Genomic DNA, 72,089 nt, shown 5'->3' with positions numbered 1-72,089 from the left:
AGCTGTGCAGGCTTCTCACTGCGGTGGCTTTTCTTGTTGCAGAAGCACGGGGGTATAGGTGCGTGGGCTCAGGAGTTGTGGCGCACGGGCTTAGTTGCTCCGCGGCATGTGGGATCTTCCTGGACCAGGGCTTGAACCCGTGTCCCCTGCGTTGGCAGGGGGATTCTTAACCACTGCACCACCAGGGAAGCCCTGTTTACCTTTCAATTAAACTTTTTTAGTGGAAAAGTTTTATTCATGTAGAAAAGCGCACAAGTAGATTTTTACAAAGGGAACATACCTATGTAATCAGCACCCAGATGAAGAAAAAGAGCATTGCCAGCATCCCAGAAGTCAGTTTTTGTTTTAATTATGCAGAATTTCCCACTAACTGGTTTGAAGGTAACTTAAAAAAAAAAAAAGAAACCTTTCCTCAACCTTTATTAATCATTTTCTTCCATTAAAATTCTAAGGCTTGATAGGAATTCTTAATGATTAGCTGAGTGAGAACAAGCCAAGTTCTAATGACACCTTTTTGATCTAAATGACTTTTTCAAATGCAACTCCACCAAATGCAACAGTGCACTTTATTTTTTGTCCCCTTAGCCACCCTGCTGTCCTTGAGAGTTCTCCCAGAGTTTACGAAGAAAGCTGTATGGACCAGAGCGTATGGTTGGTAAACAGTTTTGCAGTAGCCAGCAGTATTCTCAGCTGGATGAGGAAAACCATACAGACAGAAGGAATTTTTCAGAATTCGTGTCTCGGCTGACTGAGATGATGCAGAGAGCTGAAGGTCATGAAAGGGTGGCCACACAACCGACAGCTTGAACCGTGCACGCCAGGACAGGGGCCACTGCTTCAGTACCCAGGCCATTTGAGACTGAAACCAGAACTTGGATTTTCTTTTATTTGGCTAGAGTTCAATCTAAAGATTTTTTGTGAAAATCTAATTATATCATCTCCCCACTAAATTCTAGTAAAATAATCCTGTGAATTTTGTGCATGTGACTTTTGTTTTAAGGCATGGGGAAGGTTTTGCTAGCAAAACCAAACTATAGCAGTGACAGTGGAATCTGATGTTTCCCATGAAGTCTCCAGAGGATATTCATTGACTCAGTAAGTTAGACATGTTTTCTTACTCTTATTGCTAAAACACTCTCTTGGAACTGCTATACGCATTTAAATAATAAGCATGGTGTTAAACACTGCTAAATCAGACTTGTAAGTGGTGACTATAATTTTTTTATGCTTGAGTCTCTTGAATGCAAGTGAAAGTTACCCAATTCAAAATAAGGAGGGGAAGGTGTCTTTGCTCATAGGTATGGTGGAAGCAACATGGGGTGGACTCTGATTCAACTTGAGTCATGTGAGTCCTTGGGTGGGGTGGGGAGGGTTCTACTTGATCAGGCCGGGGTCACATATCCGTCCACCTGAACTGGGTTCCCCCAGAAGAAGGGTGATTGATAGGATGCTAAGCAAGCAAAAAATGGCAAATATCTCCTCCAAACATCGATCTTTTTTTTTTATAAGTACAAACCTCTGTCTTAATCAGGGTGACTGGTGGCCTAATGCCAAGTAAATGAAGGAAAGTGACAGCATCCTCAAGGGTTGCATTTTACTCAGGGGCTTAGAATCAGCCAGGAATTTAATTTGCTCTGATTGCTAATTATTGTTCCTTCATGCAGCCATTAATCAGGGCTGTCCTTAGCCAATCATACAAACATACTGATGTATACGTATATGGGATTACTGGGGAGAAAAATGTGTGCCACTGGAATAATATACCTTCGTGCTTATCATGTCACAGCAGTGTCATGGAACTTTTAGTATTCCTGTGTGGCATGTACAATACCTTCATGTTGTCACCAAGCATATCTACCACTTAAGTTAAAAATAGCTCTACTAATTTTATTTTCCAAATATATGGATTTATGATTCCAGGTTCCAAATATTTGTGGTTCACTGCATAATTCACACTGTTTCCAGGTCACAGCTCTTTCTTTTGCTGAACTCCATAGGGTGCAGAGATGCTTACAGAAAAGGAGGAAAGGAAGGCGAGCTCTCAGGTAGTACTTAACTACATCATCAAGTATTTCATCTCTATTATTTCTTTAGAGGCTGAGCTGGAGGGAAATGAGTTTGGAGGAAGCAGAAGTGTAGAAAATTTACGTGAGAAGCCAGCTTCTGTCTCCTTCCCACCCACCGTGGCTTTCTCATACTACCTACCAATGAGATGTTGACATTCTTCTAACACTTATTACACTAGTTGTCAGACTAAATAAGTAACTAGAGTTTCACTTGTATTATCTTATTTAACCCTTGCAACAATACTGTGAAGAGGCATTATTTTCTATTTTTAAATGAAGAAAACACATCTAATAAGTGGCAGAGCTACTAGACCTGGAACCAAGGTCCTAGAACCCCAGGTCCAATGCTCTTTCTACTGCATCAGGCTCATCAGCACCCACTTTCAGATGAAAACTCCTACCAAGTATTAAGCCTCATTCATGCTTAATATAGATTGCTGGAATCAGATAAAAGAAACACCCCTGCCTCATATTAATAAGCCTCTGGAATTGGGAAGTTGGGAGTTACAGTGTAAAGGAGCAGGTCTTCATGGGTTGAAGGACATTACATTCCCGGGCCAGCTAGCAGATATGGACGGCAGTAAAGAATAGGGAAGAGGAAATGGGCACTGAAGAACTACTCTCACATTTCCCCCCAAATCAGTGGGCAGACTTGCTGATGCTCAAGGAGAGGGATAAAGAATCAGCCCAGCCTTCCAGACCCAGATTGCCTTTTTCAGTTTGGCCCAGTTTCTTCTCAGTCAGACTTTGTCATTGCTCCTGCCTTGACAAGAAAACAGAATAGTACAAAAGGGAGGAAATAAGATCTACCTGTATCCTCTCTTCCCTAGCTCCCTCTTTTTGTTTTCAGCAGTCTTGCCTTTAAGCGTCAGAGGATTTTCCTATTCATAGGATTTTCCTATTCATTCCTATTCATTTGGACCCCATAAAGAGTCCAAAATGTCAAAATCTAAATTTGAAGCTGTAAAGGTTCTAAACTCTAATTATTCTAAGATGTAGGTAACTGGCATAATAAGACCCTTTCTCCTGGTTACCTGAGCTCCAGTAAGAATTAAGATATTCCCTTGGGATATTTCAGTTTGTTCTCCAGAAACCAGAAGTCTCTGCTTTTTTGAGACCAGACATTCCAAACTATATACAAAAGGAAAAGTTTCCTTATAAGTCATCTTCTGTTAGTTTTTGAAATCACAAGTTGCCAAGACAAATAGCATGCTAGGGTATACTAACAAATCAATGTGTGGGATTAAGGCTATGTTGTGTGTCTCAGATGTGTCCAAACACTGTGACTCTTCACTTGAAGAGTGTACATTTGGAACAGATGTTGAGATCCATGCAAGTGCCTAAAATCTATGTGCTTTATTTGTAATGTAATGGCTCCATGGTAACCAAGAGGCTGTTAATCACTGTTTTTTTTTTGAAGTTAATTTGCCACAAGTTAACTTCTCCAGAATGATTTTAACCAAAGATGATATTATAATAATATAAGGAGTAAAACTTTAAGGACTTAACTACTGTCTTGAAACATCTTAGTCACTTTGAAAGTAAGCAGTAGTTTTAGATTTTTGGTAAACATTTTAGCAAATTGCTGTTTTAGAAGAGAAATCTGACCATGTGGTTAAGAGGATGGGGCCTTCATTAAGGCCAGAGCTGTAAGCTGGGTCTTTAGGTCTCTGACCTCAACCAGCCTATTCATAGCTACAGGCATTTCAAATGGAACCAGAGGACAGAATGTGGCTGGGACAGTTCATATCCTTCACCACTCTTATGGAAAGATACCTCACAGCATCATCTTCAGGTATAAATGTATATCATCACTGCTCTGGTGCTGGATATATGCTTTTATATTTTCTGGAAGGAAACACTTTATTCTAATCCTAGAAACTTTAAAGTCTCATCTTTTTAATGTATGACACACAAAATATTTATGAAGTTGTGAAATAATGTTCCAGCCAAACTACTAGAAATGGAACAGCCAAACTATTAGAAATGGAACTGAATAAAAATGACATTGATGACTCCCTGACTTTGGTTTTATTTTTTGTATGAAAGAAATAACCCACCTAACAAAGTAGTTGTGAGAGTTTAAAGAATAAAGAAATATGCTGTATAAATTCTAAAATGTAAAAGAAATGCTTTCACTTTTGTATGTTTCACTAACAATAAATAGTAGCTATAATGCTTGAAACAGGCCTGACAAACATGTATGTCAGGATTTGGGAAGATAATGGAAATTTCTTAAGTAAAAAAATATTATCTACATCCTAGAAGCAAGTAGCACATTAAGGAAAGATATTTATGTAAGTTTTTTAAAAAAAAACTCTATATGTGTCTTCTGAACATGAAGCACCCTTTGAGATAAATCCAAAATAACTGAAACATCACCTAGTTAATCTGATATATTTCTTATAGTTTTTTTTTTTCTGGATGTAGTAGTAGTAATCCCTAAAGTCAGAGTTGCACAACAACTCTGAGTGTCTACTATGTACCACCATACAAGGTTCTGGGGTACAAAGTAAACAAGACATGACATTCCTGCCCTTGTGGAGCTTACATTCAGAAAATATAAATCAGTAAACCATCATGTAATAAAGAAAAGCATTCCTACTTCTGTATGGCCCTTTATAATTTACAGAGGTTTACTTTACCATATTTCATTTGCTCTTCACAACAGCCTTGGGCAATTAAGTAAACTGGGACTCAGAGTCATTCAGTTAGGAAATACTGGGGCTGGAGTTGAAATCAAAGCCAGCATTCTTGAGGGGACTGCACAGGATGGTGGAGTAGAAAGGCCCTGAGCTCTCCTCCTCTCACAGGCACACCAAAATTACAACTATGTGCAGAACACCCATTGATGAAAAAGACCAGAACATACCAAAAAAGATCTTTTACAACTAAATATATCAAGAAGGAACCACAATGAGATGAGTAGGGGTAGCAGAATTGTGATATAGTCAAATCTCATAACCCCAGGTGGATGATCCACAAACAGGAGAATAATAACAATTGCAGAGTTTCCCCCAAAGGAGTGAGCTCCCTAGCCCGGGAGTCCTGCACCGGGAAGAAAAGCCCCCAGAGCATTTGGCTTTGAAGGTCAGCAGGGCTTACTTTCAGGAGTCCCAGAGGGCTGAGGGAAATAAAGACTTCACCCTTTAGGGGCTTACACAAAATCTGACACCCTCCTCGACCCAGGGTGGAGGCAAGTAATTTGAGAGGAGCCTGGGTCAAACCTACCTACTAATCTTGGAGAGCCTTGCAGAAAGGCAGTAGGCAACTGCAGCTCACCCTGGGGACATAGACACTGTAGGCAGCCATTTGTGGGAACTCCTTCTACCATGTGGACACTGGTGCTGGCAGGCACCACTGTGGAATCCTCCCTCCAGCTTATTAGCTCCAGGACCCACCCCACCCATGTCCAATAGTCTGTACACACCAGTGCTGAGACACCTCAGGCCAAGTAAATAACAAAAACATGGTGGTCCAAAACCTGTTGGATGCATCAAAAGTAGCTCTAACAGGGAAGTCTATAACAATACAATCTTACCTGAGGAAACAAGAAAAATCTCAAACAATCTAACCTTACACCTAAAGCAACTAGAGAAAGAACAAACAAAACCCAAACTTAGTAGAAGGAAAGAAATCATAGAGATCAGAGCAGAAATAAATGAATTACAGATGAAGAAAACAATGGAAAAGATCAATGAAACTAAAAGCTGGTTCTTTGAGACGATAAACAAAATTGAAAAACCTTTAGCTAGACTCATCAAGAAAAAAAGGGAGAGGATACAAATCAATAAAATTAGAAATGAAAAAGAAGTAAAAACTGACACCACAAAAACACAAAGGACCATAAGATACTACTACAAACAACTATATGCCAATAAAATGGACAACCTTGGGCTTCCCTGGTGGCGCATTGGTTGAGACTCCGCCTGCCGATGCAGGGGACACGGGTTCGTGCCCCGGTCCAGGAAGATCGCACATGCCGCGGAGCAGCTAGGCCCGTGAGCCATGGTCACTGAACCTACGCATCCGGAGCCTGTGCTCCACAACGGGAGAGACCACAACAGTGAGAAGCCAGTGTATTGCAAAAAAAAGGACAACCTAGAAGAAATGGACAAATTCTTAGAAAGATACAACTTTCCAAGACTGAACCAGGAAAAATAGAAAATATGAACAGACCAATCACAAGCACTGAAATTGAAACTGTGATTAAAAATCTTCCAACAAACAAAAGCCCAGGACCAGATGGCTTCACAGGTGAATTCTATCAAACATTTAGAGAAGAGCTAACACCTATCCTTCTCAAACACTTCCAAAATATAGCAGAGGGAGGAACACTCCCAAACTCATTCTATGAGGCCACCATCACCCTGATACCAAAACCAGACAAGGATGTCACAAAGAAAACTACAGGCCAATATCACTGATGAACATAGATGCAAAAATCCTCAACAACATACTAGCAAATGGAATCCAACAGCACATTAAAAGGATCATACACCATGATCCAGTGGGGTTTATTCCAGGAATGCAAGGATTCTTCAATATCTGCAAATCAATCACTGTGATACACCACATTAACAAACTGAAGAATAAAAACCATATGGTCATCTCAATAGATGCAGAAAAAGCTTTTGACAAAATTCAACACCCATTTATGATAAAAACTCTGCAGAAAGTAGGTGTAGAGGGAACTTTCCTCAATATAATAAAGGCCGTATATGACAAGCCCACAGCCAACATCATCCTCAATGGCGAAAAACTTTCTCAATGGTGAAAAACTGAAAGCATTTCCTCTAAGATCAGGAACAAGACAAGGATGTCCACTCTTTCCACTATTATTCAACATAGTATTGGACATCCTAACCATGGCAGTCAGAGAAGAAAAAGAAATAAAAGGAATACAAATCGGAAAAGAAGAAGTAAAACTGTCACTGTTTGCAGATGACATAATACTAAACACAGAAAATCCTAAAGATGCCACCAGAAAACTACTAGAGCTAATCAGTGAATTTGGTAAAGTTGCTGGATACAAAATTAATGCACAGAAATCTCTTGCATTCCTATACACTAACAATGAAAGATCAGAAAGAGAAATTAAGGAAACAATCCTATTTCCCATTGCAACAAAAACAATAAAATACCTAGCAATAAACCTACCTAAGAAGGCAAAAGACCTGTATGCAGAAAACTTAAAGATACTGATGAAAGAAATCAAAGACGACACAAACAGATGCAGAGATAAACCATGTTCTTGGATTAAAGAATCAACATTGTGAAAATGACTATACTACCAAAGCAATCTATAGATTCAATGCAATCCCTATCAAATTACCAATGGCAATTTTCAAAGAACTGGAACAAAAAATTTTTTAATTTGTATGGAAACACAAAAGACCCCAAATAGCCAAACAATCTTTTTTTTCTTTTCCCCCGTACGCAGGCCTCTCACCATTGTGGCCTATCCCGTTATGGAACACTGGCTCTTGACGCGCAGGCTCAGCGGCCATGGCTCACGGGCCCAGCCGCTCCGCGGCATGTGGGATCTTCCCGGACCAGGTCACGAACGCGCGTCCCCTGCATTGGCAGGCGGACTCTCAACCACTGCGCCACCAGGGAAGCCCCCAACAATCTTGAGAGCGAAACATGGAGCTGGAGGAATCAGGCTCCCTGACTTCAGACTATACTACAAATCTACAGTAATCAAGAGAGTATGATACTGGCACAAAAATAGAAATATAGATCAATGGAACAAGATAGAAAGCCCAGGAAGATGGCAGAAGAGTAAGACGCGGAGATCACCTTCCTCCTCACAGATACAACAGAAATACATCTACACGTGGAACAACTCCTACGGAACACCTACTGAACGCTGGCAGAAGACCTCAGACCTCCCAAAAGTCAAGAAACTCCCCATGTACCTGGGTAAGGCAAAAGAAAAAAGAATAAACAGACAAAAGAATTGGGACGGGACCTGAACCAGTGGGAGGGAGCTGTGAAGGAGGAAAGGTTTCCACACAGTAGGAGCACCTTCGCGAGCGGAGACCGCGGGTGGCGGAGGGGGGAAGCTTTGGAGCCGCAGAGGAGAGCACAGCAACAGGGGTGCGGAGGGCAAAGTGGAGAGATTCCCGCACAGAGGATCGGAGCCGACCGGCACTCACTAGCCCGAGAGGCTTGTCCGCTCACCCGCCGGGGTGGGCCGGACGGGGAGCTAAGGCTCGGGCTTCGGTCGGAGCGCAGGGAGAGGACTGGTGGCATGAACACAGCCTGAAGGGGTTAGTGTACCATGCCTAGCCAGGAGGGAGTCCGGGGAAAAGTCTCGACCTGCTGAAGAGGCAAGAGACCTTTTCTTCCCTCTTTTGTTTCCTGGTGCGTGAGGAGAGGGGATTAAAAGCGCTGCTTAAAGGAGCTCCAGAGACGGGCACAAGCCGTGGCTGACAGCACGGACCCACTTCAGACCTAGACATACATACAGACTGAAAGTCAGAGGATGGAAAAAGATATTCCATGCAAATGGAAACCAAAAGAAAGCTGGAGTAGCAATTTTCATATCAGACAAAATACATTTTAAAATAAAGACTATTACAAGATACAAAGAAGGACACTACATGATGATCAAGGGATTGATCCAAGAAGAAGATATAACGATTGTAAATATTTATGCACCCAATTAGGAGCACCTCAATACATAAGGCAAATACTAACAGCCATAAAATAGGAAATCGAGAGTAACACATTCATAGTAGGGGACTTTAACACCCCACTTTCACCAATGGACAGATCATCCAAAATGAAAATAAATAAGGAAACACAAGCTTTAAATGATACATTAAACAAGATGGACTTAATTGATATATAATTATAGGACATTCCATCCAAAAACAACAGAATACACATTTTTCTCAAGTGCTCATGGAACATTCTCCAGGATAGATCATATCTTGGGTCACAAATCAAGGCTTCGTAAATTTAAGAAAACTGTAATTGTATCAAGTATCTTTTCCGACCACAACGCTAGGAGACTAGATATCAATTACAGGAAAAGAGCTGTAAAAAACACAAACACATGGAGGCTAAACAATACACTACTTAATAACGAAGTGATCACTGAAGAAATCAAAGAGTAAATAAAAAAATACCTAGAAACAAATGACAATGGAGAAACGATGACCCAAAAGCTATGGGATGCAGCAACAGCAGTTCTAAGAGGGAAGTTTATAGCAATACAATCCCACCTTAAGAAACAGGAAACATCTCGAATAAACAACCTAACCTTGCACCTCAAGCAATTAGAGAAAGAAGAACAAAAAAAACCCAGAGTTAGCAGAAGGAAAGAAATCATAAAGATCAGATCAGAAATAAATGAAAAAGAAATGAAGGAAATGATAGCAATGATCAATAAGACTAAAAGCTGGTTCTTTGAGAAGATAAACAAAATTGATAAACCATTAGCCAGACTCATCAAGAAAAAAAGGGAGAAGACTCAAATCACCTAAATTAGAAATGAAAAAGGAGAAGTAACAACTGACACTGCAGAAATACAAAAGATCATGAGAGGTTACCACAAGCAACTCTATGCCAATAAAATGGACAACCTGGAAGAAATGGACAAATTCTTAGAAATGCACAACCTGCCAAGACTGAATCAGGAAGAAATAGAAAATATGAACAGACCAATCACAAGCACTGAAATTGAAACTGTGATTAAAAATCTTCCAACAGTTTCGGTTTCGGTCAGAGCTCAGGTAGAGGACTGGGGTTGGCGACTTGAACATAGCCCGAAGGGGTCAGTGCGCCACGGCTAGCCGGGAGGGAGTCCGGGGAAAAGTCTGCACCTGCTGAGGAGGCAAGAGACTTTTTCTTCCCTCTTTGTTTCCTGGTGCGCGAGGAGAGGGGTTTTAAGAGCGCTGCCTAAAGGAACTCCAGAAACGGGCGCGAGCCGCGGCTAAAAGCTCGGACCTCAGAGACGGGCACGAGCCGCGGCTAAAAGCGCGGACCCCAGAGACGGGCACGAACCGCGGCTAAAGGCACGAACCTCAGAGACTGGCGCGAGCCGCGGCTAAAAGCACGGACCCCAGAGATGGGCGGGAGACGCTAGAGCTGCTGCTGACGCCACCGCGGGGCCTGTGTGCGAGCACAGGTCACTGTCCACACCCCTCTTCCGGGGAGCCTGTGCGGCCCGCCACTGCCAGGTTCCCGGGATCCAGGGACAATTTCTCAAGGAGAACACACGGCGGGCCTCAGGCTCGTGCAACGTCATGCCGACTTCTGCTCCCGCCGGCCCGCCCCGCCCTCCGGCCCCCTCCCTCCCCCCGGCCTGAGTGCGCCAGAGCCCCCGAGTCAGCGGCTCCTTTAACCCCGTCCTGTCTGAGCAAAAAACAGACGCCCTCCAGCGACCTACACGCAGAGGCAGGGCCAAATCGAAAGCTGAGCCCCTGTGAGCTGTGAGAACAAAGAAGAAAAAGGGAAATCTCTCCCAGCAGCCTCAGAAACAGCGGATTAAAGCTACACAATCAATTTGATGTACCCTGCCTCTGTGGAATACATGAATAGACAGCGAATCATCCCAAATTGAGGAGGCGGACTTCTAGAGCAAGATCTATGATTTTTTCCCCTTTTCCTCTTTTTGTGAATGTGTATGTGTATGCTTCTGTGTGAGATCTTGTCTGTATAGGTTTGCTTCCACCATTTGTCCCAGCGTTCTATCCGATCTTTTTTTTTTTTAAATTTTTTTCTTAATAATTAATTTTAATTTAAAGAACTCTATTATACTTTACCTTCTTTCTATCTTTCCTTCCTTCCTTCCCTTTTTGAGACAACGAATCGTCCCAAATTGAGGAGGTGGACTTGGAGAGCAAGTTTTATGATTTTTTCCACTTTACCTCTTTTTGTGAGGGTATATGTGTATGCTTCTATGTAAGATTTTGTCTCTATAACTTTGCTTCCACCATTTGTCCTAAGGTTCTATCCTTCCCTTTTTTTTTTTCTCTAAATAATTATTTTTTTAATTCAATAACTTTATTATACTTTATTTTATTTTACTGTATCTTCTTTCTTTCTGTATTTTTTCCTTCCTTCCCTCATTCCTTCCTTCCTTCCCTCCTCCCTCCCTCCCTCCTTTCTTTCCTTCTTGCCTTCTTCCTTTCTTTTCTTCTTTCTTTCTTTCTTCCTTCCCTCCTTCCTTCCTTCCCTCCTTTCTTTCTTTCTTTCTTTCTTTCTTTCCTATTTCCTCCTACTTCTACTAATTCTCTCTACTTTCTCTCCCTTTTATTCTGAGCCGAGTGGATGAAAGGCTCTTGCTGCTCCAGCCAGGAGTCAGGACTCTGCCTCTGAGGTGGGAGAGCCAACTTCAGAACACTCGTCAAGAAGAGACCTCCCAGCCCCACATAATATCAAACGGCGAAAATCTCCCAGAGATCTCCATCTCAACACCAGCACCCAGCTTCACTCAACGACCAGCAAGCTACAGTGCTGGACAACCTATGCCAACCATATAGCAAAACAGGAACACAACCCCACCCACTAGCAGAGAGGCTGCCTAAAATCATAATAAGTCCACAGACACCCCAAAACACACCACCAGACGTGGACCTGCCCACTAGAGAGACAAGATCTAGCCTCATACACCACAACACAGCCACTAGTCCCCTCCACCAGGAAGCCTACACAACCCACTGAACCAACCTTAGCCACTGGAGACAGACATCAAAAACAACGGGAGCTACGAACTTGCAGCCTGCAAAAAGGTGAACCCAATCACAGTAAGATAAGCAAAATGAGAAGACAGAAAAACACACAGCAGATGAAGGAGCAGGATAAAAACCCACCAGACCTAACAAATGAAGAGGAAATAGGCAGTCTACCTGAAAAAGAGTTCAGAATAATGATAGTAAAGATGATCCAAAATCTTGGAAATAGAATGGACAAAATGCAAGAAGCAGTTAACAAGGACCTAGAAGAAATAAAGATGAAACAGACAATGATGAACAACACAATAAATGAAATGAAAAATACTCTAGATGGGATCAATAGCAGAATAAATGAGGCAGAAGAACGGATAAGTGACCTGGAAGATAAAATAGTGGAAATAACTACTGCAGAGCAGAATAAAGAAAAAAGAATGAAAAGAACTGAGGACAGTCTCAGAGACCTCTGGGACAACATTAAACGCACCAACATTCGAATTATAGGGGTTCCAGAAGAAGAAGAGAAAAAGAAAGGGACTGAGAAAATATTTGAAGAGATTATAGTTGAAAACTTCCCTAATATGGGAAAGGAAATCGTTAATCAAGTCCAGGAAGCACAGAGAGTCCCATACAGGATAAATTCAAGGAGAAATACGCCAAGACACATATTAATCAAACTGTCAAAAACTAAATACAAAGAAAGCATATTAAAAGCAGCAAGGGAAAAACAACAAATAACACACAAGGGAATCCCCATAAGGTTAACAGCTGATCTCTCAGCAGAAACTCTACAAGCCAGAAGGGAGTGGCAGGACATACTGAAAGTGATGAAGGAGAAAAACCTGCAACCAAGATTACTCTACCCAGCAAGGATCTCATTCAGATTTGATGGAGAAATTAAAACCTTTACAGACAAGCAAAAGCTGAGAGAGTTCAGCACCACCAAACCAGCTTTACAACAAATGCTAAAGGAACTTCTCTAGACAAAAACACAAGAGAAGGAAAAGTCCTATAATAACGAACCCAAAACAATTTAGAAAATGGGAATAGGAACATACATATCGATAATTACCTTAAATGTAAATGGACTAAATGCTCCCACCAAAAGACACAGATTGGCTGAATGGATACAAAAACAAGACCCATATATATGCTGTCTACAAGAGACCCACTTCAGACCTAGAGACACATACAGACTGAAAGTAAGGGGATGGAAAAAGATATTCCATGCAAATGGAAACCAAAAGAAAGCTGGAGTAGCAATTCTCATATCAGACAAAATAGACTTTAAAATAAGGACTATCAGAAGAGACAAAGAAGGACACTACATAATGATTAAGGGATCGATCCAAGAAGAAGATATAACAATTGTAAATATTTATGCACCCAACATAGGAGCACCTCAATACATAAGGCAAAAACTAGCAGCCATAAAAGGGGAAATCGACAGTAACACATTCATAGTAGGGGACTTCAACACCCCACTTTCACCAATGGACAGATCATCCAAAATGAAAATAAATAAGGAAACACAAGCTTTAAATGATACATTAAACAAGATGGACTTAATTGATATTTATAGGACACTCCATCCAAAAACAACAGAATACACATTTTTCTCAAGTGCTCATGGAACATTCTCCAGGATAGATCATATCTTGGGTCACAAATCAAGCCTTGGTAAATTTAAGAAAATTGAAATTGTATCAAGTATCTTTTCCGACCACAACGCCATGAGACTAGATATCAATTATAGGAAAAGATCTGTAAAAAATACAAACACATGGAGGCTAAACAATACACTACTTAATAACGAAGTGATCACTGAAGAAATCAAAGAGGAAATTAAAAAATACCTAGAAACAAATGACAATGGAGATACAACGACCCAAAACCTATGGGATGCAGCAAAAGCAGTTCTAAGAGGGAAGTTTATAGCAATACAAGCCCACCTTAAGAAGCAGGAAACATCTCGAATAAACAACCTAACCTTGCACCTCAAGCAATTAGAGAAAGAAGAACAAAAAAACCCCAGAGTTAGCAGAAGGAAAGAAATCATAAAAATCAGATCAGAAATAAATGAAAAAGAAATGAAGGAAACAATAGCAAAGATCAATAAAACTAAAAGCTGGTTCTTTGAGAAGATAAACAAAATTGATAAACCATTAGCCAGACTCATCAAGAAAAAAAGGGAGAAGACTCAAATCAATAGAATCAGAAATGAAAAAGGAGAAGTAACAACTGACACTGCAGAAATAAAAAAAATCATGAGGGATTACTACAAGCAACTCTATGCCAATAAAATGGACAATCTGGAAGAAATGGACAAATTCTTAGAAATGCACAAACTGCCAAGACTGAATCAGGAAGAAATAGAAAATATGAACAGACCAATCACAAACACTGAAATTGAAACTGTGATTAAAAATCTTCCAACAAACAAAAGCCCAGGACCAGATGGCTTCACAGGCGAATTCTATCAAACATTTAGAGAAGAGCTAACACCTATTCTTCTCAAACTCTTCCAAAATATAGCAGAGGGAGGAACACTCCCAAACTCATTCTACGAGGCCACCATCACCTTGATACCAAAACCAGACAAGGATGTCACAAAGAAAGAAAACTACAGGCCATTATCACTGATGAACATAGATGCAAAAATCCTCAACAACATACTAGCACACAGAATCCAACAGCACATTAAAAGGATCATACACCATGATCCAGTAGGGTTTATTCCAGGAAGGAAAGGATTCTTCAATATATGCAAATCAATTGACATGATACACCATATTAACAAACTGAAGGAGAAAAACCATATGATCATCTCAATAGATGCAGAGAAAGCTTTTGACAAAATTCAACACCCATTTATGATAAAAACCCTGCAGAAAGTAGGCAAAGAGGGAACTTTCATCAACATAAAAAAGGCCATATATGACAAACCCACAGCCAACATCATCCTCAATGGTGAAAAACTGAAAGCATTTCCAGTAAGATCAGGAACAAGACAAGGTTGTCCACTCTCACCACTCTTATTCAACATAGTTTTGGAATTTTTAGCCACAGCAATCAGAGAAGAAAAGGAAATAAAAGGAATCCAAATCAGAAGAGAAGAAGTAAAGCTGTCACTGTTTGCAGATTACATGATCCTCTACATAGAGAATCCAAAAGATGCTACCAGAAAACTACTAGAGCTAATCAATGAATTTGGTAAAGTAGCAGGATACAAAATTAATGCACAGAAATCTCTGGCATTCCTATACACTAATGATGAAAAACCTGAAAGTGAAATCAAGAAAACACTCCCATTTACTGCTTCAACAAAAACAATAAAATACCTAGCAATAAACCTACCTAAGGAGGCAAAAGACCTGTATGCAGAAAACTTTAAGATACTGATGAAAGAAATCAAAGACGACACAAACAGATGCAGAGATATACCATGTTCTTGGATTGGAAGAATCAACATTGTGAAAATGACTATACTACCAAAGCAATCTACAGATTCAATGCAATCCCTATCAAATTACCAATGGTATTTTTCAAAGAACTGGAACAAAAATTTTTTTAATTTGTATGGAAACACAAAAGACCCCAAATAGCCAAACAATCTTTTTTTTTTTTTATTTTGGTGGTACACGGTCCTCTCACTGTTGTGGCCTCTCCCGTTGCGGAGCACAGGATCTGGACGCGCAGGCTCAGCGGCCATGGCTCAAGGGCCCAGCGGCACATGGGACCTTCCCGGACTGGGGCACCATCCCATGTCCCCTGCATCGGCAGGCGGACTCTCAACCACTGCGCCACCAGGGAAGCCCCCAAACAATCTTGAGAACGAAAAACGGAGCTGGAGGAATCAGGCTCCGTGACTTCAGAGTACACTACAAATCTACAGTAATCAAGAGTATGGTACTGGCACAAAAATAGAGATACAGATCAATGGAACAAGATAGAAAGCCCAGGAAGATGGCAGAAGAGTAAGACGTGGAGATCACCTTCCTCCCCACAGATACAACAGAAATACAGCTACATGTGGAACAACTCCTACGGAACACCTACTGAACGCTGGCAGAAGACCTCAGACCTCCCAAAAGTCAAGAAACTCCCCACGTACCTGGGTAGGGCAAAAGAAAAAAGAATAAACAGACAAAAGAATAGGGACAGGACCTGCACCAGTGGGAGGGAGCTGTGAAGGAGGAAAGGTTTCCACACACTAGGAGCCCCTTCACGGGTGGAGACAGCAGGTGGCGGAGGGGGGAAGCTTTGGAGCCGCAGAGGAGAGCACAGCAACAGGGGTGCGGAGGGCAAAGCGGAGAGATTCCCGCACAGAGGCTTGGAGCCGACCAGCACTCACTCGCCCGAAAGGCTTGTCTGCTCACCCGCTGGGGCGTGGCTGGGAGCTGAGGCTCGGGCTTCGGTCGGAGTGCAGGGAGAGGACTGGCGGCATGAACACAGCCTGAAGGGGTTAGTGCACCACCCCTAGCCGGGAGGGAGTCCGGGGAAAAGTCTGGACCTGCCGAAGAGGCAAGAGACGTTTTCTTCCCTCTTTTGGGAAGAAACTACCACTGGCATTTTTCACAGAGAACTACCAGTGACATTTTTCACAGAAGTAGAACAAAAAATTTCACAATTTGTATGGAAACACAAAAGACCCACAATAGCCAAAACAATCTTTAGAATGAAAAACGGAGCTGGAGGAATCAGGCTCCCTGACTTCCAACTATACTACAAAGCTACAGTAATCAAGACAGTATGGTACTGGCACAAAAACAGAAATACAGATCAATGGAACAGGATAGAAAGCCCAGAGATAAACCCACACACATATGGTCACCTTATCTTTAATAAAGGAGGCAGGAATGTACAGTGGAGAAAGGACAGCCTCTTCAATAAGTGGTGCTGGGAAAACTGGACAGGTACATGTAGAAGTATGAGATTAGATCACTCCCTAACACCACACACACAGAAAAGCTCAAAATGGATTAAAGACCTAAATGTAAGGCCAGAAACTATCAAACTCTTAGAGGAAAACACAGCCAGAACACTCTATGACATAAATCACAGCAAGATCCTTTTTGACCCACCTCCTAGAGTAATGGAGATAAAAACAAAAATAAACAAATGGGACCTAATGAAACTTCAAAGCTTTTGCACAGCAAAGGAAACCATAAACAAGACCAAAAGACAACCCTCAGAATGGGAGAAAATATTTGCAAATGAATCAACTGACAAAGGATTAATCTCTAAAATTTACAGGCAGCTCATGCAGCTCAATAACAAAAAAACAAACAACCCAATCCAAAAATGGGCAGAAGACCTAAATAGACATTTCTCCAAAGAAGATATACAGACTGCCAACAAACACATGAAAGAATGCTCAACATCATTAATTATTAGGGAAATGCAAATCAAAACTACAATGAGATATCATCTCACACCAGTCAGTATGGCCATCATCAAAAAATCTAGAAACAATCAATGCTAGAGTGGGTGTGGAGAAAAGGGAACACTCTTGCACTGCTGGTGGGAATGTGAATTGGTACAACCACTATGAAGAACAGTATGGAGGTTACTTAAAAAAACTATAAATAGAACTACCATATGACCCAGCAATCCCACTACTGGGCATATACCCTGAGAAAACCATAATTCAAAAAGAGTCATGTACCAAAATGTTCATTGCAGCTCTACTTGCAAGAGCCAGGAGATGGAAACAACCTAAGTGTCCATCATCGGATGAATGGATAAAGAAGATGTGGCACATATATCCAATGGAATATTACTCAGCCATAAAAAGAAACGAAATTGAGCTACTTGTAATGAGGTGGATAGACCTAGAGTCTGTCATACAGAGTGAAGTAATTCCAAAAAAGAAAGAAAAATACCATATGCTAACACATATATATGGAATTTAAGGGAAAAAAATGTCATGAAGAACCTAGGAGTAAGACAGGAATAAAGACACAGACCTACTAGAGAATGGACTTGAGGATATGGGAAGGGGGAAGTGTAAGCTGTGCCAAAGTGGGAGAAAGGCATGGACATATATACACTACCAAACGTAAGGTAGATAGCTAGTGGGAAGCAGCCGCATAGCACAGGGAGATCAGCTTGGTGCTTTGTGACCACCTGGAGGGGTCGGATAGGGAGGGTGGGAGGGAGGGAGACGCAAGAGGGAAGAGATATGGGAACATACGTATATGTATAGCTGATTCACTTTGTTATAAAGCAGAAACTAACACACCATTGTAAAGCAATTATACTCCAATAAAGATGTAAAAAAAAAAACAGAGAAAGATAAATATATGATATCGTTTATATGTGGAATGTAATTTTTAAAAATGATTCAAATGAACTTATTTATAAAACAGAAACAGACTTTCAGATATAAAAAACAAACTTATGGTTCCCAAAGCAGAAACGTGAAGGAGGAGGGATAAATCAGGAGCTTGGGATTAACGTACACACACTACTGTATATAAGATAGATAACCAACAAGGACCCACTGTCTAGCACAGGAAACTGTACTCAATATTCTGTGATAACCTATATGAGAAAAGAATCTGAAAAGTAATGAATATATGTATACATATAACTTAATCACTCTGCTGTTCACCTGAAACTAACCCAACATTGTAAACAAACTATAATCCAATAAACTTTTTTAAAAAGACACACTGTAAGTAAAATGGCAAAAATTAAAGGTAAAAAGAGAATACTAAAAGAAGCAAGGGAAAAGGAATACATTACATACAAGGGAACCTCCGTAACACTATCAGCTGATTTTTCCACATAAACTCTGTAGGCCACAAGGGATTGGCACAATATATTTTAAAGTGATGAAAGGAAAAACCAAGAATACTCTACCAAGCAAAGCTCTCATTCATATTTGATGGAGAGATCAACAGTTTCACAGACAGGCAAAAGCTAAAAGAGTTCAGCACCACCAAACCACCTTTACAAGAAATGTTAAAGGAACTTCTCTAAGTAAAAAAGAAAAGGACACAACAAGAAACATGAAAACCACGAAAGGAAAAAGCTCACTGGTAAAGGCAAACATATAGTAAAGGTAGGAAATCATCCATGCAAAAAGCTAGTAGGAAAATTAAAAGACAAAAGCAGTAAAATCATCTATATCCACAATAAGCAGTTAAGAGATATACAAAACAATTATATGTAAAATATGATATGAAAAAGAGTAATTTTGAGGGGAGGAGAGTACAAATCCAGGATTGTTAAAATGCATTTAAAATTAAGAGATCAGCAACTTACAACAATCACATGTATATATAGATTGCTATATATAAACCTCATGTTAGCCATAAACCAAAAATTGATGATACACACACAAAAAAGGAATCTATACATAACACTGAAGATAGTCATCCAATTACAAGAGATCAAAAGAAGAAAGGAATAAAAAAAGACCTACAGGGCTTCCCTGGTGGCGCAGTGCTTGAGAGTCCGCCTGCCGATGCAGGAGACGCGGGTTCGTGCCCCGTTTCGGGAAGATCCCACGTGCCGCGGAGCGGCTGGGCCCGTGAGCCATGGCCACTGAGCCTGCGCGTCCGGAGCCTGTGCTCCGCAAATGGGAGAGGCCACAACAGTGAGAGGCCCGCATAACGCAAGGAAAAAAAAAAAAAAAAAAAGACCTACAAAAACAACCCCAAAACAATTAACTAATTGGCAATGAGAACATACATATCAATAATTATTTTAAATGTAAATGGACTAAATGTTCCAATCAAAAGACATGAAGTAGATGAATGAATACAAAAACAAGACCCGTATATATGCTATCTACAAGAGACTCACTTCAGATCTGAAAGTGAGGGGATGGAAAAAAGGCATTCCATGCAAATGGAAATCAAAAGAAAGCTGGGGTAGCAATATTTATATCAGAAAAAAAATAGACTTTAAAATAAGGACTGTTAAAAGAGAGAAAGAAACACATTACACAACGATGAAGGGCTCAATCCAAGAAGAAGATATAACAACTGTAAATACATATGCACCCAACGTAGGAGCACCTAAACATAAAACAAGTATTAACAGATATAATGGGAAAAATCGCCAGTAACACAGTAATAGTTGGGGACTTTAAAACGCTACTTAGGGCTTCCCTGGTGGTGCAGTGGTTGAGAATCTGCCTGCCAATGCAGGAGACACAGGTTTGAGCCCTGGTCTGGGAAGATCCCACGTGCCACGGAGCAACTAGGCCCATGAGCCACAACTACTGAGCCTGTGCGTCTGGAGCCTGTGCTCCGCAACAAGAGAGGCCACAATAGTGAGAGGCCCGCACACCATGATGAAGAGTGGCCCCCGCTTGCCGCAAGTAGAGAAAGCCCTCGCACAGAAACGAAGACCCAACACAGCCAAAAATTAATTAATTAATTAAAAAAAAAACGCTACTTACATCAATGGACAGATTATCCAGCTAGAAAATCAATAAGGAAACACTGTCCTCAAATAACACATTAGATCAGATAGACTTAATCAATATATAGAGAGAGCATTCCATCCAAAAGCAGTAGAATACATATTCTTTTCAAGTGCACATGGAACATTTTCCAGGATAGATCACATGCTAGGCCACAAGTCTCAGTAAACTTAAGAAAACTGAAATCATATCAAGCTTCTTTTCTGACCACAACACCCACACACTATGTGACTAGAAATTGACTACAAGAAAAAAAAACTGCAAAAAACACAAACACGTGGAAGCTAAACAATATGCTACTAAACAACTAATGGATCACAGAAGAAATCAAAGAGGAAATAAAAAAATATCAGGACACACATGAAAACAAAAACACAACAATCCAAAATCTATGGGACACGGCAAAAGCAATTCTAAGAGGGAAGTTTATAGCAATACAAGCTTACCTCAGGAAACAAGAAAAATCTCAAATTAACAACATAACCTTACATCTAAAAGAGCTAGACAAAGAAGGACAAACAAAACTCAAAGGTAGTAGAAGGAAAGAAATCATAAAGATCAGTTCAGAAATAGAGACTAAAAAAACAATTGAAAAGATCAATGAAACTAAGAGCCAGTTCTTTGAAAAGATAAACAAAATTGATAAACCTTTAGGCAGACTCATCAAGAAAAAAAGAGGGTGCAAATCAATAAAATCAGAAATGAAAAAGGAGAAGTTACAACCAACACCACAGAAATAGAAAGAATCATAAAAAAGTACTATGAACAACTACATGCCAGTAAAATGGACAATCTAGAAGAAATGAAAAAAATCCTAGAAACATACAATCTCCTGAACTAAAAAGAAATAGAAAACAGGAACAAACCAATTACCAGTAATGGAACTGAATCAGTAATTTAAAAAGCTCCCAGCAAACGAAATGTCCAGGGCCAGGGAGCTTCACAGGTAAATTCTACCAAACATTTAGAGAAGAGTTAACAACTATCCTCCTCAAACTATTCCAAAATATAGCAGAGGAAGGAATGCTTTTGAACTTATTCTATGAGGCCAGCAACAGCCTGACACCAAAACCAGATAAACACATCATAAAAAAAGGAAATTACAAGGCCAATATCACTGATGAACACAGATGCAAAAATCCTCAACAAAATATTAGCAAACCCAATCCAGCAAAACAGCAAAAGGATCATACACCATGACCAAGTGGGATTTAACCCAGGGATGCAAGGATTTTTCAATATCTGCAAATCAATCAATGTGACACACGACATTAACAAATTGAAGAATAAAAACCACATGATAATCTCAGTAGATGAAGAAAACGCATTTTAAAAATCCAGCATCTATTTATGATAAAAACTCTCCAGAAAGTTGGCACAAGGAGAACATACGTCAACATAATAAAGGCCATATACAACAAACCCACAGCTAACATCATACTCAACAGTGAAAAGCAGAAAGCACTTCCTCTAAGATCAGAAACAAGTCAAGAATGCCCACTCTCACCACTTTTATTCAACGTAGTACTGGCAATCTTAGCCACAGCAATCATACAAGAAAAAGAAATAAAAGGAATCCAAATTGGAAAAGAAGCAAAACTCACTATTTGCAGATGACATGATGCTATACACAGAAAATCCTAAAGACACCATCAAAAAACTACTAGAGCTCATCAATGAATATGGTAAAGTTGCAGGATACAAAATTAATATACAGAAATTGGTTGCTTTTCTATACACTAACAATGAACTATCAGAAAGAGAAATTAAGGAAACAATCCCATTTATAATCATATCAAAAGTAATAATATACCTAGGAATAAATCTCCCTAAGGAAGTATCATCAAAAACCTTGGAAAACTAAGACACCAATGAAGAGATTGACGATGACACAAACAGATGGAAAGATATATTGTGTTCATGTTTTGGAAGAATTAATATTGTTAAAATGACCATACTACCCACCCAAGGAAATCTACAGTTCAGTGCAATCCCTATCAAAATATCCATGACATTTTTCACAGAAATAGAACAAATAATTTTTAAATTTGTACGGAAACACAAAAGGCCCCAAATTGCCAAAACAGTCTCGATAAATAAGAACAGAACTGGAGGAATCTCACACCCTAACTTCAGACTATAGTACAAAGCTACAGAAATCAAAACAGTATGGCACTGGCACAAACACAGACACACAGATCAATGGAACAGAATACAGAGCCCAGAAAAAAATTAACGCACTTACGGTCAATTAATCTATGACAAGGAAGGCAAGCATACACAATGAAGAAAAGACAGTCTGCTCAATAAATGGTGCTGGGAAAACTGGACAGCAACATGTAAAACAATGAGATTAGAGCATTTCCTCACACTATTACAAAAATGAGCTCAAAATTGATTAAAGACCTAAACATAAGATTGGAAACCATAAACTCCTAGAAGAAAACATAGGCAGAACACTCTTTGAGATAAATTGTAGCAATATTTTTTTGGATCTGTCTCCTAAAGCAAAGAAAACAAAAGCAAAGATAAGTAAATGAGACCTAATTAAACTTAAAAGCTTTTTGCACAGCAAAGGAAACCATTGATAAAATGAAAAGACAACTGAAGGAATGGGAGAAAATATTTGAAAATTATATGACCGATAAGGGGTTAATATCCAAAATATATAAACAGCTTATACAACTCAACATCAAAAAAAAAAATCTGATTAAATATGGGCAGAAAACCTAAATAGACATTTTTCCAAAGAAGACATACACATGGGCAACAGGTACATGAAAAGATGCTCGATATCATTAATCATCAGGGAAATGCAAATTAAAACTACAATGAGATATCACTTCACATCTGTCAGAATGGCTATCATCAAAAATAATACAAATAACAAATATTGGCAAGGATGTGGAGAAAAGGGACACCCTCATGCACTCTTTGTGAGAATGTAAATTGGTGCAGTCACTGTAGAAAACAGTATATGTAAAAATAGAACTGTCATATGACCCAGCAATTCCACTCTTGGGTATTTATCCCCCCCCAAAAAAAAACAGTAATTCAAAAAGATTCATGCATCCCAATGTTCAAAGCAGCATTATTTATGATTGCCAAAATATGGAAGCAACCTAAGTATCCAACAACAGATGAATGGATAAAGAAGATGTAGTATATATACATATATATACATCTACACACACACACACACACACACACACACACACACACACACACACACACACACACACAATGGAATTCTATACAGAGATAAGAAACTATGAAGAAACATTGAAAGAAACAATGAAATTTTGCCATTTGCAACAACATGGATGGACTTGGAGGGTTTTAGGCTAAGTGAAATAAGTCAGCGGGACTTCCCTGGTGGTCCAGTGGTAAAGAATCTGCCTTCCAATGCAGGGGACCCAGGTTCAATCCCCGGTTGGGGAACTAAAATCCCACATGCCACGGGGCAACTAAGCCCATGCACCACAACTACTGAGCTTGCATGCTTCAATGAGAGAGCCCATGTGCCACAAAAACTACAGAGCCCACGTGCCCTGGAGCATGTGCACCACAACTAAAGAGAAGCCCACACACCACAATGAAGACCCAACACAGCCAAAATAAATAAAATAAATATTAAAAAAAAAGTCAGAGAAAGAAATACTGTATAATATCACTTATATATATAATCTAAAAAATAAAATAAACTAGTGAATATAACAAAAAAGAAACAGACTCACAGATAAACAAACTAGTGGTTACCAATGGGGACAGGGGAAGGGGGAGGGGCAAGATAGGGGTAGGGAATTAAGAGTATGTATAAAATAAGTAAGCTGTAAGGATATATTGTACAACACAGGCAATACAGTCAGTGTTTTATAACTATAAGTGGCATACAACCTTTAAAAACTGTGAATCACTATATTGTTTACCTGACAGTGTACATTAACTGTACTTCAATAACAATAACAACAACAGTAACAAAAGAGTGCTCCTACCTCCAAAACACATGTATCACAGGACCCCATGGTTCAGCTGAATACCACAAAGTAAGTACACAATGGATGCCTACATTTATCTGATGAATTAAAGCATATTTTTACTAGTTGATTTTCTTATAGAATTGACTGGAACCTTTTTTAAGATGAGATTTAAAATTCCAGCTACACTTAACAAAGATAAACTAATTTGTTAATAATTCCTATTTAGTAGGTTTAAAACTATATAAATATAAGAAAAAATGAATGCCATTATCTCAGTTCTACAGAGGACTATATTGTATGGTGGCTTTTATATCAATAGTTCTTATTAGCAGTTTTCTGTCCAAAGCTGAAATACTTTATACTCAAAAGCAGTGGTGGTCAAACTGTAGTGAATATGAGGCTCATTTGAGGAGCCTGTCAAAATGCAGGCTCCTCAGCTAATTACCAAAGCTTCTGATTCAATAGATCTTTAGTGGAGCCCAGGAATCTGGATTCTAAATAGGCACTCTTGTTAATTCTGTGACTGTTGCTCCCTGAAATTACTTAGAAAAACTGCCCTGGAGAAAAGTGCCATATCAAAATTAGCTTATCACTTAGACCCAGAAGAAGAAAGTAAAAATTATCTGAACAAAGGAACACATGATGTTTTCAAAGCAAAAAACAAACCAACGAGAGGAAGTTGTTAGGGAAAGGGGAGATAGCTTTTAATTTTAAGTCACTTTAATACTTCAGCACAATAAAATAAAATGTGACTGTGTTTTCTCTGTACATAAATTTAAATAAATGTAAGATTCTTTCTCTGGAGAAACAGATATTGATGATATTATCTCCTTCAACTTTTGAAAGAAATGCAGATTCTTGTAAGTGATAATCTGCTCAAGATAGGCAGATGTAGTTGAAAAACAAACGAAAAAAGTTAACTTCTCTTAGGGAGCTCAGTGAGACATAGTACATTTTTTGACAACAAACTTGTATACAAGAAGCCTTGTAAAGGTTCTATAATGTTGCTCTGTGCCTGACATACTGCAGGCACAAAATAAGTTTCTTCAGTAAACATAGGCATATGTATACAGCCGACTAGGAACCAACTCATTCTACTAAGGTTAACCTTTTAATTGAATGAAAATCTAAGACGAAGATAAGAATGTTTCCCGAAAAGCATACTGGAGTAAAATAAAACACATCTATACCGAATGGATGTGTTTTGAAGTGCTAGTTATTGGTTTTCATTCAAATACCTTCTTAAAGGAAAATCTCAATGACTCTGATATTACTTGTGTGTTCTACTTGTATTTTTAGGTAGACTTTTGCTGAGTGATGAAATAAATTCTCCAAAGCAGTTTTGATTCAGTTCAGTTTTACTCTTTTTTTCTTTTTTCTCAGCACCAGAAGCACTGCTGATGTAATCAGTATTCCTTAGCTAGTGTTACTTGGAACTTCAGGCAATGCAACTTGACATTTGAAACTCCAGAGACAGATAATTTAAAAAGTTATGTCTCATGCTTTCCAAATATCTAATGGTTCCTATTTCATCTATATTAATTATATTTCAGAAAGTAAGCCTTTGATGACACTGAACAAAATGAAATGAAGATTTGGTGGACATGGTTAAAACAGATAGCCAAAGACATCAGCTTTGCAATCTGGGTAACACCCGATTAACTAGATGTTTACTGTCTCAGCTTCTTAATCTGGAGAACATGAACTTGAGGGAGAAAAGGAATTGCATTCTTATTTTCACCAATCTCTATCAGAATGTATTTCTTTCAATAATGAATACAGTCAACCAGCCACAGTAATAATAACAACTGGGACTCTGTCACCAAACGAAATCACAGATTTTTTAATGTTACAATTGTTGCACATATCTCAAATTATTGTGAATCATCATCTCTACTCCAAAATTACCATAATTATAAATTTACTGTTTATTTTGGTTTTCTACCTCAAGAAGCAGGAAGGTTCTTAAGGTAACCTGGTTTAAAAAGTAAAGTTATTACTTAGTAATGAAATTTTAATTTCTTATAATGACCCGATAAAGTTTAGTTTTTCTACTTCTTTCTCTTCATTTTAGTGAGATATATTTCATGTATAATCATATATTTCAGCAATGTAGGTAGCCATCTTTATTGGAAGGAAGCTAGACTAAGTCATCTCAAGTTTGCAAAGGAGTCTGTTCTCTTTACCCACTAAAGCTTTCATGTTTTAAAAATTTAGGCATGAAATAAGCAACATTAAAAGCGAAATAGAGAAGGGGGACCAAGATGGTGGAGTAAGAGGATGTGGAGCTCACCTCCCTCCACTAAACACATCAAAAATACCTCTATATGTAGAACAATTCTCATGCAAAACTAACTGGAAACTGGCAGAAGAACTCCTATACAACCAAGGCTGCAAGAAAGATACTTACATAATTGGGTAGAATGGGAAGAAAAACATTGGGCTGAGACCTGTGCCCCTGGGAGGGGACTAAGAGGAAAACGGAGATTACACAGGCAGACACTCACCTTTGGGAGTGAGATGGAAGAGCCACGACTGGGCGTCCCAATCCTGGGACAATAACAAAAGAGTGCTCCTACCTTGGAGGATACAAGCCCACGTGGCTGCTTGGAGAAATGCTAGGACAGATAGAAAAGCTAGAGAAGCCTAGACTCCACTCGTGAGGAGTGCACAGGGGCTGGCTTGCCAACAGACAGAGCTAAGAGAGAGAGGTCTGCCTTAGTAGTTGCTATCTCACCACACACCCCAGTCTAAGCTCAGTGGGGAGTGTGGTGAGGTAGTACCCACTCCATGACACAACTTGGCACTGGATCTGGGGCAGCCAGTTCCTGGGAAAAGACTCAACCTAGGGATGAAGAGGTGAACTGGGGGGCATGGGATGAGGTCCAGGTGGTGCAGCAGCAGCCATTGTTGGTGCTGACTCAAACAGCACCCCAGAAGCCCAGACTTCTGACAGCAGTGCAGCTGCTAGAATTCCTGTGACCAACACACCATGATTCCCAGTCCAGCTGAGCAAATGCTCTGACAAATGCTCTGCCAACAGCATGCCACAACATAGCACTAGATCTGGGACTACCACAAGAGGGGAAAAGATGCAACCTTGGGCTGTGTCTGAGCAGAGCCAGAGACACCTACACAGGTAGTGCACTGTACCTCCGTATGCACACAAGCCCAACTTATTTCAGCACTCCCCTCCTTTGGGGCAAAGGCCCCAGTGGAGGGAGAAGGAAAAACACAACATTTAAAGAGAACAGAACCAGCTCAGGCCCAACCCTTAGGGCTTCTGCTCTAGCAACTTGGGAGCAGACCCTGCCCGTGACAGGCCAATGAGCAGAGAGGAAGTCCTGTCTCACACCCTGCACAGACTCTAGTTCCTTCAACACCAGCCACACGCCCTACCAAGCTGATAGTGACAAGCACACCCTGAGGAAAGATGTGACTGGTGTCCACAACAAAGACACTGGGCACACACAGTCTATTTAGGGACACTCCCACATAGAAACGCCCCTTCAAGACCATAATATATAAATGTTCCACCAAAATTCATAGAGACAGAGATAGCTAAGTGAAATGGAAGAGGAACTACACTCAATTGAAAAAGCCCTAAAAAAATAATGAAAGAGAGATAATCAGTCTACCACAATGAGTTGAAAACAATGGTAATAAAAATGATAACTGAATTAGGAAAGAGAATTGATCTAAGCACAGATCATTTTAACAAGGAACTAGAAACTATACAGAAGACCCAATCAAAAATAAATAATTCAATTAGCTATTTTTGATAAAGCACTCTAGAAGCACTGAATCTCAGACTAAATGACACAAGAACGCATAAGTGACCTGGAAGATAGAGTAATGGAAATCACCCAGTCAGAACAGACAGACAGAAAGACAAATGAAAAAAACCCAAAGCAACACACAAGATCTATGGGATAACATAAAAAGTGCCAACATTCACATTACAGAGGTTCCAGAAAGAGAAAAGAGAGAGAAGGGGATCAAAAACATATTTAAAGAAATTATTGCTGAAAACTTCCCAAACCTAAAGAAGGAAACAGATATTCTTGTACAGGAATCACAAAGGGTCCCAAACAAGAAGAACCCCAACAGACTCACACCAAGACATAATTAAAATGGCAAAAGTTAAAGGGAGAATTCTAAAGGCAGCAAGAGAAAAATAGAGTCATATACAAGGGAACCCTGATAAGGCTATCAGCTGATTTCTCTGCAGAAACTCTGTAGGCCAGAAGGGAGTGGCATGATACATTCAAAGCCCTGAAATGGGAAAAACCTGCAACCTAGGATTCTCTACCCAGCAAGATTATCATTTAGAATAGGAGAGATGAAGAACTTCTCAGACAAGCAGAAATTAAAAGAATTTATCAATACTAAACCCACCTTAAATGAAATGTGAAGGGTCTACTCTAAATGGAAAAGAAGTAAGAATATATAGGAAAAGGAAAATCCCAATAAGAAAGGCAAATATATAATAAGGACTGAAGATCACTTAAATAAGTCAGTATGTAGATTAAAAACTAAAAATCTGTAAAGGCAATTATAACTACACTAAACAGTAAAGGGATAAGCAGGAAGATGTAAAATATGGCTTCAAAAACACAAAATGTGGGAGAGGGGAGTATAATATGTAGATCTTTTAGAATGTGTTTGAACTTGAATGACTATCAGTTTAAAGTAAGTAGATATAATTATGAGTCAACATAAATGAACCCATAGTACCCACAAATCAAAAACCTACCAAAGATACACAAAAACCAAACAGAAAGGAACTTAAGCACACCACAAAAGAAAATTATCAAACCACAATGGGAGAAACAAAAGGAAATGAACAGAGAAGAACTACAAAAACAACTGGAAAAAAGTAATAAAATGTCCATAAGTACATACCTATCAATAATTACTTTAAATGTCAATAGACTAAATGCTCTGATCAAAATACACAGGGTGGCTGAATGAATAAAAAATAAGACCTTTCTATATGCTGCCTATAAGAGACTCACTTCAGGGTGAAAGACACACACAAACTCAAAGTGAGGGAATGAAAAAAGATATTTCATGCAAACAGAAATGACAAGAAAGCAGGGGGAACAATACTCATACCAGACAAAAGAGACTTTAAAACAAAGCTATAACAAAAGATCAAGAAGGGCATTATATAATGATAAAGGGATCAATAGAGAAAGAGGATATTACATTCACTGACATATATGTACCCAATACAAGAGCACCTAAATATATAAAGTAAATACTAACAGACATAAAGGGAGAAATTAACAGTAACACAATAATAGTAGGAGATTTTAATACCTCACTGACATCAATAAACAGATCATCCAGACAGAAAATCAATAAGGCAACAGAGGTCTTAAATGACACAACAGACTGTTGCACTTAACTGATACCTACAGGACATTACATCTGAAGAAAGTAGAACACACACTCTTTTCAAGTGCACATGGAACAGTCCCCAGGATGGATCACATACTACATCACAAAACAAGCTTTAACAAATTTAAGAGGATAAAAATTATATCAAGCATTTTTTCTGACCACAACAGTATGAAACTAAAAATTAACTACAGAAAGAAAAATGAGAAAAGAACAAAGATGTGGAGACTAAACAACATGCTACTAAAAAACCAATGGGTCAACAATGAAATCAGAGGAAATCAGAAAATACTTTGAGACAAACATAAATGAAAACACAACTTTACAAAATCTATGGGATGCAGCAAAAGCAGATCTCAGAGGGAAGTTCATAACAATACAGGCATTCCTCAAGAACTAAGGAAAATCTCAAATAAACAACCTACCTGCCACCTAAAAGAATTAGAAAAAGAAGAACAAAGCCTAAAGTCAACAGAAGGAAGGAAAGAATAAAGATCAGAGAGGAAATAAATGAAATAGAGGTTAAAAAAAACAATAGAATAGATGAATTAAACCAAGAGCTGGTTTTGTGAAAAGATAAAATGAATAAACCTTTAAGCCAGGCTCACCGAGAAGAAAAGACGGAGGACCCAATAAACAAAATAAAAAATGAAAGAGGAGAAATAACAGCCCATATCACAGACATACAAAAAAATTATAAGAGAATACTATGAACAGTTATATGCCAACAAATTGGACAACCTAGGAGAAATGGACAAACTTCTAAAAACATACAGCTTGCCAAGACTGAGGTAAGAATAAACAGACAATTTGACAGACCTATCACTAGAAGTGAAATAGGATCTGTAATAAAAAACCTCCCAGCAAACAAAAGTACAGGACCAGACCGCTTCCCAGGGGAATTTTACCAAACACATAAAGAAGAACTAATACTGCTCTTTCTCAAACTATTCCAAAAATTGAAGAGGAGGGAACACTCTCAAATTCATTCTATGAGTCCATCATTACCTTGATATCAAAACCAAGGACACTACAAAAAGAAAGAGAGAAAATTACCAATATATTGGCCAATATATTTGATGAATATAGATGCAAAAATCCTCAACAAAGCATTAGCAAACCAAACCCAACAATACCTAGAAAGAATCATATACCATGATCAAGGTGGATTATTCCAGGGTCACAAGGATGTTTCAACATACGCAAATCAATCAATGTGACACACCGTATTAAAAAAAAGGAAAGATAAAAATCACATGGTCATCTCAATAGACATAGAAAAAGCATTTGACAAAATTCAACAACCATTCACTCTCACCAAAGCGGGTACAGAGGAAACATATCTCAGCATAGTAAAGGCCATTTACAAGAAACCCACAGCCAGTGTAATACTCAATGGTGAAAAGCTGAAAGTATTCCTTTTAAACTCAGGAACAAGAAAAGGATGCCAACTCTCATTGCTTCTATTTAACATAGTATTGGAATTCCTAGCCACAGCAATCAGACAAGAAAAAGAAATAAAAAGCGTCCAAATTGTAAAGAAAGAAGTAAAACTGTCATTATTTATAGATGACATGATACTATATACATAGAAAACCCTGAAGTCTCCACCAAAAAAACTGTTAGAATAAATGAATTCAGTAAAATTGCAGGATACAAGATTAATATAAAAAAATCTGTTGCTTTTCTATACACCAATAATGAACCATAAAAGAGAGCAAAAAGAATACTCCTGTTTAAAATCACATCAAAAAGAAAAACACCTAGAAATAAATTTAACCAAGGAGGTGAAAGACCTATACTCTGAAAACTATAAAATACTGATGAAGGAAAATGAAGACGATACAAAGAAATACAAAGATATCCTGTACTCTCACATTAGAAGAATTAATAGTTAAAATGGCCACTACCCAAAGCAATCTACAGATTTAATGTAATCCCCAAAATACCCATAACATTTTTCACACAACTAGAAAAAATAATCCTAAAATTAATATGGAACCAAAAAAGACCCCAAATTGCCAAAGCAATATTGAGGAAAAACAACAAAGCTGGAGGTATCACCCCACAGAACTTCAGACTATACTACAAAGCTCCAATAATCAAAACATCATGGGAGATGAGGGGAAGATGGTGGAAGAGTAAGACGCGGAGATCACCTTCCCCCCCACAGATACACTGGAAATACATCTACACTTGGAACAACTCCTACAGAACACCTACTGAACGCTGGCAGAAGACCTCAGACCTCCCAAAAGGCAAGAAAGTCCACACGTACCTGGGTAGGGCAAAAGAAAAAAGAAAAAACAGAGACAAAAGGATAGGGATGGAACCTGCACCAGTGGGAGGGAGCTGTGAAGGAGGAAAGGATTCCAAACACTAGGAAGCCCCTTCGCGGGTGCAGATTGCAAGTGGCGGAGAGGGAAGGCTTCGGAGCCGCGGAGGAGAGCACAGCAACAGGGGTGCGGAGGGCAAAGCGGAGAGATTCCCGCACAGAGGATCGGTGCCGACTGGCACTCACCAGCCCGAGAGGCTTCTCTGCTCACCCTCTGGGGCAGGCGGGTCTGGGAGCTGAGGCTCAGGCTTCAGTCGAAGTGCAGGGAGAGGACTGGGGCTGGCGGCGTGAACACAGCCTGCAGGGGGTTAGTGCACCACAGCTAGCTGGAAGGGAGTCCAGGGAAAAGTCTGGACCTGCCAAAGAGGCAAGAGACATTTTCTTCCCTCTTTGTTTCCTGGTCCATGAGGAGAGGGGATTAAGAGCGCTGCTTAAAGGAGCTCCAGAGCGTGGACCTCAGAGATGGGCATAGGACGCTAAGGCTGCTGCTACCACCACCAAGCAGCCTGTGTGCGAGCACAGGTCACTCTCCACACCTCACTTCTGGGGAGCCTGTGCATCCTGCCACTGCCAGGGTCCCGGGATCCAGGGACAACTTCCCCGGGAGAACGCACGGCACGCCTCAGGCTGCTGCAACGTCATGCCGGCCTCTACCACAGGAGGCTCGCCCCGCACTCCGTACCCCTCCCTCCCCCTGGCCTGAGGGAGCCAGAGTCCACGAAGAAGCTGCTCCTTTAACCCCCTCCTGTCTGAGCGAAGAACAGACACCCTCCAGCGACCTACATACAGAGGCGGGGCCAAATCCAAAGCTGAGCCCCAGGAGCTGTGAAAACAAAGAAGAGAAAGGGAAATCTCTCCCAGCAGCCTCAGAAGCAGTGGATTAAAGCTCCACAATCAACTTGATGTATGCTGCATCTGTGGAATACATGAATAGACAACGAATCATCCCAAATGGAGGAGGTGGACTTTGAGAGCAAGATTTATGATTTTTTCCCCTTTTTCTCTTTTTGTGAGTGTGTATGTGTATGCTTCTGTGTGAGATTTTGTCTGTATAGCTTTGCTTCCACCATTTGTCATAGGGTTCTATCCGTCCGTTTTTTTGTTTTTGTTTTTTGGGTGTTTTTTTTTTTCTATTAAAATTTTTTTTTCTCTTAATTATTTTTTATTTTAATAACTTTATTTTATTTTATCTTAATTTTATCTTCTTACTTTTTCTTTCTTTCATTTTTTCTTTCCTTCCCTCCTTCCTTCCTCCCTCCCTCCCCCCTCCTTTCTCTCTCTCTCTCTCTCTCTTTCTTTCTCTCTTTCTTTCTTTCTACTTTTTCTCCCTTTTATTCTGAGCCATGTGGATGAAAGGCTCTTGGTGCTGCAGCCAGGAGTCAGTGCTGTGCCTCTGAGGTGGGAGAGCCAACTTCAGGACACTGGTCAACAAGACACCTCCCAGCTCCACATAATATCAAATGGCGAAATTCTCCCAGAGATCTCCATCTCAACACCAGTACCCAGCTTCACTCAACGACCAGCAAGCTACAGTGCTGGACACCCTATGCCAAACAACTAGCAAGACAGGAACACAACCCCACCCATTAGCAGAGAGGCTGCCTAAAATCATAATAAGTTCACAGACACCCCAAAACACACCACCAGACGTGGACCTGCCCACCAGAAAGACAAGATCCAGCCTCATCCACCAGAACACAGGCACTAGTCCCCTCCACCAACAAGCCTACACAACCCATTGAACCAACTTTAGCCACTGCGGAGAGACACCAAAAGCAACGGGAACTACGAACCTGCAGCCTGCAAAAAGGAGACCCCAAACACAGTAAGAGAAGCAAAATGAGAAGACAGAAAAACACACAGCAGATGAAGGAGCAAGATAAAAACCCACCAGACCTAACAAATGAAGAGGAAATAGGCAGTCTACCTGAAAAAGAATTCAGAATGATAGTAAAGATGATACAAAATCTTGGAAATAAAGAAAATACAAGAAACATTTAACAAGGACCTAGAAGAAATAAAGATGAAACAGACAATGATGAACAACACAATAAATGAAATGAAAAATACTCTAGATGGGATCAATAGCAGAATAAATGAGGCAGAAGAACGGATAAGTGACCTGGAAGATAAAATAGTGGAAATAACTACTGCAGAGCAGAATAAAGAAAAAAGAATGAAAAGAACTGAGGACAGTCTCAGAGACCTCTGGGACAACATTAAACGCACCAACATTCGAATTATTAGGGGTTCCAGAAGAAGAAGAGAAGAGAAAGGGACTGAGAAAATATTTGAAGAGATTATAGTTGAAAACTTCCCTAATATGGGAAAGGAAATAGTTAATGAAGTCCAGGAAGCACAGAGAGTCCCATACAGGATAAATCTAAGGAGAAATACACCAAGACACATACTAATCAAACTGTCAAAAATTAAATATGAAGAAAACATATTAAAAGCAGCAAGGGAAAAACAACAAATAACACTCAAGGGAATCCCCATAAGGTTAACAGCCGATCTTTCAGCAGAAACTCTGGAAGCCAGAAGGGACTGGCAGGACATATTTCAAGTGATGAAGGAGAAAAACCTGCAACCAAGATTACTCTACCCAGCAAGGATCTCATTCAGATTTGATGAAGAAATTAAAACCTTTACAGACAAGCAAAAGCTGAGAGAGCTCAGCACCACCAAACCAGCTTTACAACAAATGCTAAAGGAACTTCTCAAGGCAAGCCAGACAAGCAAAAGCTGAGAGAGTTCAGCACCACCAAACCAGCTTTACAACAAATGCTAAAGGAACTTCTCTAGACAAAAACACAAGAGAAGGAAAAGTCCTATAATAACGAACCCAAAACAATTAAGAAAATGGGAATAGGAACATACATATCGATAATTACCTTAAATGTAAATGGACTAAATGCTCCCACCAAAAGACACAGATTGGCTGAATGGATACAAAAACAAGACTCATATATATACTGTCTACAAGAGACCCACTTCAGACCTAGAGACACATATAGATTGAAAGTGAGCGGATGGAAAAAGATATTCCATGCAAATGGAAACCAAAATAAAGCTGGAGTAGCAATTCTCATATCAGACAAAATAGACTTTAAAATAAAGACTATTAGAAGAGACAAAGAAGGACACTATGTAATGATCAAGGGATCGATCCAAGAAGAAGATATAACAATTTTAAATATGCACCCAATATAGGAGCACCTCAATACATAAGGCAAATACTAACAGCCATAAAAGGGGAAATCAAGAGTAACACATTCATAGTAGGGGACTTTAACACCCCACTTTCACCAATGGACAGATCATCGAAAATGAAAATAAAAAAGGAAACACAAGCTTTAAATGATACATTAAACAAGATGGACTTAGTTGATATATAATTGTAGGACATTCCATCCAAAAACAACAATACACATTTTTCTCAAGTGCTCATGGAACATTCTCCAGGATAGAACATATCTTGGGTCACAAATCAAGCCTTGGTAAATTTAAGAAAACTGAAATTGTATCAAGTGTCTTTTCCGACCACAACTCTAGGAGACTAGATATCAATTACAGAAAAAGATCTGTTAAAAACACAAACACACACATGGAGGATAAACAATACACTACTTAATAACGAAGTGATCACTGAAGAAATCGATGAGGAAATAAAAAAATACCTAGAAACAAATGACAATGGAGACACAACGACCCAAAACCTATGGGATGCAGCAAAAGCAGTTCTAAAAGGGAAGTTTATAGCAATACAATCCTACCTTAAGAAGCAGGAAACATCTCGAATAAACAACCTAACCTTGCACCTCAAGCAATTAGAGAAAGAAGAACAAAAAAACCCCAGAGTTAGCAGAAGGAAAGAAATCATAAAAATCAGATCAGAAATAAATGAAAAAGAAATGAAGGAAACAATAGCAAAGATCAATAAAACTAAAAGCTGGTTCTTTGAGAAGATAAACAAAATAGATAAACCATTAGCCAGACTCATCAAGAAAAAAAGGGAGAAGACTCAAATCAATAGAATTAGAAATGAAAAAGGAGAAGTAACAACTGACACTGCAGAAATACAAAAAATCATGAGGGATTACTACAAGCAACTCTATGCCAATAAAATGGACAATCTGGAAGAAATGGACAAATTCTTAGAAATGCACAAACTGCCAAGACTGAATCAGGAAGAAATAGAAAATATGAACAGACCAATCACAAGCACTGAAATTGAAACTGTGATTAAAAATCTTCCAACAAACAAAAGCCCAGGACCAGATGGCTTCACAGGCGAATTCTATCAAACATTTAGAGAAGAGCTAACACCTATCCTTCTTCTCAAACTCTTCCACAATAGAGCAGAGGGAGGAACACTCCCAAACTCATTCTATGAGGCCACCATCACCCTGATACCAAAACCAGACAAAGATGTCACAAAGAAAGAAAACTACAGGCCAATATCACTGATGAACATAGATGCAAAAATCAACAACATACTAGCACACAGAATCCAACAGCACATTAAAAGGATCATACACCATGATCCAGTGGGGTTTATTCCAGGAATGCAAGGATTCTTCAATATTCGCAAATTTTGTATTTTGTATTGTAGTTTGTTAACAAATTGAAGGAAAAAACCATATGATCATCTCAATAGATGCAGAGAAAGCTTTTGACAAAATTCAACACCCATTTATGATAAAAACCCTGCAGAAAGTAGGCATAGAGGGAACTTTCATCAACATAATAAAGGCCATATATGACAAATCCACAGCCAACATCATCCTCAATGGTGAAAAACTGAAAGCACTTCCAGTAAGATCAGGAACAAGACAAGGTTGTCCACTCTCACCACTCTTATTCAACATAGTTTTGGAAGTTTTAGTCCCAGCAATCAGAGAAGAAAAGGAAATAAAAGGAATCCAAGTCAGAAGAGAAGAAGTAAAGCTGTCACTGTTTGCAGATGACATGATACTATACATAGAGAATCCTAAAGATGCTACCAGAAAACTACTAGAGCTAATCAATGAATTTGGTAAAGTAGCAGGATACAAAATTAATGCACAGAAATCTCTGGCATTCCTATACACTAATGATGAAAAACCTGAAAGTGAAATCAAGAAAACACTCCCATTTACCATTGCAACAAAAAGAATAAAATATCTAGGAATAAACCTACCTAAGGAGACAAAAGACCTCTATGCAGAAAATTATAAGACACTGATGAAAGAAATTAAAGATGATACAAATTGATGGAGAGATATACCATGTTCTTGGATTGGAAGAATCAACATTGTGAAAATGACTCTACTACCCAAAGCAATCTACAGATTCAGTGCGATCCCTATCAAACTACCATTGGCATTTTTTACAGAACTAGAACAAAAAATTTCACAATTTGTATGGAAACACAAAAGACCCTGAATAGCCAAAGCAATCTTGAGAACGAAAAACGGAGCTGGAGGAATCAGGCTGCCTGACTTCAGACTATACTACAAAGCTACAGTAATCAAGACAGTATAGTACTGACACAAAAACAGAAAGATAGATCAATGGAACAGGATAGAAAGCCCAGAGATAAACCCATGCACATATGGACACCTTATCTTTGATAAAGGTGGCAGGAATGTACAGTGGAGAAAGGACAGCCTCTTCAATAAGTGGTGCTGGGAAAACTGGACAGGTACATGTAAAAGTATGAGATTAGATCACTCCCTAACACCATACACAAAAATAAGCTCAAAATGGATTAAAGACCTAAATGTAAGGCCAGAAACTATCAAACTCTTAGAGGAAAACATAGGCAGAACACTCTATGACATAAATCACAGCAAGATCCTTTTTGACCCACCTCCTAGAGAAAGGGAAATAAAAACAAAAATAAACAAATGGGACCTAATGAAACTTAAAAGCTTTTGCACAGCAAAGGAAACCATAAACAAGACCAAAAGACAAGCCTCAGAATGGGAGAAAATATTTGCAAATGAAGCAACTGACAAAGGATTAATCTCCAAAATGTATAAGTATGCTCAACATCATTAATCATTAGAGAAATGCAAATCAAAACTACAATGAGATATCACCTTACACCAGTCAGAATGGCCGTCATCAAAAACTCTACAAACAATAAATGCTGTAGAGGGTGTGGAGAAAAGGGAACACTCTTGCACTGCTGGCGGGAATGTGAATTGTTACAGCCACTATGGAGAATAGTATGGAGGTTCCTTAAAAAACTACAAATAGAACTACCATATGACCCAGCAATCCCACTACTGGGCATATTCCCTGAGAAAACCATAATTCAAAAAGAGTCAGGTACCAAAATGTTCATTACAACTCTATTTACAACAGCCCGGAGATGGAAACAACCTAAGTGTCCATCATTGGATGAATGGATAAAGAAGATATGGCACATATGTACAGTGGAATATTACTCAGCCATAAAAGGAAACGAAATTGAGCTATTTGTAATGAGGTGGTTGGACCTAGAGTCTGTCATACAGAGTGAATTAAGTCAGAAAGAGAAAGACAAATACCATATGCTAACACATATATATGGAATTTAAGAAGAAAAAAAAATGTCATGAAGAACCCAGGGGTAAGACAGGATAAAGACAGAGACCTACTAGAGAATGGACTTAAGGATATGGGGAGGGGGAAGGGTAACCTGTGACAAAGCAGGACAGAGGCATGGACATATATACACTACCAAACGTAAAATAGATAGCTAGTGGGAAGCAGCCGCATAGCACAGGGAGATCAGCTCGGTGCTTTGTGACCACCTGGAGGGGTGGGATAGGGAGGGTGGGAGGGAGGGAGACGCAAGAGGGAAGAGATATGGGAACATATGTATATGTATAGCTGATTCACTTTGTTATAAAGCAGAAACTAACACACCATTGTAAAGCAATTATACTCCAATAAAGATGTAAAAAAAAAAAATTCATGGTACTGGCACAAAAAAGACACATAGATCAATGGACAGAACAGAGAGCCCTGATATAAACCCATGCAGTTATGGTCAATTAATCTATGACAAAGGAGGCAAGAATATACAGTGGAGAAAAGACAGTCTCTTTAATAAGTGGTGCTGGAGAAAATGGACAGCTACATGTAAAACAATGAGATTAGAACATTTCCTCACACCATTACAAAAATAAGCTCAAAATGGATTAAAGACCTAAACTCCTAGAAGAAAACATAGGCGGAACACTCTTTGACATAAATCATAGCAATATTTTTTGCTTTTTCCTAAAGCAAAGCAAACAAAAGCAAAAATAAACAAATGGGACCTAATTAAACTTAAAGGCTTTTGCACAGGAAAGGAAACCATCAACAAAATGAAAAGACAACCTACTCAATGGGAGGAAATATTTGCAAATGATGTGACTGACAAGGGGTCAATATCCAAAATATACAAAGAGCTCATACAACTCAACATCCCCAAAAACAATCCAATCAAAAAATTGGCAGGACTTGAATAGAGGTTTTTCTAAAGAAGACATACAGATGACTAACAGGCACACGAAAAGATGCTCAACATCACTAATTATTAGAGAAATGCAAATCAAAACCACAATGAGACATCACCTCACACCAGTCAGAATGGTCATCATCAAAACGTCTACAAATAACAAATGTTGGCGAGGATGTGGAGAAAAAGGAACCCCTCAAACACTATTGGTAGGAATGCAAATTGGTGCAGCCACTATAGAAAAGAGTATGGAGGTTCCTTAGAAAAATTAAAAATAGAACTACCACATGACCCAGCAATTCCACTCTTGTGTATATATTCAGAAAAAACGAAAACACTAAATCAAAAAGATACATGCACCCCAATGTTCATAGCAGGCAGCACTATTTACAATAGCCAAGACATGGAAGCAACCGAAATGCCCACCAACAGATGATTAAGAAGATGCACTATACATATAAAATGGACTATTACTTGACCATAAAAGAATGAAATTCTACCACTTGCAGCAATGTGGATGGACCTGGAGAATACTATACTTACTGAAGTAAGTCAGAAAGACAAACACTAGGATATCACTTATATGTGGAATCTAACAAATAATACAAATGAATGTATATGCAAAACAGAAATAGACTCACAGGCATAGGAAACAAACTTGTGGTTACCAAAGAGGCGAGGCATGGAGGAAGGGACAAATTAAGGGTATGGGATTAAGAGATACAAACTACTATATATAAAATAGTTAAGCAACAAGGATATACTCTATAGCACAGGGAATTATACCCATTATCTTATAACAACCTATAGTGGCGTATAATCTTCAAAAATACTGAATCACTATGCTGTACACTTGAACTAACATAATATTGTAAGTCAACTATACTTCAATAAAAACAAAAGCAAAATAAAATGTACAGCTTCTTAAAAGGACAATCTTAATACTTATTTTAAAATTCCAAATATATTAACTTTATAAAGTTATCAACTATCTTTATTAATACTCAATTGTCTCTTTTCATATGTTTTATTTAGTGGAAATAAGATTACCCATCTTTTATAATTACATTTCCATTACCTGGTTCTTATTGTCACAAAATATTTAGTAACCTTTTTATATACTTACTGGATAATAAGATTCTATAATTCTCTCAAGAAAAGTGAATGATATACTGAAGGTACAGAAATTATTCTATTAGTCAATTATTCACATATATTTTAGAACTTCAAAGAAAGGAGCATTTTTCAAAAGTATAAGTGGTGACTTATATATGACATAGCAATTAGCAATAACAATTCAGTAATAAATAATCTGAAGCATCACTGGTTCTCAATTTTCTTACCTTATTTAAATGACTTACTATATTTTTGTACCTTTTATCTCCTTTAAGGTATGTATATGGCTTGATTAGATTTTTTTTAAAAGGAATATGGGGCATTATTTGTGAAAACGAAGGTCTATTCTGTTTTCCTCAGGGCTCTCTTTTAAACCATCAAAGTCCAAATAACTTGTGTAGTATTAACAAATACTCTTTCAGGGTTTGGAAAAATGTTTAAATTTCTAAGTGTGTCTAATGTTTAAGGTGAGTCTGGGGACAGGGACATCTGTCTATAAAATAGGTTATTCTAATTGCTTTACAATGGTGTGTTAGTTTCTGCTTTATAACAGAGTGAGTCAGTTATACATATATATATGTTCCCATATCTCTTCCCTCTTTGTCTCCCTCCCTCCCACCCTCCCTATCCCACCCCTCCAGACAGCCACAAAGATGTTAAAAAAAAAAAAAAGGTTATTCTAGAAAAATACAGAACATATTACACATCACTCCCCTCCCACAGATCAGCTGCTACTTGGGAACTCAGAAGTGAAAAGAAATATATGTAAATAGATGTAATTTAGGTTAACAACTTTGGTTACTTAGTTTAACAGAATCTACTCCAGTTAAAATCCTATTTCTCATTAACCTTACAGGAAAATAATCAGGCTTCACACAATATAAACTTAACTTGTGTAAAATTCACAGCTTTGGTGAAACAGGTCATGAAGAGTATTCATACTAAAAACAACATGTGAGAAACACAGACTGCTGTATATGTCAAGAGTTTTGGGGAGGAGAGCAATTATTGCATGTCATGGATTTTTATGAAATACTAGGTATTTTTCCACCTGTGTTGTGTTTACTGCAGCTGAATCCACAGCCTCTCCTTTCTTATGTCACATCAGATTGCCATGTTTCACATTTTCTTCTTTTTAATGGGAAAGACTCTGAGGATGTCTCTTCTTTCTGAGTAAAGATGACTATAGGTAAAATACATACCTGATGTGGAGAAAGAAATGGCAAAAATTAAGACTGATTAACCATCTCTGTGGAAAGAACCATGGTTTTGAAATACAGAGTGCTGCCTGGAGTCCAGGGAGAAGACACTTGCAAAGGAGGCTCAAAGAAGGAATACTTAAAGAGTGTCCAGATTTTCTGCAGAAGGAGAAGTAAAGCAAACTCCTCCATATTACTGTTCTGTTTATTGCAAGGAAGGAACTTTTCTTTAGCTCTCTCCATTTCCCCCAAAGTTTTACATTTGTCTTCTCTTTTATGCGTTGTTCTTACATACCTGATAGTTGTTATCTTCTAGAGGTAATAATTATCTTAATGACTTGTGAAGGTTAGAGCTGGAGAAACTAAAACTTAACAACAGAAGTCTGTTTCCCAATTTTCTGGACAAATTAATTAATTGATTAGATTTTCTGAACTGTAAGTTTTTGTCCTATATATTTTTCTTGAGCCTTTAGCACCTACTCCCACTTGCCTGCTAGGAAATACTAGCACATAAGGGCAAACAAACAGGAAACAAAACAGATATAAATGGGAAATCCAGAAATAGCCAAGTTCACTTAGTTTGACATCTAAATTTTCTTTGTAGATGCTTGTGTTTGTCGTGAAAACTTTTACATTTCATACACAAAGCAGTTACATTTTCTGCTAGTAAAACTGTTTTTGTTCATACAGTGTAAACAGTGATATATGTGATCTCATGATGACCTGCAAAAAGCATTATAACTTCTAAGTATTTTACTGACAAGGTCTAGTTCGTCATGTCAGCCTTCTTTTTCCATCTCTCCCATGTTTACAGACCTTTCTACTAAGGTAGATGTCAGCACAAACCAAAAAGCACAGAAAGAATGCAAAAACAAAACAAAACAGAAAAGCCACTTACCTATAAAGAGCATCATGAGATATATTTTCAGCACATATGGGAAATAGATGGATAAGTCAAAGGGCAGCTTTGTGGAGTAAGTGCCAAATGATTCAAAATAAGGCAGTGACTGATAGATGGCAAATGCTGTTTAAAGAAAAAAGGAATCATGAAGGTTTCTCTCCTTAACTTGCTACAGAGATGTGTATATATGTATGCATAGTTGAAGGATATTCTGAATTTGATAACGACCATTTTGTGATAATTGCTGAATCCTTTTGCCAAAGCTATAGCTTGATATAGAAATCCGCTGATCAGATTGGCAAGGCCATTATAGCAGTGTGATTTGTTGAATTTTGTCCATTTTTTACTTTATTATGCCTACACAAAAATAGTTTACAGTGTTTCTTTTTTTACTGAGGTATAGTTGATGTACAGTATAAGCTTCCAGTGTACAACAGAGTGATTCACAATTTTTAAAGGCTATTTATAGTTAATATAAAATATCGGCTATATTCCCTGTGCTGTATAATATATCCTTACAGCTCATTTATTTCATACATAGTAGTTTGTACCAAAAATTGTATCTCAAAATACCTGTGCTCTTAGCCACAAGTAGGGGTTACAGATGAATGAACATGGAAAATGCTTCATATATTCTCCTCTTGGAGTTTCATAACATGCATTGGTATAGCAGAGATTCTGTCAAGTTCTGCAATAAAGAAACTGGTTTCACCCATTTCCTCAGCTTAACTGGTCTTGGAATAGCTCTTTCTTCCTCCCCATCCCAGCAGTACTTAATAAAAATTCTGACGAATCATGTGAGAAATGCTGGCCTAAATTATTTTGAGGGAGGAGGCTCATGTCAAATAAAAAGAGATGGACATTCTATGAAATTGTGTCCCATGTATAGACTTTGTATAACATTTCATGGAATAAAATGATAATGTACTATGGTTATATAAGATGTTCTCATCAGGGTAAACTGAGTGAAGGTACATGGAAACAATGCACTGTTTTTGCAAATTATTGTGAGTGTAAAATTATTATTTTTTAATTTCTTTTTTTTAAAAAGACAGAGGAAAACTCAGGTGCCCACAGCTGTTAGAACCAGACAGTGGAATCAGCACAGAGTCTGCAACTGACACTAAAGCATGCCATCTAAGATTTCCATGAGCAGCACCTAAGTCTCTGGCATTTTATTAGTATAGTTGATTTGATTATGAATATGAACTTGGTTTTTGTCTTATATTATCAGATGGGAAACTATAGTTATTAAAAGATATTAGAATTATCAAAAGTCAAGCAGGTTTTCTTAACTACATGTTTTTATACTTTGGGACATTTGAAATATATAGAAATACATAAAGATAAAATTACTACGCTCTACCACCCAGAATTAATCATTACTGATATTTTGTTATATGTGCTTTCAAAATTTTTCTGGATAGACTTTGTTTTTTAAGTGCAAGAATAAGTTTATGAAACTAATTTTAATAAAAGAATATGCATTTTATGGCAACTATATATAAACATGGCTTTCCTAAGAAAGGAGAATGCTTACAATTATGGAATAAAAAGAAAAGTTTCCTATATATTTATTCATCCCTATTTTTAGGAAAATATTAGTCATATTTCTACTTTATTCCTTTATATATTCCTTATAGTATTTTTCATATTATCTAACAAATGAATGTACTTAATAAATGTTTCAATGAGTGATGGATTTTGTTCTCAAATAAATGGCCAATCCATTTTTTATGGTTTTCGAGAAGATTATTCCCTAGATTCTTTTGGCATAGTCTATTTGGAAACAAAACAGATTTTTAAATTATGTCTAATGTGGTTTACTATAATATAAGCTCCTTTTCTCTGCTCACTGGTAGATAGACAGTGTGTGGTTATATCATATATACTTTATAATTATTGCCAACATCACCATCATTTTATGTTAAATATTTCTGTATGTTTTCCCTTAGTTACTTAACATGTGCTCTCTTAATTTCTTTATTCCTTCGGTTTTCAAAAACTTTTATCATGTCTGTTTCAGAGTTCCCTACCAGTCTGCTAAATCCATTACAGAGGGAAGCATATATTCCCCAAATATCCTCAAGCTCTTTGCAAATTGATGCTTTTAATTATTTGATTTTAAGCTTTAGGTTTACATTTAGGCTAAGTAATTAGCCTACTTCACATCGTATTTAATAATTCATTGTTTATTGAGCATGCATACTGGGTGCATAAGACAAAGGAAGAAAGAAACAAAGACAACTCCAGATCCCCATGGAGCTTAGAGGCTAGACAAGGAAAGAGACATTAATCAAAGAATCACACAAATGTCTAATTACAACTAAGATAGGTCTTACAAAAGAGATTCATTGGGGGAATTAATGTTGATGAGGAAATTGAGGAACGCTTCCCTTAGAAATTAATGACTCGTCTAAAGGTAGAGTTAACTGTCACTGGCAGAGAGTAGGCAGCATGGTAGACAGTAAGTGGGAAGGCTAGTCCAGCCAAGGGGGAACTGAATTTCTATGCATTACAAATAATCACTGAGTCACTAAATGTTAAATCCCCTTTGGATGAGTAAACAGACTTAGAGAGGTTAAATGATTTACCCAAACTCAGCAAGTTAATGAAGTTAAAGGCCCTCAGATGTCCTCATTCCTCATCCAATATTTTGTCTACTGTGCAGAGATGCTTCCCCCTTAACTTGACATTTTAATGTTTTGCTTCTTTGCATCAAGGGAAGTATGCCAGGAAAGATAACACCTAGTCAGCTGAACAGTAGCAAAAATAGTAACTTAATCATCAAAAAGTTTTGTGAATCATCATAACAGGATTGCTTTTGCCAGCAAGCAATACAGAAAAGTCACTCTTTTCTTACCTTCAGCGAGAACACACAAAGGATAAATCGGCATCCATAGTGTTTGACTAAGCCATGTCAAGACAGCATAGGATATTCCAATGACTGATAACATGCTGTAAGTGTACCTGAAAGGAGACAAGTTTGCTCATAAACATCATTTGCTGCTGATGTCTGGGAAACAGGAGAATACCTTACTGTGTAATTGAATACACAGATAAAACTGGAGAGTATGCAAATTCCTTACTTTATTTCCTGTAATGTAAGCAGGAGAAGAGGTAAAAAATGGAGAGAGAGGAACTGTGTCAGTCTGGCTTGTCTTATGGGGTGGATCACAGATAATTATAGAGGGAAGAGAGAAAAATGTAAATCTTATACCCCAGTAAATTACAGTTACAAGTTTCCTCAAATAGTGACTTCAATTTCACTCAGAAGCCAAGCCCATTTTATGGACAGGCTAAGTTTTTAAGACAGACAGACTTATAAATATCTATGTAATGAATTTTAAAAATAAAAAAAATATGTGCCATCTTGTGTGAATAATTAAAGAACTGGCCTTAGGAGCTTGTTTTGGGTATAGGAGTTGGTTTTAAACCTGGCTTTATGATGTAATAGATGAAGCAGTCAAAATCTTTTCATTTCTCAAGCTTAAGCATACATCAGCATCACTCAGAGGGCTTGCTAAAGCACAAATTGTTAGGCCCTATCTCCAGAGTGTCTGATTCAGTGGACCTGAGAATCTGTATTACAAACAAGTTCCAGGCGACACTGATGCCACTGGTCCAGGGACCATACTTAGAACTACTGGAATAGGCGGTGCATACATATGGCAAAACAAAATTCAAAACCTTGAAAACATGAATGCAGAAAAGTAAATCTTTCTCTCATTCCAGGACCCTAATTCCACTCCTCAGAGGCAATGACCAATGCCAATTTCTCATATATTCTTTCCAAGATATTTTTGCATATACTTACCTATGTGTATATATACTACATATAATATACATCAGCAGTGCAAGCACTCACCAAACATAGCATGTTATCAAACTTTTTGTTCTTTACCAATATAAGGGAAAAATGGTATCTCACTGCTTTGATTTTTTTTCTATTACAAGAGTAGGTAAGAATCTTTTCACATGTTTAAAAATCACTTCTGATGAAGTCCAATGTATCTCTTTTTGTTGTTGCTTGTGTTTTTGGTATTAAATCTAAAAATCCATTGTCAAACCCAAGATCAAAAACATTTACCCCTATGTTTTCTTCTAAGAGTTTTATAGTTTTAGCTCTTCCATTTAGATTTTCGAACCACTGAGTTAATTTTTGTATGGTGCAAAGTAAAGGACCAAATTCATTCCTTTGCATGTGGATATCCAGCTGTCCCAGCACCATTTGACCAAAAGACTATTTTTCCCCATTGAACGACCTTGGCATCCTGTCAAAAATCAACTGACCATAAATTTGAGAGTTCATCTCTGGACTGTCAATTCTATTCCATGATATATCCTTATGTCCGTTATCACACTCTTGATGTGTGCAACTTTGGTTGCTTTGTAGTAAGTTCTGAAATTGGGAAGTGTGAATCTTCCAACTATGTTATTTTTTGAGATTGTTTTGGCTACTCTGGGTTCCTTGGGTTTCCATATGAGTTTTAGGATCGGCTTCTCAACTCCTGCAAAGAAGCCAGCTGGGATTCTGATAGGGATTGCATTGAATCTGTAGATCAACTTGAGGAGTGTTCCATCTTAAAAACATTGTCTTCAACCCATAAACATGGAATATCTTTCCACTTATTTAGATCTTCTTTAATTTCTCTGCACAGTATTTTATAGTTTTTAGTGTACAAGTTCTGCCCATCTTTTGTTAAATTTATGTCTAAGTACTTTATTTTTTGATGTTTTGTTTTCTTAATTTTATTTTAGGATAGGCCATTGCAAATGTGTAGAATACAATTAATTTTTGTACAGCTGACCCTTGAACAACACAGGTTTGAACTAAGTGGGTCCACTTATATGCAGATTTTTTTCAATTGTAAATACTACAGTACTACACTATCTGGGGTTGGCTGAATCCAGATGCAGAACCTAAGATACAGAGGAACCCTGTATACAAGGGGCCAACTATAAGTTATATGTGGATTTTCAACTGTGTGGAGGGTCAGCGCCCCAACCCTTATGTTGTTCAAGGGTCAACTGTATATTAATTTTGTATTCTACAACTTTGCTGAACTAGCTTATTCTAATATTTTTTAGTGAATTCCTTATGATTTTTTATATACAAGATCATGTCATCTGCCAGTAGAGATAATTTTACTCCTTCCTTTCCAGTGTGGATGCTTTTACATCATTTTCTTGCTTAACTGCCATGCCTAGAACTTCCAGTGCAATGTTGAATAGAAGAGGCAAGAGTAGACATTGTTGTCTTATTCCTATCTTTGGAAGAAAGATCAGTCTTTCATCATTAACCATTATGTTAGCTGTGGAGTTTTCACAGATGCTTTTATCAGGTTGAGGAAGTTGCTTTTCAAAAAGTCATTCTACAGTAAATTGGGAAGATAATTCTGCCCCCATTTTATGGAGGAAAAAAATGAGTTTTAAAAAGGTTCAGTACTTAGGAATTTCACTCCTAAGTTAAGAGAAATGAAAACATATGTGCACACAAAAGCTTGTACATGGATGTTCACAGCAGCATTCCTCCTCACCAAAAAGTAGAAACAATCCAAATGTCCATCAACTGATAAATTAATAAATAAAAATTGGTATATCAATATAATGGAATATTATTCAGCCATAAAAAGAAATAAAATACTGATACCTGTTAAAACATGGACGAACCTTGAAAACGTTATGCTAAGTGAAAGAACCCAGTCACAAAAGGCGCATATTATATGATTCCATTTATATGAAATGTCCAGAATAGGCAAATCCATACAGACAGTATGTTAGTGGTTGCCAGGGCTGGAAGGAAAAGGGAATTGGGTGCAACTGCTAATGGATTTGGGGCTTCTTTTGGGGGTGATGAAAATGTTCTCAAATTAGATAGTGGTGATGTCTTTACACATGTCTTTGAATACACTAAAATCGACAAATTTTATACTCTAAAAGGCTAAATATTAAGGTCCATGAATTATCGCATTGCTGTTATTTTTAAGGTTGTGTGATTTGCCCAAGATCACATAGCAGTGGAGGTGAGGTTCATACTGAGATCTTCCACTTCTATGTCCAAAATTCTTTCCATCACATCCCAATATCACTCTCAATGCCAAAACCACTTTGTTCTCTAATGGGTCTACTGAGCTTATCTGAGACTGAATCGACACTGAAAGAGTTGGGCATACCAGAGAATGAAACATCAGAAAGCCACAGTCCCAAATGAGGCTCCATGTCTCATAAACAGAAAGTCATGGGCTACAAAACTCCTTGAAGTTTGCCCCAAGTCCACAAATCTTTCAGTTAAAAGTGAGAAATAACTAAGTTATATATAACAAAGAATTAGTCACTTTAATTCAACAAAATATTTCATCAAATTCATTCTACTTAGAATATCTTAACTCAGCCAAGTTATTGACAATATAATAAAGAATTTATATAACCTCAGCTAAAATGCTAGGGTTCTTTTGTTACCCATCCACATCCAGATCTTTCAAGCAGGAGGGACGGTTCTCATTTGTGAGAGCTTGAAGTAGCAGTTAGGAGCCTCTCCAAAGTGAGCCACTGAGCAAAGGGCTCAGCAATTTTACACCATTGCTGGTAGAGATAACACACAAAGTTTTAGAATTAGAAGGAAACATAACACCATCTGGAGCAAGGGTTCTTAACCTGAGGTCCAAGGATTCCCAGTGAGTCCATGAAAGAACTTCAGTTATTTGAACCCGCTGGAATTGTATACAAATATGTTTGTGGAGGTGTGTTTTTTCCCCAGAGAGATAAGGCTCTATATTTATAATATTCTTGAATTCCAAGAAACCAACTTTGTAAATTGTGACTATGATAGAATCAAAGTCTTGCTTTGCTTATTAAAGTAACACATACTAGAGCAATTGCAAAGAACGCCTTTCATTAGCAACAGCTGCGAGGTTTATTCCAAATTGGTGTATGCCAAGTCTTCTGCTGGGAACCTGATGCAATGATTTGCTCTTGAAACCATGGCAGGTTTCCATTATCTTTGATATGCCCATTACGGAAAGCACTAAAAATACATTTCCATATCAAGATAAAATAATATGAAAAGGGGTTATGTATTTCTCTCTCATTCAGAGTAACCAAATGTAAGCAGCTATTACTGGCTTCACTGTAGAAAGCAATTTGGCTTTGTTTTAAGAGATTATTTTGCCTCCTTACCTAACCATATCCAATAGATTCCAAAAGATGAATAAAACACACACCACGTATTTCTCTTGGACTTCCTCTTGACTGGTGATCACCACAAAGAGGATGATTATTCTCTCAGTGAGCTAACAAAGAAAGAGAAAAGTCAAGAATTAGGATCATTTGTTAAGCAGCTAGGTAATTTTCTAATTTTAAAAACCAGAGTTCCTCTTAAAAGTATGCTTTAAGGGCTTCCCTGGTACCGCAGTCATTGAACGTCCGCCTGCCGATGCAGGGGACACGGGTTCGTGTCCCAGTCCGGGAAGATCCCACATGCCGCGGAGCGGCTAGGCTCATGAGCCGTGGCCGCTGAGCCTGCGCATCTGGAGCCTGTGCTCCGCAACGGGAGAGGCCACAACAGTGAGAGGCCCGCGTACTGCCAAAAAACGAAAAAAAAAAAAAGAAAGAAAAAAAAAGTATGCTTTAACTATAAATATATATACTACACAGTTAACATGATCTCTGAGGGAGCAGGGTTACAGATGAATTTCATTTCCTCCTTTTTGTTTTTCTGCATTCTCCAAATTATATGTAATGAATAAAAAGATAACATATTTCATCTGAATCACGGCGTGTCCCTTCTTGTGATACATGCACACATGGTTTTTACTCACTTTGACAAGCTTTTATTGAGTGTCCACTATGTATCAGATGCTAAGACTACATATATAATGAAAGCATGGTCCTTGCTACACAGGGTAGCAATGGTAGGAGAATGTGGGGCAGTAACTGTAACACAGTGTGAATAATGCTGTCATTTAAAGAGCTACATATGGGAGCACAGGGGAGGGAGATACCTGTCTGAGAAAAAGATGCGGACAGCTTTATGGAGGCAGGCAACATTTCAGTTGGCTCTTGAGGAATGGACAGGGGTTTGTCAGGTAGACTGGACAGGAGAATGGGCATCCTAGGCCAAGGGAGCAGCCTGAGCAAAGAGGCAGAGGTGTGAAAACACACGGTGTGCTGGGGAGTAAGGAGAACCCCTGGGGGCTAGAGAGGAGGTGCACAGAAGGGAATCCTAGGAGATAAAATTGAAAATGTGTTGGGGGCTGGGATGTAAAGAGTTCTGAATGATAGGCTGAGAAATTTCCATTTCATCCAACAGGGAAGCCCCCGTAGTTTTGGGGGTTGGGGGGGTTTGCTTTGTTTTTAGTTTTTTTTGGTGGGGGTGGGTGGGAGGTGGGAGAAAGGGAGAAAGGGGATGCAAAATAATATAATCTTAACCCACATAAGCTAGTGGAAAATGAAAAGAATTCAACAAATTCATATTTTTTCCAAGTCAGTAAGCATCTATAAATCATTAAGAATGCACACATTTATGGCTCAGCTCGTTACTGACCTCAAAATATACATTCCTCTTTCCAATCTAAATATAATGTACCTTCTTATGCCATATTAATATACTTTGTACACTCTGCGTTTTTTGTTTTTAATAGAACATTTTACTTTCTTCACAATGGTCGAAGGAAAATATCCATGAGATTGAGGGAGCATATTAGTGATAAAGGAAAGATGAGGGCTGCTTTATATTTTTCAATAGCTGTCTATTTTTAAAGCGGATCAAGGACTAAAGACTGGGATAATCTATGACCTAGAATCATAGGTTGCTAGTCCTGGAAAATCACCTAGTGCAGAGAAATCCAGGATTTGCCAACATTGGGCCACATGATCAGAAATCCACATGTAGAAGCTGTATCAGTGTGTTTATAACCACACTGGTGAGTCAAAAGGGCCCTTGCTTGGCTAAGGAAATTAGATATGATTCAACCTTAGTCAATCAATGGAAGCTACCTACACGGCTGTTTTTCTTTTGTCAATCTTTCTTTACAATGCCCTAGTTTCTTGATTTAACCATATTTATATAACGAATTAGACTTAACTGCAATGATAATTACCGAATGATCCAAGCTTGCTGCTATGACACCCGGCACCCTTCGGATACAAGATCTTAGCAGCAAACAAGTATTTAGGCACTGCCTAATCCTACATTTGATCAGTGCCTGCTAATTAGGAAAATTATCTAATTTTTGACAAAAATCTCAGGAGATACACACATGAATGCATATACACATATTTCTAATTACATGGCTGACTACTGAAAGAGAGAACATAGCTACCTTTTAATAAGATGGCTCTCTAAGGGCCCTGCTAGATACTTACTTGCCCAACCCTTTTTACAAATAAGGAAATTGGGAACCAGAGAAATTAAGTGCCTTGCCCATACTAGTGGCAGACCTGGAAACATATATATCTCAGGTCTCCTGGTTTCCAGAGTTGTAGGCAATCCCTGATTTCAGGCTGCCCCTCAACTAATGAGTAGGGAGGGAAAACTCTCCTAAAAGAGAGAGACTGGAGCTGCACAAAGAAACTCACTCTGTTTAAAATCATCACGTGAGCGACTGTGGCATGTTAGTGATGGTAACCTGATTGCAGAGAAATCAGCAATCAGCAAGCCCCCCAAAACACAACCACATACATACAAGAAGGTATGTGAAGGCCCTCCCCCCATACGATGTCAGTCTAATTAATAAATTATCTGATGGTTATTTAAATCTAACTTGACCATTCAATGGCAATACAATGGGAGAATTTAGGGGGCGATATTCTTAAATTGGTAAAAAGCCAATATTTATTAGTTACTTTGTGCCAGGTTCCAAACACACGCCATCTCATTTAATCTCCATAGCACTCTAAGAAGTGCTATCGTTATTATCTGCCTTTTACAAAGGACACTGCATTTTACAAAGTGAAAGTGACTTGGCTATAGATATGGAATCAAAGTCTAGACAATGTCATTCTAAATTCCTTGTTCTGAAACACTAAGACATTTTCGCCTTTGTTATTTTATAGGCTACACCCTCGCGTAATGTCTGTTATAGTCTATCCTCAAAAAAAAAAAAAGCCTCTCCTGAAAAGTTAAAACTTAAAACAAGAACTTACTTGATTTTCTAAATCAACACCAAAATAATTTTGAAGAATAGACTTTTAAAATTTATTACTTTTCTTTACATATAATAGTTTGACCAGTTATTTGGAGCTTTACACTTGGGAAAACTTAGCACTTTGTCATTTTAAACAAATCCTATGAGAACATGACAATTACTAATGAATGGTCTTGTAATGTTTAGTGCAACTCAAACAGGCAGAATAAAAGCACAGTAAAAACACTGTAACTTAGGCCAAATTAAACATAGTGGTAATGTGGTTAACTCAAATATTTGGTAACTACAAAATAAAAATATTTTGCATTTTTATGTTCTATTTGGGAATCCTGAACTCCAGATTAAGCAATGACTAAAACTGTTACTTTATAAATGGCATCTAGCAAATTAGTTATAAACTACTGAAGGAGTAAAAAATCATACTTCAACTATAGAGAGAACTTCTACAATCTTAAATTAGTTTTAGCCTCAAAGACTATTATATTACTAAAAGGATAACCCAAACTATTTTAAATCCTGTAAACTTTTGTTGAGAACTTCAGAAACATACCCTTAAATGTTCAAATCACCACATTCTTCTGTAAGACAAAAGCATCTAAATACTATTTATATATTTTTACTTATTCATCCATCAATAGATATTTATTGAGTGCACTATTCTGAATCCCGAGGGGTATAACACCATGAACAAGACCAAGTCCCAACCCTCATGGTATTTATGTCCTAGTTTGTGAGATAGACACTGTAAGCAAATGTAGCATAATAGTTGAGAGTTCAGGAAAACTAGCCCAAATCCATATTTTTTCTCCACCAATTACAATTTATATGAACGTGGATAAGTTATTTAACTTTTGTGTTAAGTAATTATGCTGGAGATAAAAATAAGCATAATTTAATGTAGTGATTAGTATATTTACAGGAAAATACATTTTTCTACATAATCAAGACTATCAGTGAATAAAAAAGTTAATCTCAGCATCTTTAAAATTATACTGTGAATATACATTTATAACTATCACACCAAAGAACTCCACTGATCAAATGCGAAAAATACCAGAAAAATCGAAAATCTTATGTACAGAGTGAATTGTACATAATAATTCATTATGTACAGAGTGAATAATTCATTCTCAGGAAGCATCAAAGTTTTGGAAATCTCATAGCACAACACTATCTGCAGTACAGTTTTATCTCTAACAATATAAACCTGTTCCCAACTCAAAACTGGAGAGAAAATCTATATGACTTTATGGAAAAAAAATAATTAAATCTAGCGATGCAAAGAAGCACCTGCGTCATGGATTAAAAGAAATTAGGGTGAAACTTTGCTGTTTTCCTAAAAGGGTTTATTTTAAGACACTCTCCTTGGGTATATCCTTCATATTTGTTCTTATGAATCTGTGACTGTGAAATCTTTGGAATGATTTTTGACAAGCAGACCCCTGCTTGTCCTTATCAGAAATAGGATGTGATAACGGTAAAAATAAAAATTGTTCTGGCAATTTGGGCTCACAAATGGAAGTTCTGTAGGCACGATAATTTGGGGGTAATAACGCCCAGTGTTTTGATTTATAGATTTAAAAAATTGTGTAAAATGAAGACATGTGCAGCGATGTTTATTGGGATGCAAAGGTAAGGAGGCAGAATTTAGCCGTTTTAATTCAGTTATGTATGAAGTCTTTGCATTTTTCAAAAGGTAAAGGAGTAAAGTGGATAACTCTGAGGGTTTCCTAAAGGCACATCAGCCTAATGTCACAATGCAAAGGTTAGTTCTGTGGATATTTTCCCCTCTCCCTGAGTTGAAACATCCTAAAGCTATATCAATAAAAACCTCTTTCTCGGGCTTCTGCACAAGCGAAGTCAGAAGAAAGCCCTTCAAAATCACTATTTCAGGGTTGGTGGTATTTCCACTCCATAAAAGCAAGTTGTTTTGATTAAATATACTAAAATAGTTTCCCAATTCAACTTTTTTTAAAAAATCAAGCTAATAAAATACGCAAACTCATTTGGGAGCAAGGCGTTAGAGAGGAGAGATACCGAGTTTTCACTTATCACTTAATTACAGTTATATTCTACTTTTGGACCTTTTTTCTTTCCCATTTTATAAGTTAAAATTACCAAAAGTTTACTTTATTTCCTGATATAATTTTAACTGGCATGTAATTGTTTCCAAAAATGGATGTATATAAACAACTATTTATGTTATTGCTTTGCCCTTTTCCTCTAAATTGTACCTTTAAAAAATACATAAACTATACATCTCTGTGTTAACTTATTATAGTCTTGTCAATGGGTTCCCCCCACTTTCTTTTACCAATTTTAATATTAGCAAATCAAGTGGCTCCTCCCTAATTGTCAAAATAAAGATGTGTATAAAACATTTAAAAAGTACAGAAGATAACACAGAAAACAAACATACCCTCCTAAACACACACCACGGTCATTTGATACATGTGATTCTAACTGCTCAACTAGCTAAGAATTCCTACCACTTTTGGGAATTATTTATCTTGATATTTTGGAAGACCAGTTCCCAAAAACAGAATTCCGTTGTGACTTAGCAATCTCACAAAGGTAATGTCAAAATAACATCACAAATGAGTGGACATGTTTTTCAACCTACTTGAAAGCAGCTAGACACCATGCATTTTTCCAGATACTATATGCAATCAGCTATGATTACTGTATGAGTAGCTTAGCCACATTCTTAACTAGTTTCTTTACTTAAAAGTGGGGAAACAGGAAAACCAAGAATAATTACACAACTTTATTTATTTATTTTATTTTTTTTGCAGTACGCGGGCCTCTCACTGTTGTGGCCTCTTCCACTGCGGAGCACAGGCTCCGGACGCGCAGGCTCAGCGGCCATGGCTCACGGGCCCAGCCGCTCCGCGGCATGTGGCATCTTCCTGGACCAGGACACGAACCCGTGTCCCCTGCATCGGCAGGCAGACTCTCAACCACTGCGCCACCAGGGAAGCCCATTACACAACTTTAGACTTTTGTTTGGTTATTTTAAAGTTAGGGGCCTCAGAGTCATCTCATAATGAGGGAATTCTTCTAATTATCTGCAGAACTCTAATAAAAGAAGGGGGCAGAAAATGAAACTTTGGACGTGATGCTGTGTTCTTGAAGCTTTTTACAATACTATGTCCATTCTGAAAACCATAGAAAAGATAGTAAGTGAATAAAAGAAACAGAGGACAGGTAAAATCTCAAAGAGATAAAAAGAGGAAGCCAAACATCACAAAAATTAACAATAATCAGCCCAGAATAAGAATGGTAACTGTCTTTGCTACTATGATGATCCCTGATTGCTCCTGACAACAGAAACTTAAAAATCATTTGAGCCCCATCAACAGTAGACTTTGCCACCTCACCTTTAAATAAAAAGTGTCAGTATATACTTGCCATTATTTTTTAATTACCAAACCAGGATATACTCTGATTACAGTGATCATACTTCCATAAGCCACTACAGTTTCAATTAATAGTGATTAAAATCACACTTAAATATTCTGGAATTTCTAGGACTGCAAGAAATCAGATTTCTAAGTTGTATAATACTTTCTATTTTTGGATAAGCCTACATACTTTTGGAAAGCATAAAATATATGCATATTTTCTAGACATATTCAAGATGCTCTTCTTTCTTACAAATTCAACTGTCCTGTTTCTCACTTGCATTTCCTTCTTTGGAAATAACTAAAATAACACTGCTCTTAACTTTGAAACTGCTGTTTTACTATAAAATTAATATTATCCAATTTAGCCTAATAAAGTACAAAATCCAAAAAAGTATGCCAAAAGAAAACATGACTTAGATTCAGATAAATTTGATCATACTCCAAGCAAAATAATTCCATATGACAGAATACAACTTTCATTTAACCTGGGTTGTTAATTCTGTTCTCTAAAATTAGCATTAGATGATGCTATATGCATCTTGCTAACAAATAATAAATACCAATAAATCTTTTCCTAAATAATATGCTTCTTCTGGAACAGATATGTACCCCTTTTTATTTTGTAAGGAAATACATTTAAGGCATTTCCATCTAGGTTTTGGCTAGCTGACTACTCTGTTACTAGTTTGTACTCTAAATATTGCCCCAATTTTTATTTTACATTTGATATGTCAACACTGAAAATGTCTTCATCCTAATGAATACTATTTCTCTACTTTTACTGAATAAACAAAAATCTCCCATGAACTTGCAATGCTGAGTTCTTGATAGGCTCCTCAAGTTTATACTCCGATTTCCATCTTTTAAACTTTCATGGTATTTTAAGCAAATTTTAATACAAGGATCTATGCCACTCCTTCAATCAACAAAATTTAAGGTGTATGTTTCTGTTATAAGCACTTTGCTAGGTGCTGGCAATACAATCAGATTCTGATATTTCAAATATTTTTACAATGCAAATTGGTCACATTTTGTTATCCATTTTTCCAATTTATTTTGCAAACAGTTAATATACTCATGTAAATACCTTTTCTGTAAATTTTAAACATATGCTCATATAGTCACTTAACCTTTATCTCTCCTTATGGAAAATGCCACTTTTTTGTTTTTCTTGCCTTAATTCAGCAATGATTTAGTATACTAAATATCTACCAGTGACTTTCCCACCTTCCTTCAACCTGCCTTTAAAAGGAACAATGGTCATCTAGGGCTAGAGACAAATGATACCTAAAATAACAGCAATAGCAACCAGGTATTGTATTTTTTTTTCTTTTTTAACATCTTTATTGGAGTATAATTGCTTTACAATGGTGTGTTAGTTTCTGCTTTATAACCAAGTAAATCAGTTATACATATACTTATGTCCCCATATCTCTTCCCTCTTGTGTCTCCCTCTCTCCCACCCTCCCTATCCCATCCCTCCAGGTGGTCACAAAGCACCAGCTGATCTCCCTGTGCTATGTGGCTGCTTCCCACTAGCTATCTATTTTACGTTTGGTAGTGTATATATGTCCATGCCACTCTCTCACTTTGTCTCAGCTTACCCTTCCCCCTCCCCATAACCTCAAGTCCATAAAGACTACGCCTTTACTCTCATCTTGCCCCTAGGTTCTTCATGACCTTTTTTTTTTAGATTCCATATATATGTGTTAGCATACAGTATTTGTTTTTCTCTCTCTGACTTACTTCACACTGTATGACAGACTCTAGGTCTATCCACCTCACTACAAACAACTCAATTTCATTTCTTTTTGTGGCTGAGTAATATTCCATTGTATATATGTGCCACATCTTCTTTATCCATTCATCTGTTGATGGACACTTAGGTTGCTTCCATGTCCTGGCTATTGGAAATAGAGCTGCGATGAACATTTTGGTACATGATTCTTTTTGAATTATGGTTTTCTCAGGGTATATGCCCAGTAGGGGGATTGCTGGGTCATATGGTAGCTCTATTTTTAGTTTTTTAAGGAACCTCCATACTGTTCTCCACAGTGGTTGTATCAATTTACATTCCCACCAACAGTGCAAGAGGGTTCCCTTTTCTCCACACCCTCTCCAGCATTTATTGTTTGTAGAGTTTTTGATGATGGCCATTCTGACTGATGTGAGATATCTCATTGTAGTTTGATTTCCATTTCTCTAATGATTAATGAGGTTGAGCATTCTTTCATGTGTTTGTTGGCAATCTGTATATCTCCTTTGGAGAAATGTCTATTTAGGTCTTCGACCCATTTTTGGATTGGCTTGTTATTTTGATATTGAGCTGCATGAGCTGCCTGTAAATTTTGGAGATTAATCCTTTGTCAGTTGCTTCATTTGCAAATATTTTCTCCCATTCTAAGGGTTGTCTTTTCATCTTGTTTATGGTTTCCTTTGCTATGCAAAAGCTTTTAAGTTTCATTAGGTCCCATGTGTTTATTTTTATTTCCATTTCTCTAGGAGGTGGGTCAAAAAGGATCTTGCTGTGATCTACGTCATAGAGTGTTCTGCCTATGTTTTCCTCTAAGAGTTTGATAGTGTCTGGCCTTACATTTAGATCTTTAATCCATTTTGAGTTTATCTTTGTGTATGGTGTTAGGGAGTGTTCTAATTTCATTCTTTTACATGTAGCTGTCCATTTTTCCCAGCACCACTTATTGAAGAGGCTGTCTTTTCTCCACTGTATATTCTTGCCTCCTTTACCAAAGATAAGGTGACCATATGTGCATGGGTTTATCTCTGGGCTTTCTATCCTGTTCCATTGATCTATATTTCTGTTTTTTAAGTGTGCAGTGTTTTAGGATGAGGTAAGTTTTTCATGGAATTCTCCTTGTTAGTGATGTGGGTTGCAAATTAGCAAAGGTTGGCTTTTTCACTGCCATAAAGTCAACAGAGGCTATGAATAGAACAAAGTTAAGTATGCGACAAATTCTATAATACAAATAATGTGATTAAAACCTACCTGCAGAAACCTAGGCAGAAGATGGTCTGATTCAATGCCAACATATATGTGCAGCAACTCCAAGAGGGAAATAGATTGGCAAAGTCGCATGACAAGTCCAATTGCATAAAAAGTGTCAACCATTGAATCTGTGTCCAGTGAATTAAAAATACAGACATGGTAAGTAAAACATAGATCACAACCCAAATCTATAAAGCACTTTGAAATACAGTTGAGACTCCTTACTTCCTCTTTCTTAGTACATGTGAGAAATTTCCTAGATTACTAAATTACAAAGACTATGTAACCAAAGAAAGCACTTTATATCATTGTACATTTTAATTGCTCCTCTTCCAGAAAGGATTTAAAACTTGAAAAAGAAGGCTCCATGGCCAAAGCTAAAGCATTTATTCCCCATTTATGAGATTCTAAAGCAATCCCAGCATAAAAGTAAACAGCTAGACTCTAGACTACACCAGTGAAAACAGGCTGGAGGTGAGTTTATTAAAGAAGCTGTGGTGCCCACACCTTGTCCATTGACAAGAAAATGACAGAGATGAGAAAATATTATTTCAGAGAACCTTTATGGAAATGAGATTAATGATGCCATGATATCAAATAACATCTTATGTGTATCTAGCATTTATGGCTCATACATATGTAGTTAGTGCTTTCTGGATTTCTGTGAGTTTTAAACACTGGAACTTGGGCCCATTGCAGAGGATCCAAAACAAATACTGCATTTGGAGAGAGCTGAAATGGGAGGCAAACAAATGTTCCTCTAAATAGGATAAATGTGTTGGTTTAAATTTTAAATTGAAATCCTGCAATGTTAAGAATCTTCTAGGGAAGTCTTTGTTGTTTTCACTCCCTAGTGATGATTCACATGATAATAATTTATCAAACACAAAGGGTGTCTCTTCTCAGCAGCTCTATGAGATAGACATTATTATCATCCCCATTTCACAGATGATTCCTGAGGCATAGACAGTCCATGCTCTTATCCATGGCCCTACACTTGCTGTAAGAGAATTATCAGTCACACGGCTCCTTGAAGGAAGAAAGTAGCAGACGTTACTAGTCCAGGTGCTTGAGTGCTGTTGAGCTACTTAATTTATACATTGATTCAGGAACTGTTCTGAACCCCACATAGTTCTTTTCAGTCTGCCTTCCATATGAATGGGTTCTTTAATAATACGTAGCTTTTATAATTATAACGGCAGGATAACAATTAAGAAATAAGTACACTGCTGACTAAGGCACTTTTCCTACTGGAAAGGCCAGGCAGCATAAGAAAGAGTTCATGCCTTGTTACTCATGTTGTGAATGACCTATAATATGCCCTCAAAGCCACAGCTAACTTCCAAGGTCTAGAAGTGATGTTTTTTCCTAAAAATATAAGGGAAGTTTTCCTAAGCCCTGTGTTTTCCTCTGTTTGAGGACTCCCAACACTCATAGTTGAAATTCAAGCCTCAGGCTGTATCTTTAGAGGTTCTTAACAAAGGCAAGAATTTATCTGTAGATTTGCAGTAATGAAAAAGCAACATTTATGGTGCCACAGAAGTAGATTAATTTTCTGAGGATACAGAAGTCTGAGTTGATGAGCACAACATGACTTTTCCCAGATATATCCTAGATGTTTGTTTTTAGCTGAAACCAGCAGTTGCTCAAATTGTCAAGTCACGCAATAGTTGTAAACTGTGATGACACTTACCCATGTGGGGATGGAACGTGAAAAGAATGTTATTTTGACAGTCAGAATGTTAAATGACAGTGATTCATTTTTTGGAAAACTGAAATGCATTTAAAATCTTTACTTTTTAGGGAAGTGGAGGAAACTTATGACTTAAACCATTAATGCTAACTCCCATATGGGTGATGAGTCATCTACAAAGTGTGTCATTTTCTTATGGACACACTGCCCTTTAAAGGGACCAAATAGAAGCCTGGGGAATATAAAGTTTGTCTTTCATTTGTTAGTAGTTTCCAGTTATCTGAAACCTGGGGAATAAAAAACAGGAGAAGAGGCCTCCAGTCGCGGTGTTGTGCTGTGGGGAAGGGAGACGGATTTGTAAACCCCGGAGAGAGGTTCTGCCTACCCGAGGCCGCTGCTGTGCGGAGACCCCAGGGGAAACCACCGTCACCATGTCTGACCAGGAGGCAAAACCTTCAACTGAGGACTTGGGGGATAAGAAGGAAGGAGAATATATTAAACTCAAAGTCATCGGACAGGATAGCAGTGAGATTCACTTCAAAGTGAAAATGACAACACATCTCAAGAAACTCAAAGAATCATACTGTCAAAGACAGGGAGTTCCCATGAATTCACTCAGGTTTCTCTTTGAAGGTCAGAGAATTGCTGATAATCACACTCCAAAAGAAGTGGGAATGGAGGAAGACGATGTGATTGAAGTTTATCAGGAACAAACAGGGGGTCGTTCAACAATTTAGATATTTTTATTTTTTCTTTTCCCTTAATCCTTTTTTATTTTTAAAAATAGTTCTTTTGTAATGTGGTGTTCAAAACAGAATTGAAAACTGGCACCCCATCTCTTTAGAACATCTGGTAATTTGAATTCTAGTGCCCATTATTCATTATTGTTTGTTTTCATTGTGCTGATTTTTGGTGATCAAACCTCAGCCCCATTCATATCGCCCTCTCCTTTTTAAAAATTATGTGTGTGCACAGAGAGGCCGCCTTTTCCAGGACTGTGCATTTACAGGCTTGTGATAAATAAGACTGACTAATGCAAGTGTTCATAATGACTTTCCAATTGGCCCTGAAGTTCTAGCATGTGATTGCTTCACTCCTGGACTGTGACTTTCAGTGGGAGATGGAAGTTTTTCAGAGAACTGAACTGTGGAAAAATGACCTTTCCTTAACTTGAAGCTACTTTTAAAATCTGAGGGTCTGGACCAAAAGAAGAGGAATATCAGGTTGGAGTCAAGGTGACAGAGGTGGTGAAAATAATGACTAACTCCAAAGATGGCTTCACTGAAGAGAAAGCATTTTAAGATGAAAGAAAAATCTTGTCAGAAGATCCCAGAAAAGTTCTAATTTTCATTAGCAGTTAAAGTTATTCATGCAGAAGTGTATACAGCAGAACGCTGCTCTTTTTGACTTTATTTGTACTTTTTGGCCTGGGATATGGGTTTTAAATGGACATTGTCTGTACCAGCTTCATTAAAATAAACAAAATATTTGTAAAAACCTAAAAAAAAAAAAAAAAAAAAAAGGAGAAGAATTGGTTAATTCCTGATTTCTCTGCAAAAAATGTTTTACTGGAATTTACAGATTTCCACAACACACACCAAATCTGCTAAGGTTTGGTGCAGAATCAAAAAGGAAGAGTGAAATGGCACCACCCCAATGCCATGTCTATGTTTTCAGGGCAAATGCCTACTCAGGGGGAAGCCACATACCTTTCCCTCATCTTACCTCCCCCCCTCCTCCAAAAAGGTTTTGGTTTTTGCAGTAAGAACAAAGTATGCTTACTGAAAAATATGGTCACTACATTTTAGAGACGTGAAGGCTATTAGGTGCAGTTCATAGAAGTTAAAAAATTATTATAACCAGGACTAGGTGAAAACGAGGAATAAAAGTTAAAAATCCAAAACTGTTTTGGGCTTTTACCTTTTCCAAATGAAAAGAATCTGACTGTCATATTTGTGAATATCCATGAGTGGCCACAGAACTGGATTAAGTAGTAGATGAAAAGATAAGCATTCTTCCTATACCTACAATAAATACAGGAAAATACTTCATTTAAACATATTAAACACTTCCTTTATAATCACCCTTTCAGCATTATACTCATCTTTTCACTAACTTACTGGCCAATCTGAGCAAGCAAGAGACAACTATTCCATATCAGAGTCTTTTATTTAGTTACCCCTCTAAACCCCATCAGATTTTGAAAGCACACACTATCTGTTAAAGTAACCATCCTGAGTTTGTTTAAAGACAAATATGGTTCTATTTCAAAATCCACTTTCATCTTTGATAAACCTCTAACCTTGCTGCTCCCCAAGGAATAAAAGTAAGCATTGCAAAGTAGGCTTTGAATATTTTTGAAAAGAAAATATGGATGGAGAGGGGCTGATGTGGTCGATATGTGTCCCTGCTAAGTGCAGAACTTGAACTTGATAACTAGTTTACAGCTACAAGAGGGGAGTAGCAATGGTGGCATTCCCAGGTGGTGGATAATTCAGTCATTGGACACACCTGACTTCTGAATGCATTATGTGATTGGGGACAGTGTCTCACCACTGCCTATTATATTCTGCAAGAGCAGATAGCTTCCTTCACCAGACACACAGAGAAAGCAGTTTAGTCACTTGGGCCTGATATGGGAAGTCAAGCTGGCTTTTAAAATGGGTTGCTGGGGAGATGACTAAGAGAAGACTGACAGATACACGTTTGAGGGAGCTAGAGAAAGCACCGTTTGAAGCGTTGCCTCTAGTTCGGAAAAGCGGTGGGAGTGGCCCTGCCCAGGGTAGACAAGATTTTTCTCCTAGTTGGAGATGTGAAACCTCTGGGAAATAAGGCAAATACGTTGGGAAGCAGATACAGTGTAGCTTGATGATTTTACTTGGGCACCCCTACAGATGACTCAAGTACTACTAAACGAGTGGGGAAGAGGAATTCCTCCCTCAAACCTACAGCAGAATCACATGGTGCGTGGGTTAAACTTACACATCCCAGGCTCTACCCTCGTACCAACTGAATCAGTTTTTCTGGAACTGGGCCCTGAAATCTACACGTGTGATTGGTGTTTCTGCAGCAAGCAGAGAAAGTCAAGGGAAGGGCTCCAGGTCTGCGGAGAGGGAAGAAAGAAAACGACGGCAAGAGAGCACAAAAGGAAGGGTGAACACGCAGCCTGTCCTTCCCATTTCCTCAGCTATAAAATGGGGGAAATAACAGTTACTCCTAGGGTTGTCGAGACAACTGAATTAGCTAATACCTGTCCAGAGCCCCACGGAGTGTGGGGCCTAAGTTTGCGCGGGCGCTGCCCGGTGCTCCCCCAGCTCATCAGTATCGGCACCACCCACCGCCCCGTTCCCCACCCTCACCCCCGGCGGCCCCTCCTCCCGTACCCCCTCCTCTCCCTGCTCTGCAGAGCGTCCTACCTGGGCTGCAGCCAGGCGGGCAGCTCCACGGGTCCCATGGGTCGCCGTCTCCAGGCCCTCCACGCCGACCGGGAAGGAACACCCGCCAAGAGCGCCGGAGGCGCGGCCGGGCGGCCAGGCGCGGAAGGGCGGGGCCTCTCCTCAAGCAGCAATTTACCAAAAAAAAAAAAGTTCCTGAAGTTCCTGTGGCGGCGGGAGCCAGCTCCACCACCCCTGGCACGCAGAGGCGCGGCAGGTGCCCAAGGCTGAGCCGGCCTGGCGGGGGCCCTAACACACCCCAGTCCCAAGTAAGGTGCACCAGGTTCCTTACCCGGCTTCCTAATCTTTGTGTTGAGACTCAGTTGCAGCCTTGTAAAAACTAACGGACTCTGACCCCTGACCCCGGAAGCGCGCAGTCAAGCCATCCCAAAGCCTGCTGGGATGCGTGAGCCCCAGGTGCCGCTTCTCACTACCCTCACCTGTGAGAGCGGTTAGGCTAGGACTATTGTGAGCAGGCCTTCCCTAACACTTTTTCAGCCAAGAGGCCTGATTCCTCAGTATCAGACATCCTTGCCCTCTCATTTCTCCTGGGTCCTCACTGATGCTTGCAAATCCTTTTATTCACGTTGTGTTCATCTCCCTATCCTTTGCCCAGCCCTCAGAAACCTCCTGATCAATCAGGCCTATGGCATCACTCCCTCCTTCATGCTCTGGTGACCCACTTCCTACTTTGCTGATAAGAGCCAGACCATCTTCCAACTTCTCTGCCTTCTAAGGGAAATATCCCCAAATAAATTTAAAACAAAACAAACAAAAAGCCAAGAAAGCACTTGCAAGTAAGCAGGACCATATACCCGATTTGGGGAGTTGGAAGGTAGTATCCCCATTTTAGCTAAAGGGAGTTGAACCTTTAAAAAATAGGTTAAGGTGCTTGCCACAGGTCACATGACTGATAAATGGCAGTATTAGAACCTCAAGGTTTTTTTGTTTTTGTTTTTCCATTAGGCTAGCTATAGTTTCCTTCCTCCTAGTCCATTCTGACCTGGTACCTCATCTCTCCATTTCTCTGCACCTTCCCTCACCCCCTGCCCTGGGTCAGAAGTTCATCCTTCTGCATTCACCAGTCCCTTCTCAAAGTCATTCCATCAGTTATTACCCACAGCTGCTTCTTGCATCTCCATCCTGTCCTTTCCACTGGCTTTCACCACAGTTTAGGAACATCTTCAAATGTCTCCCACCCTAGAATTAAACATTTTATTCTTTCTGCTTCTCTCTGGACGTAGTTTTCTCTCTCCTTTTTCTCATAACTCCCTGTCCACTCTCATTATCAGACGCTTCTTTATTTCTTACCATCGTCCTGGTCCATAACACCTTACTATTTAACTTTCCTTCCCAACACTCTCCAGAAACTGTTCTCTCAGGGAGGCTGCCTTGATTTCTTCCCTGAGTCCCCATTCTGCACCCACTGTGTAGATGACCCCACACAGTTCTTGCTCTTGGGGAGAATTTGATATAAAGAGGAAACTGATTTACAAGCAAACACTGGTGGCTAAGCAGTCATCAATGTCATCAGTGCCCAGGCCAAGCAGTGAGAGAGGAATAAAGTCCTGGATGGACTGGAATGGGGCGAGAGGAGAAGGCAGAAAGCGACCCTTTATCATAAAACACAGATCCTGCATCTACATCTTCCCCCCTCCTCCCCTTCCACAAGTCTACTGCATTTACCACCTTCACCTCTGCTCCCTGTGCCTCTGCAACTCTGAATGTTAGACTTTTCTCGCCTTCTGTCCTTTCTGTCTCTCTAGACGGCTCCTCTTCTCCAGCTCTATTTCCTCTCAGGTCTGCCCTGGGCCATCTTTTCCCTTTGCCACCATGTTATTCCTCAGCGCAGACATCTCCCCACACAGCTTTATCTCCACGCAGATGATGGCTAACTCTATTATCTTCAGCCTCTGTTGTTTTTTTTTAATGAACACTAGTTCTGGCCTTTCAGCAGCTTCTGGATATTTCTGCATGAAAATCCCATTGTAACTTCCAATTGAATCTATTTAAAATAAACATACTGTCTTTCTTCTCATATCATTATCTAATTTCCTACAGGGAGGCCACGGTTTTCCTTGTCATTCGGGTTTAAAATTTAGGAGTCATCATTAAGTCTCCCCATCCAATCTAATTCTATTGATAGAATTATTCTGTTGAGATCACTAGCATTCCACTTCTGTTCCTTATACCCAGAACCCGGGTAAAGGAGACCCAAAAAGAGCTCCTTTTTACTTGCCAAAGAACAAACTACAAACAAAAAAAAACCTTTCAAATCAAGAAGTTAGGGAATTCTACCTTGTTTTCCAAGGAATCAGTGCAGAGGGAGCTTATGAGAGAACATTTTGAGTAGGAAGTGCATTTCTCCCTTTTCCTTGGCAGGGCCTTAGGGCAGGTCCTCTTCAGGTCCTGCCAGCATTACCAAGGCAGACTTCACCAGCCTCCCTGCCTCCTGTCTCTCCTCCTTCTACCCAGACTACCATACATTAGTTGAAGCATGCTGGAAGTATTTCTTAAATCACAGTCCTGATCCAGCCATTTTTTTCTGGTCAAAATTCTTTGTGGTTCTCTGTTGCCTGCTACAGTCATATCTCATCTTGCCTCTAAGCCAGTCATACACTGACATCTCATACCACCCTGTCCCCCACCAATTACAGCAACTCACCATTCCATGACCACACCAGGCATTTTCTGATCATCATGTGTACCTATGTGAAACGTTTCTCCTCCTTTGAATTTCTCTTCTACTTCTTCCCCTTCATCCCAATATTTACTTGTCAAAGTTCTACTCATTCTTTAAAGCCCTTCCCAGAGCTTCTTCTGGGAGCTGCACTGGTCTAATGAATGTCTATGATGGCGCTTACCTTAAGATATTTTTACTGGGGTTCCTGCTTACTCAACTAAATTGTGAATTCCCAGAGGGCTCTACCTCTTACTTACAGTAAGAATTTGACATACTTTAACTTCTATGAACAAAGTCTCTTTTGCCGAAACTACATGATTCTTGGGAGGACTGAATAGGAAAATGTATAGATGAAAATGTGTAAAAGTACCTAGTAAAGTGCTTGGCATGATAGGTATCCAAAAATGTCAATTATCTACTTGTACAGGAGAAGTCAGAGGTCGGGATAGTTCAAGTAACTCAAAATTAACATGTTCTTGCCTTTAGAAGGAACTTTAACACTATTTGAATATGTCAGTGTTGTTTTCCTTGGGAAAATGTTTAAATTTGTTTTCATCCCTATGAACACCATTTGGGAAACTAAAGCCTTGAAATACGTTTCATGGCAGTAGCAGATTAGCTCAAGAATTTTTTAAACCATACATAAAATGTAATAAGCTACACTATTTCACAATGATCTTCAGAGAAATTAAATCCAGTGGTTGAATATCCTGAGTTTGGACATTTAACCATCCATCTATCAATCATCCTGTTCCTGCATTTTTTTCCCTCCCATTCCTTGGCGATCTCATTTTTGAATGCCAATACTTCATGTGATATTCACTGAGAGCAGAGATGCTGGAAAAGTGCCCCATTGCCCCCTTCTTCTTCCATTACCTACAAAGGGCACTATAAGGATACAGTTATACTCTGATAACTTTCAATTCTAGATTTCCTTTTTATTTCAACCACCTGGAATTTTCAGAGATCACAACCTCTCTTCCCACGCACAATCCCATAGCACAGTTTGGAAATTTCACAAGCTGCTAGATCCATACATAACCCTAGAGATTATGTTGTCCAATCTTCGTGTTTCAAAGGCACCAAAACTCTAGTTAAAGCTAGGCTGAGATCTCTTTCCACAGCATTGTGCAAAATTTCAGCTGTATTTGCCCAGTTATCTTATCTTACTTGGGCATTAATCATAAATAGTCATCTATTGTAATCTTTGCCTGGACACGCTCTCAGCCTCTATTATCACTCTTTTCCAGCTGATCCAAAGCATTGCTTTTACTTCTCTGCTAGAACTTTAACTATTCATCCTTTAAATGTCTTCCCCCTTTGCGACTCCATTTAGAAGACCAAATCCTGGACTTCTTGGTCATCATTATCCCCCAATTTATCCTCTGTCTTATTCCAAGACAAATGTGTTCAAGTGTGTAATTGGTTCATTCAGCCATGCAGGCACCATTATAAAATCTCTTAGTGCACGTGATTATATTATTGATTATAAGCTATATGTGTTTTACGGTGCTTTCTATGAGTTATCTCACTTAATCTTCAGAGCAACCATATGAGGTGGGTGGGAACTGTTCTTTTTTTTTTTTTTTAAAGGAAGGAGATAGGGGATATATGTATACATTTAATGCATATTAAAACCACAATGAGATATCATTACACACTTATAAGAATGGCCAAAATTAAAAAGACCCACAATATCAAGGCTGAGAGGGAACTCAATCCATCCCTTTGCAGCCTTCCTACAACCAGCCCAAATCTCCTAAGGCAAAAGGATGCCTCTAGCAGGCTTGGAGGAAAGTAACATACAAAGAAATGCAAAAGAGAAAGTCACATTAGTATAATTCCAAACTGTTATTCTTGTTATATACAGTTAAGGTTTTATTTAAATTCACATACAATTTTCATTTCTATTTATTCTTGTTCCATGCCATTGTCTATGATTACTGAAAACTGCTTTTCTTAGAATAATACACTTTACAAACTACTTAGAGGAGTCACCCACAGAAAAACAACTTAATATGGTAATTTTTGAGATCAGATTTAGTTTTATAATGAGGAAACATTATTTGGGTCATAAATATAAATACTTTCAAGATCATTTTTATATTGATCTCTTTAGATAAAATTATTTTTGTTTCCATTATATCCAAATCACTTTAAAGGCAGGGTTGCTTTTTGATAGTCTAAGGTAAGAGATTTTAAAAATGAATTAGGCTTTAAAAATTTAAGACTTTTTGACTGTATGATATGTACACAGAGTCAAGAAACAAAACGGCAACATCTTTTGTAATCATTTTTTGGATAAAGAAATTACAAAACAAAAGAGATAAAGTCAAAATAAACAGTCTAAACACTTATTAATTCATCTAAAATTATTGAATTTTACTGGATGTTTAAATAGATAAACATAGCTCACATTGTGCATTTATGTAGCTTAATAATGGTAGGAAATGCTGATCCCAAAAGAAAACTGACCATAAAGATTCCTTCCTTGAAAAATGAGTTTCAGAAAAACAAAGGTCTTGCTTCTCAGATTATTTTATTCCATATTGCCTTCTCAATGTTGGCTATTCTGTTAGTTGAGGGGGATTAGATAAGAAGATCATAGAGATCTCCATGATCTGGTTCTGATATTCTATAAACTCACAATTTATTCTGTATCTCAAATACATATTTTCTATAAATGCTCTCCCTAGAAAAGCCAACAGCTGTAAGTGATGTCAATGTTCGTACTTCTTTATTCATGCAGTGGTTTGATACTTTCATTTTGCTGTTTGTGTATACTTTCCACAGAATTAGTGTTTGTTTATCAAAATATATTGTGCTTGACCTTGTGCTATGTGAGCTCTTATTGGCTGTTTGGGAGACTGGATGAATTTAAAGACAAAAAGACACATTCTCCGTCCTCAGGGTGTTTCTAAACCTCAAGGTATTTAAAAAAAATTTTTTTATTGAAATATAGTTGATTTACAATGTTGTGTTAATTTCTGCTGTACAGCAAAGTGACTCAGATATACACATTCTTTTTTATATTCTTTTCCATTATGGTTTACCCCAACATATTGAATATAGTTCCCTGTGCTATACAATAGGACCTTGTTGTTTATCCATGGTACATGTAATAGTTTGCATCTGCTAATCCCAAACTCCCTCAAGGTGTTTTTAAATGGCTGGGTTTTGTTGTTGTTGTTGTTTCTTTTTTTAAAACTATGCTCAGAAACAGAAAGAAACAGTTTCAGGGAGCAAGGAATTTTCAGTCAGAAGACCCGGGTTCAAGTCTAGATTTCACTTCTGTGTGATGTTGGACAAGTAATAATGCCTTTCTGAGTCTCAGTTCCTTTATTTATTTATTTATTTATTTATTTATTTATTATTTTTTGCGGTACGCGGGCCTCTCACTGCTGTGGCCTCTCCCGTTGCGGAGCACAGGCTCCAGACGCGCAGACTCAGCGGCCATGGCTCATGGGCCCAGCCGCTCCGCGGCATGTGGCATCTTCCTGGACCAGGGCACGAACCCGTGTTCCCTGCATCGGCAGGTGGACTCTCAACCACTGTGCCACCAGGGAAGCCCGGAACTTCATTCTTGATCAGTGTAACGGGTACAACTCTGGCCAATGGCAGAAGCTATTGCTGTTCAAGACTTTCTCTTGGAAAGTGGTGATGGTCGTCCCTAATGAGGAGGACTGAAAGAGGCTGGAGCTGAGGAAGGAAGTGGAGGGAGATGAGTCTATAATGCTGGAGATGAAAGGTGTGCTAAACTCTACAAGTTAGGGGTCCTGTCCTTGGTCCATGCACACCTCACTAGAGCCTCTTAGCACCTGGAGGATTCTCCACATGTAAAGTGTAAATCTGTGGAATAAATTAATGGGTGTGATCACTTGAAGATTAATGAATGAGCAGAGTTTAAAAAAAAAACAAAAGTGCCAAGAGATGTTTCTGAGGACGCATACAGCTTTTGATGTATACACAGGAGAGAAGTAAACTCTTAATTTAGCAACAGAACTTTTGAAAGGTGGAAGCACTAAGAGATCACAAAAACCAAATGGCTACTCCCAGGGGTACCATTTCTGAGGAGTGAACTTTTCTGAGAAGCTCTTTTTCTCTTCACTCAACAGGGTCAGTAAGATGCATCGGCTCTCTTAGCATAGTGAGAGAGATGAACAAAGAGAAAACTGATTGTGGGAATAGGGGAGACCACAGACTGTGGGAGAAGTTCACAATTCAAGGGAGGCCGCCACTGGCCATGAGATGATCTGAGTCAGTGTGTGGTCACTGAGCCGTGAGAACCAAGGTGACTGTATTCCTTTCCAAGGGCCGTAACAAAGTACCACAAACTAGGTGACTTAAAACAACAGAAATGTTTTGTCTCACAGTTCTGGGGGCTCGAAATCCAGAATCGAAGTGTTGGCAGGACGATGTTCTATCTGAACACTGTAGAGAAGTCTCCTTCCTTGCCCCTTTCTAACTCTGGTGGTTCCTGGCAATTCTTGCCTTGTAGGTACATCGCTCCACTCTCTGTGTCCACCTTCACATGGCCTGCTTCTCTGTGTGTCTGTGTCTAAATCCCTGAATAAACTGTGATATTGAGAATGTGGCCCCAAGCCTCACATAGACTTGAAGACAACACTGAATGAATACACATCAGTGATGCATTATTTATCATTGCTGGGCTTAGGTGGAGAGCAGGAAGTCTAAGAAGGGGGAGGACTTTCTGTACCTGTCAGTGTGTCAGGTCTGGTAGGAGTGCATCTCAGGAATTCCTGCCCCACCTTTCTCCCTTTCCCTCACTTCTCCTTATCTGCCATCATCTTTATCCCAATACTTTCCTTGGTTCTCCTTCTCCTGTGAAATCACGTGTAATGTCCAGAATAGACGGAAGGCATGCTCAGAATAGGGATGATGGCTAGGGTGGAAGGTGTGTTCCTGTCCCAGCTTAAGTTTAGGACTTATTGAGAACAGAAATTGCCAATTTTGTCATCATGGGGTCACAATCTTCTTTTATCAGCTGATAGCCCTACTATCAGCTTCCTTCTGCATTGTGAGGTTATCATAAAGATTGTTTAAGATAACTATTTTCTCTGTCAAATGAAGCAGTTGGAAGATTACCCTTTGAA

The 72,089-nt window shown here is 38.5% G+C and overlaps 2 protein-coding genes and 1 pseudogene across 4 annotated transcripts in view; 2 read left to right on the top strand and 1 right to left on the bottom strand.

Moving 5' to 3' along the window:
• FOCAD (focadhesin) overlaps window positions 1–978 on the top strand; it is a 294,494-nt gene extending 293,516 nt beyond the window's left edge. The window contains exon 43 of one of the 2 annotated variants that reach the window (XM_007454953.1): window positions 586–978. In XM_007454953.1, the coding sequence (XP_007455015.1) occupies window positions 586–659 (74 nt within the window). In that variant the 3' untranslated portion in view covers window positions 660–978. The remainder of the gene's footprint in view (window positions 1–585) is intronic. The other variant, XM_007454952.1, reaches the window with a different exon arrangement.
• A 40,647-nt stretch (window positions 979–41,625) lies between these two features.
• On the bottom strand, window positions 41,626–64,312 carry HACD4 (3-hydroxyacyl-CoA dehydratase 4). The gene is made up of 7 exons (XM_007454951.1): window positions 64,275–64,312; window positions 62,779–62,882; window positions 59,166–59,293; window positions 49,786–49,898; window positions 45,470–45,576; window positions 42,604–42,729; window positions 41,626–41,708 (listed from the first exon to the last, which is right to left on the bottom strand). The coding sequence occupies exons 1-7, from the start codon at window positions 64,310–64,312 to the stop codon at window positions 41,626–41,628; spliced, it is 699 nt and encodes a 232-aa protein (XP_007455013.1).
• Window positions 61,180–62,357, top strand: LOC103070012 (small ubiquitin-related modifier 1 pseudogene; annotated as a pseudogene). Its single transcript, XR_014368627.1, has one exon. The product of XR_014368627.1 is annotated as a small ubiquitin-related modifier 1 pseudogene (transcript).
• Window positions 64,313–72,089: the final 7,777 nt, after the last annotated feature.

The sequence above is a fragment of the Lipotes vexillifer genome, unplaced genomic scaffold (genome assembly GCF_000442215.2).
Source record: "Lipotes vexillifer unplaced genomic scaffold, Lipotes_vexillifer_v1.1 scaffold317, whole genome shotgun sequence".
Taxonomy (NCBI): Eukaryota; Metazoa; Chordata; class Mammalia; order Artiodactyla; family Lipotidae; genus Lipotes; species Lipotes vexillifer.
Note: the sequence above shows the minus strand (reverse complement) of the source record. Positions and strands in the feature narration are given on the sequence as shown.

Bases quoted from the DNA above. Each gene is read 5' to 3' on its own strand.
- HACD4 (XM_007454951.1), bottom strand. From the start codon at position 64,312: ATGGGACCCGTGGAGCTGCCCGCCTGGCTGCAGCCCAG. The intron at 59,294-62,778 runs GTAAAAGCCCAA...CACTGGACACAG, and splicing joins ATTCTTTTCATTTGGAAAAG to ATTCAATGGTTGACACTTTT. The intron at 41,709-42,603 runs GTAAGTGGCTTT...TCTCCACATCAG, and splicing joins TCTCATGATGCTCTTTATAG to GTATGTATTTTACCTATAGT.